This window comes from Apium graveolens, chromosome 7, assembly GCF_009905375.1.
Source record: "Apium graveolens cultivar Ventura chromosome 7, ASM990537v1, whole genome shotgun sequence".
NCBI lineage: Eukaryota > Viridiplantae > Streptophyta > Magnoliopsida > Apiales > Apiaceae > Apium > Apium graveolens.
In genome coordinates, this window is record NC_133653.1 from 258,895,946 (window position 1) to 258,968,034 (window position 72,089).

Sequence of the window (72,089 nt, forward strand, 5' to 3'; positions counted from 1 at the left end):
TGTTGTGGTGTTTGGATGATTGTTGTTGGTTGAACATCAGAAAAAACAGATTTATAAGTATCAGGATCAGCATTTACTAAGATTTATTTTACAGACTGAGGAATCTGTAAAGGTCTAACCACTGATTTCTTAGTGTCCGCATTTATCAGGTCATTAAAGTAACGTTTTGCAACCTTAAAAGGTGGAGTTGAGGAACTGACTAATTGAGGTTCATCAGTACAAAAAGTATATATAAGTTGACATAATCTAGCAAAGTAAACAACATTCCTATCCTCTGTCATCCTATCCCCAATAAAACCAATTATAGCAGTTACAAAATCAAAATGAGTTTGGTTTATAATAGCATACCCGATGTGAGGACTCATAATAGGAATAGCATTAAAATTCGAACACTTGTTCCCAAAAGCTTTAGTGATGCAGTCGAAGAAGAAGCTCCATTCTCTTCTGATATGTGCCCGTTTCAACTGCCCAAGCTTTGCCAAACTCTGTTCATACCCCAAATTGGCCATTAACTCCTGAAGAGCTGATTCCTCTGGAATTGAAAAGGTACATCCTTCTGGGAGATGTAGAGCCTTGCGTATTGTACCAGGAGTGACTGTATATGAAGAATCACCCACTTCGAAAACAATACTGGGAGTGCCATGTGTACCACCATTATCAAAGTGCCCAGTCCGCCAAAATGTCAGAACTTGTTGGCTTGAAAAGACTGAAGGCTGGGTCAATGCATACCCAATCTCACTGTGTGCAAGAAGATCTTGCACAAAATGCAATTCAGATGGAGCTTCAGCATGATCAACAATTGCAGCATAGTTATTTGGAACAAACTTAGCTCCATAATGATTAAATCCTTAGGTGCCATGTGAAAAATTGAGATTTAAGAGTGCCTGTTAGGTGTTTGAGAAAATGTCTGTATGAAAAACCAACGTGAGAAGAAGAAAGAGAATAAAAGCAAGTAGAGAAAAAGTATGAAAGGAAATAAAAGATTAAAAAATCTTCTCTCTGTCTTACTTATACTATTTTTAAAAAAAAATGTAACCGTTGGACACCTGTCAGACACGCAGTAATAACGGATAGTTACTGGGCACGAGAAAACAATAATCATTACTATACCACTTGCCGTTTTTCAAGGAGAAACCGTTCCACTTACCCAGATATTCCATTAATCAAGGTGAAACAGTTTTAATTAAAAATTGAAACTGTTCCCACTAAATTATTTTTCACTGCAACATTAATATTCTGAAAATAAATCAAGTGAAAATGACCAAAATAAATTAGATGAGTAAGTACTGATAAAGTAAAATCAGAACTTAAATTAAAACAGAATTTATATGGTCATCAGAATATGAATATTTATCAGGATTTATCAATGCATTACAAAATATCTTAGAGACAAAATCTTGAAACAAAAACAAATTTCATTAATATATCAAGAGAATACATTCATGAAATTGAAATTACATCAGAATTTATACAAGATTTCCCTAAGCCGCTAAGCTAACATCAACAGCCTTAGTCCTAGCTCAAGAAGTAGGGCAAGGCTGATGATGAAGAAAAACAGGAAGAAGAAAATAAATCATTTCTTCTTCCTACTCTCGATAAACAGAATGGCGAGTCGAATGATTCGCTCTTGCTGGCGGAGAGCTTCCAGCCTTTCCTCCTCCAATCGCTCCAGATGGCGATGGTAATCCATATAGAAGAACAGGAGGTGGGTGAGTACCTCCTGGGTCATAGAGTCCCATATTTCATCAGGAATGGCAATGACGTGCCATTCCTGCTGCCAATCGGCACAGCTTAGCTCCATATTGAAGGTTTCGTAGTTCAAAAACATGTTGTATCTGACCATGGTGTTTTTGATAGAAAAAGTATGAAGGTAAGTTTGTGAGAAAAGATTTGATGGGAAGGCTGTTGTGGAGTGGTTGCTTATATAGGCAAGAGAATGCTAGGAGACACAAAGAAATTTAATGTTGACAGGTAAAATTAACTCTACCTCGTCTCCCCAGACTTGGAAAAAGAAAAACATTCATTGGAAAGAGAAAACATGATTTTAATGCGCACAAGAAGCAAGTAAAAGTTGACTGTTCATGTACGAGAACCACTATCCCTAAATATAGTGACTGTTAATCTTCCACTTCAACATATCAGGTGTAAACTGAGACTGTTTTTAAATTTTATCCACAAATAAGTCAAGTAAAGAACCAGACTTTAATATCAGAACTTAGACTTATATCAGAACTTAACGGTCATCAGAACATAATTTCTTAACTCAAAAAATGAATGTCTATCTTAGTAAGTCCTCACACAAATTTTGATTTATATTCTTCAGAATTTAATCATCAGAACATGCAATCAGAACTTGTCCTCAGAATTTGTGCAATGTGACACAATAACTGTTCATCTAAAACAACATAGATCACCACAGTGATTTTCATCATTCATATGGAGTGTTTAGTGTGTGCATTAAGCTAAATATCAGACAAGGAGTAAAGTCTGATTCACTTCAGTACATCTTAGAAATAAGGCATAACTAAAACTTTGCTAAAGAGCTGTCATTATTCTGAAACCTACTGTTGAATTAGTTCATGCATGAGTCCACCTCAACTATTGTGTGCTAATTTTATGCATCTTTTTGAATTCCATTTTACAGTGGCTTCTCAGTGTAAGTGAGTCACAACTGCTCATCAGAATTTATGCTATTATCAGAATATTTCTCCAGTAATCATAGAGTGTGAAAAGTCTCCAAGAAAATATTTTATTTGCTTTTCTGATGCATATTAATTAATACCAGCAATGCACTTGGGTCTTCCCTTCCATATTTTTACTCTAGATCTCAAAGGAGTACCTGATTTTTAATCCTTGATTCTTCTGCTTTTTCTTTTGATAAGTGAGGTTTATCAGCACTTAGTACATTCAACAGATTTACTAGCATCAGCACTTAACAGATGAGTAGCATTATTCTAGTTTGTGACTTAGTAATAAGATAGATAAAGTAAACTCAACTAAGCTCAATTATCAGAATTTGCTTGTGTCAATAGATTTCCACAGAAATAATTACTTCTTAAATGGGATCCCTTGTTTATTAAAGACTACTAGTTCAACATCTAGCACAATTATCCTCATAGGATTGAATAGTTACTTAAACAGACATATCACTTATCAGAGTTTAGAAACATATTTTAGACAACAGTCAGTACTTAAACACATTTGTCAATTAAGCACAGAATACACAAAGAGATTAAATTCTGTAAATACTGATCATAAAGTCTGATATAACAGAACAAAACTAAGCAGATTTAGAGAAAGAACCTGAAACCATTCCAAGTTCATTTACCAATCTTGTAAAAGTGGCTTCACACAATGGTTTTGTGAAGAAATCTGCTAGTTGTTGATCTGTTGGAACAAAGTGCAATTCCACTGTACCTTCATCCACATGTTCCCTTATGAAGTGGTACCTGATGCTGATGTGCTTTGTCATAGAGTGTTGAACTGGATTACCTGTCATAGCAATAACACTTTGATTATCACAGTAAATAGGGATTTTGAAATATGTTAACCCATAATCCAGTAACTGATTTTTCATCCAAAGAATCTGTGCACAACAGCTTCCTGCAGCAATATATTCTGCTTCTGCAGTTGATGTGGAAATTGACTTTTGTTTCTTGCTAAACCAAGAAACCAATCTGCCTCCAAGAAATTGGCAGCTTCCACTTGTGCTTTTCCTGTCAATTTTGCAACCTGCAAAATCTGCATCTGAGTAACCTATTAGTTTAAAATCTGATTCTCTGGGATACCACAATCCCAGATCAGCTGTTCCCTTAATATACTTGAATATTCTTTTTACAGCTGTTAAGTGAGGTTCTCTTGGATCTGCTTGAAATCTTGCACAAAGACAGGTAGCATACATGATATCAGATCTACTAGCAGTTAGATAGAGTAGAGAGCCAATCATACCTCTGTAATCAGTAATATCTACTGAATTACCAGTATCCTTGTCCAGTTTTGTTGCAGTGGCCATGGGAGTGGATGCACTTGAACAATCTTGCATTCCAAATTTCTTCAGCAAGTTTCTGGTGTACTTAGTTTCACAAATAAAAGTGCCTTCTTCATTCTGCTTAACTTGAAGGCCCAGAAAATAGCTAAGTTCCCCCATCATACTCATCTGATACCTTGACTGCATCAGTTTGGCAAACTTCTTGCAAAGTCTGTCATTTGTAGACCCAAAAATGATATCATCAACATAAATCTGGACCAGAAGTAAGTCCTTTCCATGGTTTAGGTAGAACAGTGTTTTGTCTATAGTCCCTCTGTTGAATCCACTTTCTAGAAGAAACTGAGCTAAAGTCTCATACCATGCTCTGGGAGCTTGCTTAAGTCCATAAAGTGCTTTATCAAGCCTGTAGACGTAATCTGGATGTTTGGAATCTACAAAGCCTGAAGGTTGTTCAACATATACTTCCTCTTCCAATTCTCCATTAAGAAAAGCACTTTTCACATCCATTTGAAAGACAGTAAACTTCTTGTGAGCAGCATAAGCCAAAAATATCCTTATGGCTTCTAATCTAGCAACTGGTGCAAATGTTTCATCATAATCAATTCCCTCATGTTGAGAATATCCTTTTGCAACCAGCCTTGCCTTATTCCTTGTAATTATGCCATCACTGTCAGTTTTGTTTCTAAATACCCACTTTGTACCAACAACACATCTATTCTTTGGTCTTGGCACTAGGGTCCAGACTTTGTTTCTTTCAAATTCATTTAACTCTTCCCGCATTGCTTGCACCCAATCAGCATCTTGAAGAGCTTCTTCCACTTTCTTTGGCTCAGTCTGAGAGAGAAAAGAATTGTAAAGACATTCGTTTGAAGTACCTGTTCTAGTTCTGACACCTGCATCAGGATTTCCAATTATCAAATCAGGTGTATGTGATTTAGTCCACTTCCTTGCAGATGGAAGGTTTTCTCTAGAACTGGATGCTCCCCCATGATCCATGCTGTCTTCATTTTTATTTTCTGATGCTCCCCCTGAAACTATGCTCTCTCAGTTGGATTCTTCAGAATTTAGATTTTCAGCACTATCAGAACTTGGCTTATCAGAACTTGACGAATCAGAACTTGAAGAGCAAGATGTATGTTCTGATGCTTCTTGAGATGTGGTAAGATCTTGAGTATGCTCCCCCTGCATAGGTGCATCTTCCTTTGGCGTAGTCACCACAGTTTCAATAATATCAGAGTTTAATCTATCAGAGTTTACAGTATCAGGACTTAGACTGTCAGGATTTTCAGTATCAGAATTTGAGTCTTCATTTTCAAATCTCAGCTGATCATGGTTAATAAAATCTTCAAGACCAGTAATCTTCTTGTCATCAAAAGAGACATTGATAGATTCCATGACCACTTTTGTTCTCAAATTATAGACTCTGAAGGCTTTTGTTGAAAGTGGATATCCAACAAATATTCCTTCATCAGCTTTTTGATCAAACTTGGATAGCTGTTCAGGATGAGTCTTGAGAACAAAACACTTGCATCCAAATACATGAAAGTACTTCAGATTTGGCTTCTTTTTCTTCACCATCTCATATGGTATTTTTCCTTGCTTGTTAATGAGTGTTGCATTTTGAGTAAAACAAGCAATCTGCACAGCTTCAGCCCAGAAATAGATTGGAAGCTTTGCTTCTCCAAGCATTGTACGTGCAGCTTCAATGAGAGTTCTATTCTTCCTTTCAACAACTCCATTTTGCTGTGGAGTTCCAGGAGCAGAAAATTCCTGCTTAATTCCATGGTTTTTACAGAACTCTTCCATTATCAAATTCTTGAACTCAGTGCCATTATCGCTCCTTATTGTTTTCACAGAATCTTTGACCAATTTATCCAGATGTTTGACATGATCAATCAAGATAGATACAGTTTCACTTTTTGTGTGCAAGAAATACACCCATGTTTATCTAGTGAACTCATCCACTATGACCAATGCATATTTCTTCTTTACAATAGACATGACATTTACTGGACCAAATAGATCAGCATGTAATAGATGATAAGGCTCAAGAATTGATGATTCAGTTTTGCTCTTGAATGAAGATTTTCTTTGTTTGGCCTTCTGACAAGAATCACAAAGGCCATCAGGAGCAAATACTGACTTGCAGTCCTCTCACATGATCTTTCTTGACTAGCTCATTTATATTGTTGAAATTTAAATGAGAGAGTTTCTTGTGCCAATTCCAGCTTTCTTCAATTGATGCTCTACTCATCAGACAGATTGCAGAACCATCAGTACTTGTTGAAAGCTTAGCTTCATAAATGTTACCACGCCTGTATCCTTTCAGAACAACCTTGCCTTTAGATTTACTCACAACTTCACAGTATTCTTCAAAGAAATCAACATGATAACCTCTGTCACAGATTTGACTTATACTCAGCAGATTGTGTTCAAGTCCTGAGACCAGAGCTACTTCTTTAATGATGACATCCCCAAGATTGATATTGCCATATCCCAATGTTTTTCCAATGTTGCCATCTCCATAAGAAACACTTGGGCCAGCTTTCTCCACAAAGTCTGATAGCAGGGCTTTATTTCCAGTCATATGTCCTGAACATCCACTATTCAAAACTAGGATATTTTTCCTGTTGCCCTGCAATCACAAAGACCATTAATTATTAGTTTTAAGGACCCAGACTTGCTTGGATCCTTTGGCGTTATCAAGTTTGTTAACATTTGCAGCGGATTTAGCATTAAAGTTTATGTTAACATTTTTCTTATCAGAACTTACACTATCAGACTTTGAATCAGAATTACACTAGAAGGAACAATGGAAACTTTATTCAAAGAAGGTTTTATTTGATAATAATCATAGTACAAACTATGATATTCCTTACAAGTATAAATGGAATGCCATAAACTACCACAATGAAAACAAGGATTTTGTGGTTTATATCTAACAAACTGACTCTTAACTCCTGATTTTGAAGGTAAGGAGTTTATGTTCTTATTCTTCCTGCAAAAAGAAGCCAGATGGTTAGAACTTCCACAGTTATGATACGTTTTCCTAGGAATATCAGGAACAGGTTTATAATCATTACTTTTATTCACACCTTCCTTTCCATTCCTATTTTTCCTAGGTGATTTAACCTTGTTTGCATTTTTAACATCTTTCATCTTATGCTTAAGCTGCTTCTTAGTCATTAAGCCTACGTTTACTTCAGCTATCTTTTCCTGTTTTAGTTTGTCAGAAGTTAATTCCACTTTAACTTCTGATTTCACATTATCAGACTTTACAGTTACAAACTTAACAGGTTTTAACTTTGGCTTTTGCTTAACAACACGCTTAATTTCTACAGTTCCTTTATCATTCTTATCCTCTCCATAACCGAAGCCCTCTTTCCAATTTTCACTACTTAGCAAATTTTGAGTTGTTCTGCCAGAGTTAGTCCAAGTCCTGATTATCTCTCTTTCCTTTTCTAACTCAGTTTTTAGAGATTCATTCATTTTTAGCACTTCATCCCTAACATAAAGAGCATCATCTCTATCCTTCTGAGTTTGATGGAACACAACTAACTCTTTTTCTAAGAAATCATTTCTTTTCTTAAAAGCAAGATTTTCAGAAGTTAATCTTTCACATGTTAAAGTTTGATCTCTATAACTAACAAACATGGTTTTAAGATATCTTCTCAACTCATTAATATCATCAGTATGAAAAGCATAAGTAGTCTGAGGTACCTTTGTTTCAGCAGCTTCAGAACTGCTCTCAGCACTTTCTTTATCAGCATTTGCCATCAATGCATAGTTCTCCTCACTTTCAGAGTCTGAGGTGTCTGTCCAGCTTTTCTGCTTTGTGACAAGAGCCTTGCCTTTGTCACCCTTTACCTTTTTGCAATCAGGAGATATGTGGCATTTCTCACCACAGTTATAGCATTTGACATTGGTATAATTTTCTCTATCAGACTTTCCTCCTCTGCCCTCAGATCTTCTGAAATTCTTCTTATCAGAACTTGTACCTTTCCTGGAAAACTTCTTTCCCATCCTGAACTTCCTGTATGCAATCTTTGTAATCCCTTTCACCATAAGAGCACACAGCTTCATCATCTCCTCATCAGCATCAGTCTCAGGCAAGCTTTCAGAATCTGAGTCATCATCACTTTCAGAATTTGATGACTCAGTATAAGACTTTGTGAAAAGAGCTTTACCCTTGTCTTTCCTTGAGGTAGCTGCCTTGGGGGATTCTTCTTCAGCCTTAAGAGCAACTGTCCTTGACTTTCCTCCTTTCCTCTTGCTTCTTTATTCCATCTCAAGTTCATGAGTCTTGAGCATTCCATAAATTTCATCAAGAGTTGTTTCATCAAGACTGTAGTTGTCTCTTATTGTTGTTGCCTTCAAATTCCAACATTCAGGAAGAGCTAACAGGAATTTAAGGTTTGAATCTTCAAGATCATACTCCTTATTAACCAGTGACAGATCATTCAAGAGTTTGACAAATCTATCATATAAATCAGTCAATGACTCATTAGCCTTTGAGTCAAAGTGTTCATACTCTTGAGTGAGTATTGTCTTCTTGTTCTTCTTAATTCTATCAGTTCCCTGACACCTTATTTCCAGAGCATCCCATATCGCCTTAGCAGTCTTGCAGTTAATTACCCTGTTTGACATTACATTATCAATGGCACTATGCAGTAAGTATCGTACCTTAGCATCCTTAGCAATTGATGCGATATCTTCAGCAGTATAACACTCTTCTCCTTTGGTACGGTCTTTGCTGCTTCACTTGCAACTGCAACAGCGAGCTTGGTTGGTTTGTGAGGTCCTTCCTTGATTCTATCAAGATATTCTGGATCTGTAGCTTCCAGAAACATGGTCATCCTCACCTTCCATATGGCATATTCAGATGGTCTCAGTATGGGAACTCTGATGGTTTCATACCGACTTTGAATTTGTGTCTTTGGAGGTTCTTCAGTTTTGGTAGGCTTAGTTGGAGTTTACGTGTCAGACATGATTGTGTTTGGATCTTTAACTATATGTGCGTTAACAGATAAGCTCTGATACCACTTGTTAGGTCACTTGTGTAGAGGGGGTGAATACAGTGTAAAATACAATCAAATTGAACTTTTAATATTTCAAGTAACAGAAAACAAACTTTATTGAAACAATAAACTCTGTTAAAGTATGGAACTGTTACCTCTCAGTGATGAACAAATATCACGAGAGCTGCTAAGGTTACAATGAATAATCTTCTCGAATATGATAACACTTATAGTGTAAACCCTATGTCTGTGTTTATATACTACACAGTTACAAGATAATTGCTAATTGATATGGAATATAATTCTGCTTCCTAAAATATATCAATCAGATATCTTTTCTTCCAAGTATTCTATTCTTCATAGAATTTCTTCTTCATGCATATTTCTTCTTATGTTTATCTTGATCTTCTTTCCTTTAATTAGCTACTGTCTTTATCTGAACGTCCTTCAGCACTTAAGTTCTGATATCCATCTTCTGATGATTATCTCCTGATAATATAAGTACTGATATCCTTAAGTCCTGACTTCCAGTATAAGTACTGATTCCCAGTTAAGTACTGATTTGTCCTGTTAAGTAAGATCTAAAAAAACTAAACATAAATCATATTAGCCATGACATTATCAAATATATCTAACACATTATGCACCACTTTTCACAATTTTGTTGAATTAGGCATGGGAAAAATTGGAAATTCATTAATATACTTTATCAAAAATTGATTTTTTCTCTATACCAACTATAAAATATTTAATTTTAATTTTTTACATAATGCTATTAATTTCAGTTTTGATTTTTATTTTTATAATATTAATTTCAAAAATTTACAACTCTACTACAATTAAATTTAAGTATATAATCATACTAGTTATTAAAATTATTTGTAGTAGATTTATAAAATATTGATATTAATACTATAGAATGAAAATCAAAACTTGAATTACTAGTATTATTTAAAAATTTAAAATTTACAATTTTGTATCAATATTTAATTTTTAATATTATTTGAAAGATGCAAAATTAATTTACTTAATTTTTTACATAATTTTCGGTTTTACCCTTTTTAATTCAATGAAATTATGAAAAGGGGTTAATGTTAAAATATAAGTTAAATGGTGCAATCTTTTTTTCAAACTTCTAGCACATATTTTTTTTAATCAAAGTTGAGGGGTGTAAAGTACAATTAACTCTAGTACCGCAGAATCCAATCCCAAATTATTATGCCAAATTTAACTAGCTAAATTCAATCCCAGGGGTCTGAAGAAACAATGTACTTATTATGCCAAGGATTATTAATATTTAACCATCATCCATCATATAAACAAAATAACTAAACAGAAAAACAAACTGAACAATATTGGATTTTCAGAGATTGAACATAGAGTTTTGTTTTTTTTACCAAGTAAAACAGGACCATTAACCAGCTGAACAGCAGAAACAATATATCGCGTAGAGTTACTGCATAAATGGCAATAATGTGTTGTAATGCAAGAACAATGATGAAGTTCCATATGTTATTGACCTTTATAAGTCTTTTCCAAAGCTTAGTCGGAACCACTTCTGCCACCTTTTTGTAGGTTATTTGTTTTGCAGTGTAACTGCATGCTATGGCATATACAACAGCTGATGTGTGGCTGTGAGAGAGAGCTTGGTATAACATGAAATAAGCTATTTTATATAGCCAAAATGAGATCCGTTCTACAATAAGAAAAAATGGTAAATTTTCCTTTTCGGCATACTTAAAATCTTGGACCAACGAGGATCGGGAGATCATTTCAATTTGTACTGATAGAAAGACAAAGAGTAGAAGAATGGCTATTGAAATGAGTAGACAGAAAACTTTTTTACATGAGGTTGTAACACTAAGGGCTTTCATGGATTTCATTTTATGTATGAGAGGGAGGGCCGGAGAGAGATGAGAGGGAGAGGGAGAGAGACAGTATATATATATATATATATATAAAGAAGAAGGGTGAACTTTCTTATATATAAGAATTAGTTAGGTTTTTTATATCAGGGACTTGGAATATGAGATGCTCCATGAGGGAATTAAGAACATGCAAAGTTTAAGAAAGAAGAATTTTTTAAGTACATCTACCTGGTTGACAACTTTTCATAGTTTAATTGTCAAATTACAAGATGCTCCTCATATTAGAGATTTCAGCATTTATATTATTGGTTTAGACATTTTGGAGATTTAATATCATTTTTTAGACTGTTAAATTATTGTTAGAAATATATTAGTGTTCTGTTTGCAGGTTTTTGGATTTTAAGTAATATCTCCCTTCTATTTTAAGAAGGGGGTGTTACAAACAAGATGCTGGCTGGTTAATTTAAAAAGGAAATTTATATGTGAAATGAAGGTTAGTAGGTTGACTTTGATCTATGGTAGAGAAGGGGGAGTTTAATTTCCCTAATTTTTAAGCTTAACTACTAAGTGTATAGTTGAGGGACGAATGTGCAACACAAGCTTGATTAAGATGACTTTTAACGTGCACTCCAAGCTTGACGATTTTATAAACTTGGTTACCGAGGATTCCTTTTGTACAATTATTGCCAATTTGCGAATTGACTAATTAAGCTGGTGATAATTGCATACTCCGGCTTAATTATTTTACAACCTTTGTTAACTTTTGACCAACTTATTTTTTGTTTTGACTTTATATTACCTTTCCATCCTTTATTTAAACATTTATTTAATTAAATTTATAATATTTAATTTATTTAATAAGAAACTATAACCTTTTCTACATATACTGAGGTGTTCCTTTTGTTTTTAATACACTAAAATAAAATTTATAGTGTTTACTAGTAATCAAAATACTGTTTGAATGGAACAGAAATCATCGAAATATAAATTTTGATACTTATATTAACTAATTTCACTATAACCTCGGTTTCGATTCCCCACAACTATATATGTTATTACACAAAATTTATTTAGATAATTAAACTTAGTTGATTTTACCTCTAATTATATTAAATTAAAGTGTAATATAAAACAAATTAGATAGAAAAGGGAAATAACCAAACTACATTTTTTATAGTTAAATAAAAAAAAGTGTATAACTATAAAGGTGTGCAAATATCATCACCCTTTGACTAATTCATTGATAAAATCAAATGTCAAATATCAATTTAAGATTTAAGGTCTGATTCATTTATATAAAATTTTATTTATGAGGTTTCTCACTCAATTTTTTAAGTTCAGAAATAGTAAAATTTTACCCCTCTTTATCCCATGATACTAGTCTTTTTTCAAAATTTTTTGTTTATTAAGAAAACATTAATTTAATTATAAATTCCTATTTATATCCATCATAAATGCGTAAATATTGAGTTTTATTCAAACTTAATTAATTGTTATACAACTTAGAGAAGGGTAATTTTAAAAAAAATATCGATAAATTTAAATTAAAACTTAAAAGTGGAAATATATTATGGGAAAGCTTATTCTTCCAACAAAGAACTACTATTTGTTGGACCGAGATAATATATATACAAACTAACTACTTTAACTATTTTCTTTACTCATTATATACATTAAAAATTGATTAATCTTATCAGTTTACCTTATATTATTTTTTCTCACTAAATTATATTAATTTTGCCTCATCCATTTCTTTACACTTTATTTTTAAATACATATATTTATATACAATTTGATTCGGTTCTTACAATTATACGGTGTTAAAAGCCAATTCGAGAACCCGAGCCGAATTAGTTAATTATCAATTAGAATCAAAGTATCAGTTCGGTTCTCGGTTTTAAACTGAGAAATGCTCACTCCTAGTTACTATTCAAACAAATTTTAGTGACCAAAATGTCAAAAGTATTATAAAAAAAAAGATAAAATAATTAGTATTTTTCATGACTTGGACAATTAAAACAAAATTTATTGGGTCTGTACATTAGAAATACTCTTAGGGGGTGTTTAGAAACCGATGAAAATAATAAGGAAAAGGAGTTTTACTTGTTAGGTTATTAGGAAAGGGAATGAAAAATTAAATGAATATTTTCGTATTTGTTTATGTGATTATTATGCAATCTTAAAATATTCGATTATATTTATAATAATATAATTTATTTACATTTTATTAAATTAGTATAATCAATTATTTTAATAGCATCATTTATTTTTCTAATAAATTGACATACAATCTACAAAACTAATTTATGTATTACTTTATTTTTATTGTATAAGATTTAAACCATACTTGAAAGTGAAAAATAACAAAGAAATTGAAACCAAATACCTATTCGGGTGCTCAATGGGATTAGGGATACTAAAACCTAAACGGAAGCTGAGGGGTATAAAAATACAACGTACTTATTATGCCAAGGATAATAAATATTTGTAGTCGACCATCATCATATAAAAAAAACAACTATACACAAAAAAATAATTTGGACAATCTTGGATTTCAGGGATCGGATGTAATCTTCACGGGACAGCTCATGCAGATGATCCGCCAGCGATGATTTATCGATGTTTTCCTGGTGATAAGATTTGCAGATGAAGTAGATGATTGTCTGAGTGGAAAGTCCAAAGAGTATCAACATAGATACTAACACAAACCAAAGAAATGCATAACATAGGCAACTTAAATACTGCCAAACTAAGTATCCATCTCCCATGCTGGCTTCAAAGCCTAGTTGCATGCCAGGGATACATAAAAAGTTAGTCATAACAAAAATTGCAGCAAAAACTCCAGTTTTGCCCTTAATCAGTTTCTTGCTCTTTAACAATGCTTGAATTCCATGTATGTTTTCTAACACCGAAACAATATTAGCCAGCTGCCACAAAATGTTGAAATACACAAAACCTGACAAATATATTAGTAAAAGAATGATAGTAACCATAACTCCAATGGGACTTCGTCCTAAAGTGAAGGCACATAATGTAACTAAATTAATGGCAATAATGTGTAATGCAAGAACAGTGATGAAGTTCCATAGGTAATTGACCATAAGTCTTTTCCAAAGCTTGGTCGGAACCACATCTGCCACAATTTTGTAGGTTATTTGTTTTGCAGTGTAACTGCATGCTATGGCATATACAACTGCTGATGTGTGGCTGCTAGAGAGAGCTTGGTATAACGTGAAATAAGCTATTTTATATAGCCAAAATATGGTCGGTTCCGCTACAAGAAAAAAGGGTAAATTTTCCTTTGGGGCATACTTATAATATCCAAGCAACGAGGACGGGGAGATGAATCCAATTTGTACTAATATTTGAAATATTACGAGGAGACGAATGGCTATTGACAGTATGAGTAGACAGGAAATTTTTTTGTATGATTTTGCAACACTAAGGGCTTCTTTGAAAATGCCAAAGAAACCAAGAATGTAGATTTCTTCCATGGATGAGAGGGAGAGCTGGCAGGGAGGGAGAAGAAGAGAGGAAGAGAGTGTTTATAGACAAAAGAGAAGGGTGGACTTTCTTATTTAATTTATATGAATTAGTTAGGTTTTTAAATTTTATATTATTGAATTCTATCGAATATAAGATGAGGGAAGAACATGCAAAGTTTAAGTAAGATTAACTTTTTTAAGTACATTAATTAATCATGGTTGACAAGTTGGTGTCATTTTTGAATTAAAAGAGAAAGAGAATTTTAAAAAATCTTTAAATATTAAATTTTTAGTATACAAGTTTTAAGTATAGTAAAGAATTAAGCGTGGTTAAGTCTTGTAAAACCTAAATTTAGAACTATTTTTATATTTTTTGTTAAAAGTTGTATATATAATTTAAAATTAAAATATGCATTCATGTAATTTTAATAACTTAACTCAAATATTTATTTATTTCGTGTATTTTAGTTTTGTATCGTGTATCATAAAACTCAAAAATGACACTAAATTTATCCCTGTAATTAGTGTTAGTATAATTTCATATTCGTGTACCACAAAGGTCAATATCTGAACCCTTTTTGTATCATTTTCGTGACGTATACGAAATTTTCCGTCTTATTGACAACTTTGATGGTTTAATTATCATATTATAAACTAAAAATAATTCCATCTTTTTCCTTCGGCTTATTTAAGTAAATTTGAATTGATATTCGATAACAGAAGTTGGGAAAAAGTGTTAATCTTAATGGCTGAATCTAGCAAAGTTGATCAAATAGTATAAACCTTGCAGAAACTATGTAATAATGAAAAAAATATCATATAAACAAATGTAGGCTTGTTTGAAGATGCCAAAGAAGCCAAGAGATCCAACATCTACTACAAGAAAAACGGTCATTTCCTACGAGCTTTTTGGTAGGAAATGGCCCAAATCTGCTAGGAAAATGGGTCAATTCCTATCAACGAGTTTGGTGGGAATTGTTCAGGTCGGAATTGCTTCTTGATAGAAATTGGTGCTTATATCTCAAATGGCCCCCACATGACAAGTGGCTGCCCACATCACCTGTCACGCCACGCAATTCGACCCAATTGATGAATTGACTTGTGGGACCCATCCACGTGTCCTGCCACGTGACAATTTACACAGTCATGCCCTTTTTCCTACCAGAATTGGTAGGTTTTGATTGAGTATTTCGGACCAGAATCGGTAGGTTTTGATTAAGAAATGGTAGGTTTTGTGCTAGAAGCCATGAAAATGGAAATTTCCTACCAATCATCAATGCGGTAGGAAATAGCTTGAATGTGGTAGAAAATGTTGGACCTTTTTAAAAAAAATATATGGTATTGATATAAATGTAGAACAAATTGTACATAAATAATATCTAAATTATAAGCCTACAACAATAACCAAAATTGAAAAATTTACCATAAAGCACAATCCAGGAACATGTCATTATAATAATATAATAAGTTAAAATTACATTTTCATAACAATTATTCAATAATAAAAATAATAATTGCAGTAATTAATAGATGTTTAAAAGGTTTAGACTAATCATCTTCAAGTTCTCATCATTGTTGAATCATTTGCCTTCATTCTTTGTAATATCTTGATTTTCGTCATTGTTTTTCCATTTTCTTAGCCTCAAATGAATAAAATCTACATAAATAAATAAATAAATGTTAGTAGTCATTAACACACATGAACAATTAATACACGGAGTAAAAAAAATTAAGAAGTAATTACATAAAAACTATAAATCAATCAAGAATATAAAATATTGTATGAAGGTTGAAATTCATACATTTATAAGAGATGGTTAATATGAAAAAGATGAAGATATTTATCAAAAGAGAAGAAGATGGAGAAATTGTGAAATGAAATTTTGGTAGAGTAGATGAAAATGAAAGTGAAAAGAGAAAGATAGTAGTTTATAGGTTCAAGTCCCCTATTTCCTACCAATATTGGTACGTTATGGCTGCGGGCGCAATTTTTAATTTTTTTTTGATTTGATTTTGGCTCCATATTTGAATTTTTCATTTTTGGTTTTGGCTCCATATTTGAAATTCTTGTCAAATTAGGGTTCATTTCCTACCAATATTGGTAGGTTTTGAATTGGGCGAAATTTTTGAATTTTTTATTTTGCCTCCATGTTTGAATTTTTTTTATTTGGCTCCATGTTTGAAACTTTCGTGAAACTAAGGTTTATTTCTTACCAATATTGGTAGGTTTTTAGTTTGGCAATATTTTTAAAATTTTGATTTTGACTCCATGTTTAAAATTTTGGTTTTGGCTCCATGTTTGGAATTTTGTGAAAATAAGGTTTATTTCCTTCCAATATCAATAGGCAGAGATGTTCACGGCCGATCCGAGTTTTGATGGAATCGAGTCAATCTTTAAAAAACTTTTGACTACTAGAGTCGAGCGGAGCTTTTTTATCGAATAAAAAATTGTGTTCCAACTCGAACTCGTTAACTAACAAGCCAAGTTGAGGGGATCTGAATACGAGTTTTCACTATCAATACGAGCCAGGTCGAGCCGAGTCAAGTTGAAGTAAAAAATTATTGTCAAATTACTGGTTGACTGTTAAAATAGCAAACTAAATAGTTTTTTTTCTAAATTTTTTATCATATCAATTATATATATATATTGAGATCCGTACGGTAAGATTATTCATAAATATCTAAAAAAAATAGAAACATCAATATTGAACTAATCGCTAGTAAGAAGAACTGGTCAAACCATTTGTTAATTGTTAAAATAACAAATAAAATTAATTTATTTTTTTCTAAAATTTTGTCATATCACCAAAATATATAAATTTTGATATCCATACGGTTGGATCATTCATAAATATTTTTTAAAAAAAATCAAAACATCAATATGAAATTAAACACTAGTTATAAGTATTATTAAAAAAAAAATGGTTGATTGTTAAAATAACAAACAAAATAAATTTATTTTTTTTCTAAACAAATTTTCATGTCACCAAAACATATAGATGGTGACATCAGTACGGTTGGATCATTTATAAATAGTTTTAGAAAAATTGAAACATCTTTATGGAACTAAACGGTAGTCTGAAGAACTGGTCAAACTACTGGTTGGCTGTTATAATAGCAAACCGGATACATTTATTTTTTGCCAATAATTTTATCACATCATTAAAATATATAGATCTTGACATCCAACAGTTAGATCATTCATAAATAATTTTAAAAAAATCAAAACATGAATATATTATTAAACACTAGTTAGAAGTACTATTCGAACAATTGGTTGATTGTTAATATAACAAAAAAAAATTATTTTTTCCAATTTTTTTCATGTCACTAAAAAATATAGATCTTAACATCCGTACAGTTGTATCATTTTTAAATATTTTTTAAGTCGAAACATCAATATGGTACTAAACGATATTTAGAAGAACTGGTTGACTGTTAAAATAACAAAACGAATACATTTATTTTTTCTTATAAATTTATCATATCACTAAAATATAAAGATCTTGACATCCTTATTGTTGGATCATTCATAAATACTTTTATAAAAATCGAAACATGAATATAGGACTAAACACTAGTTAGAAGTACTATCTCAACCGTTGATTGATTGTTAAAATAACAAGCAAAATAAAATTATTTTTTTCTATTTTTTTCATATCACTAAAATATACGGATCTTGACATCCGTACGGTTGGATCATTTATAAATATTTTTTTTAAAAAAATAAAACATCAATATGGGACTAAACACTAGTAACAAGCGTTGATCAAACTACTGGTTGACTCTTAAAATAGCAAAATAAATATATTTGTTTTTTCTAATATTTTTATTATATACCTAAAATATATAGATCTTGAAATCTGCACTGTTGGATCATCCATAAATATTTTAAAAAAAATCGAAACTTTAATACGGGCCTAAACACTAGTAAGAAGAATCGGTCAAACTACTGGTTGACTACTACATTATCAAACCGAATACATTTATTTTATTCTAAATACTAGTTATAAGTACTATTCAAAATAAAAGTTCCTTTTTTCAAAATTATTATAATTTAATTAAAGATAAGAGAAACACGAGAATGTAAGTATAATCAACTATTTTTTGGATTTCACTATTAAAATGAATACATCTTTATGTCTTTAAAGTTTGTTCAACAAAAATATGACAAATGATCAACAAAAAACACGAAAATGCACATTTTTCTTTGTTTTTGGTCATTGCCTACCAATACTGGCAGGAATTGAATATTTTATTTTATAGATTTATTATAAAAATATATGAGCTTAATTTTAAAAAATTCCAATATTTTACATACATATTGAAAATCAATGTGTAATCATCCGTACGGCTAGATTACTGGAAAAAAAATTAAAATGTATAACACCTAAACAATCCATAAATTTTGAGTATAAAACCTACCTCAAACTTCGAATATTTTCGCTCCTTCATTTTCTAAATGATTTTATTGTTTATAAAAAAAAATTTGAAATTGTTTTCCTAGTTTCCTTTCGCTATAAAATGACTTTCCACTTTTGAAGTTATATTTTATCGAAACGTTTCAATATTTATTAATTTTTTCCAAAATAATTATAATTTATCCAAATACAAGAGAAACACGAGAATATAAGTATAATCAACTAATGTTTTTGAATTTCACTACTAAAATGAATGCATCTTTATGTCTTTACAGTTTGTTCAACAAAACTGTGACAAACGATCAATAAAAAACACGAAATGCATATTTTTCTTTGTTTTAGGTCATTGCCTACCAATAATGGTAGGATTTAAACATTTTAATGTATAGATTTATTATAAAAACATATGAGCTTAATTTTAAAAAATCCAATATTTTACATACATATCGAAAATCAATATGTCTAATCAACTGTACGGTTGGATTACTAATATATATATATATATATATATATATATATAACCCCTAACAATCCATAAATTTTGAGTATAAAACCTAACTCAACCTTCAATCATTTTCGCTCCTTCATTTTCTAAACGATTTTATTGTTTATAAATATTTTCATTTCCAATTTTTTTTTCCTAGTTTCTTTTCTCTATAAAATGATTTTCCACTTTTGAAATTATATTTTATTGAAACGTTTCGATGTTTATTATTTTTTGAGATAATTATAATTTATCTAAATGTAAGAGAAACACGAGAGTGCAAGTATAATCAACTTTTTTCTTGAATTTCAATAGTAAAATTAATACATCTTTAGGTCTTTAGAGTTTGTTCAACAAAAATATGACAACCGATCAACAAAAAATACGAAAATGTAATTTTTTCTTTGTTTTTGTTCATTGCCTACCAATACTGGTAGGAATTGAACTTTTTGTTTTAACAAAGTTCACTTTAACTACAATAAATAACAATGAATAAATTGAATCAAGAACTTACAATGAGATTAATAGCTTTCAAATGATGAGATTGATGAAAAAACCTCCTTTTTTTGTTCTTGCTCTTCCTTGTCTTTATTTTCTTTTTCTTTATTTTCTTTTATCTTATCTTCAATACATTAACACCACACAATACAAAAGAAAAAGGTGGTGGGTCCATTTTTAAATCTGGACATTTTTCTCACCAAATTTGGTAGGAAACACCTTTCAGTTGGCGGACCTCTTTCCCAACCAATATTAGTAGGAAAAAACCCTGAATTATTAAAAAGCTTCCCACGTCAAAAAAATATTATTTTGGATAATACGTGGACTACTGATATGGAAGGTAGGGTCATTCCATATAAATATTTCATCATTTCCTACCAATATCGGTAGATTTTAAGTTCTTACCAAATCTGGTAGGAAATATCTCTAAAATGATTAATTTCAAAATAAAGTTTAATTGATTTAAAAAGGTGAGAGCTGATGACATGGACGGTGGGGTCATTTTGGTATCATTTTTCGATCAAAACCTACGAATATTGGTAGGAACTGGTAGGTTTTGGTGCTTGCGTGTACAAGATCTAGGCCCCACCGGGAGCAATTCCTACCAGATTTTGACCAGGTAGGAAATAATGGAGCAATTCCTACCAGAATTCCATGGTAGGAAAATATTGGTAGGAAACGGCCTTTTTTATTGCAGTGAATGTTTTTTTCTGTCTATATATTTTTTTTTGCAATTTGTGTGTTGTATCAAGGAACAAGATATTATGGTTAATTACTGAGATCGAAAGGGAAATTTATATGTAAAATGAAGGTGTGTAGGTTGAATTTTGATATGTGGAAAAGAAGGGGTCGGGGGATTTTAATTTTCATTATTTTTAAGCTTAACTATCTTTTTTTGAATAAAATTTTTATAGCTTAACTGGTCAATGTAGAGTTTAGGTAAGAATGTGTGTAGCACAAGCTTGATTAAGATGACTTTTAACGTGCAGAACAAGCTTGATGCTTAAGATGATTTTATAAACTAAGTGTATATTAATTAATTATTTATGGTTAACGAGGATTCCTTGTTAAGTTATTGCCAAATTGCATTTAGACAAATCGTTGATGAAGTCGAATAATAGTTAACTAAGGATTATAGTTTGCACTTAATAATAAGAAAAGAAAAGAGAGAGCAAGGAATCATTATCAGGCTATTTATTTTTAAGGAATGAATGGGGTCAAATTTATTAATATTCCATCTTTTTGGTTTGATTCTTTTGTCGAATTATTGATCAGTTTTATAATTAGTTTACAACTAGCACGTATATTGTCTATTCTGGGCATGCTCTATTCTGAAATCGACTATTCTTAATTCCTGCTAGTGAAGAATTCTCTTAAATTACCTTTCTACCCAAAAAATTAAAAATTCCTTACCTATTTATTTTTAAAAACGGCAAATTGGTAATTGAAGCACATAAAATGGGTTAACGAGTTGGGTTTATGGACAATCCACAGGTAAAGCACATATCTACGGGTAAGATTTTAGTCTTAACCTAACAATTTCACAACAATTGTGCCCCGTTAAACATTATTCATTATTTCCTCATCGTCGATGGCTGCTCAACGCCTCCGATCATCTTTTTCTCATCTGATGCTTGACTAATGTTTTGTTAATATCAGGATTATTAAACTCGGAGTCTATAATCTCTTGCGAAGAAATGGCTGATGAGCTAGAGAATCGAACACCATCCACAAATCAAGGTTAACATCATATACAAAATATTGTGTTCATACAACGCATTTGCTTATTTGAAATCATCTTCTTTACCAGTGATCAGTTTTGAAAGCTCTGCAATCTTATCTGACCAATACTCTCTTTGTTTTTCTCATAAACTAATGCTACCAATATTTATTTTTATAATCAGGACTGCATAGCTGATATTTGAGGATACCTGGTGATACGATGGATGATGAACCAGGCAATCGAAGATTCAATAATTCCGCAAATTGTGGCAATATTTTGTCATTCTGTTTCCAAAAATTAAGCACTATTAATGTCTTTTAGTTTGAAATTTGAATATCTGGTAAAATTACATCATTTTAGTTTGATATTTGAATCTCAAAATTTTTAAATCATAATTGTAATTTCTCTTATCATCTCTTCGATATTATTACTTTTTTTTATGCCGTAGATGTTATTATAGTCGATTTGCTTGAGTTAAATTGGTGCATGAGATGTATCAGAACTACGATTTAATTTCAATGTATTTATATTTTTATTTTGATAAAAAAATATCAATTTATCAATAATTGTTTTCTAAATTCTTATTAGTTCCATTTTTTGCAGGTTAAATGTGTTCCATATAGCCTAACATCTCAGAATCCCGATTTTATATAGGTATATATCTATATTATATATCTATATTTTTTTGAGTAATCCATCTGCTCCTCTAATTTCAGATATGTGATTTAGAATAAACTTCACTATGTATTAAAGAATTTTTTTCTGCAATGAAATTTTATGCGGTCTTGCAATATTTTTCAATTTGTCTTTATATTGGGATCTATCTTGGTCATAATATGTTATGTAAGTGTTAGATTACCTGAAATCATATTTTGAGCATACAATCCTTATTTGTTTGGTTAATTTATCTATCATTGTTGGTTATTTTATATGTTTGTTGATTTTTGTGTTTACTTCTCTTTTATATATTAGAGAGACATGTGGATATAATGTGATAGTTTTGTTTTTCTGTATGATGCTAATGTTGGGAATCAAAATTAATATCATGTACGTAAAAAAGAGTGTAAGTTCGCCTATTTCCAAAGGTAAAGTATCAGCGTAGTCCTTTATGCTCATATATTTCATGTTTTGTTCTGATGCTAATATAATTTTAATCTTTTAATTTAGTTGATTTCTTAATCGATATCCGTGAATACCTCATTCGAGAAGCAAATATAAAGTGAAGCATAAAGTGCAAAGACGGATAACCACTACATATCAACAGTCAATCCTAGATCCCCACAACATAGGTAAATTATATTTGTTATCATAGGTCACATAGGTCGTAAGCGGCTTTTTATGGGTCCATTATCCTACTACTTTTATGTGCATATCAATTGTTTGAAAAAATGCTTTAACAAATTTTTAAAAGCATAACGACAATAATTGTGTCAGATCATGACAATATTTGTATTTATTTTATTTGTTTGCATCATATTTGTTTGTTTAGTCGTGTTTTATTACTATACCTATGCGGTACTTCGAATGAGATATTTTATCAGAATATATGACTCTTGATGTCTTTTAGACCATATTTTATTGATATGAAATAATATGATTATTTTTATTTATATTCTCTTATTTAATATGAATGTTTTCTACTTAATCTGTATTGTAAGGAATTAATATGAAAAGCGGAAGAGGCTGCTCGCAGGACAAGGTTAGCTAAGTTTTTACACTGATTCTTATTTTCTCAAATAATATTTTTATGTTAATTCACGATATTTTAATTTATTGAATTGAAATTTTTATACAATTTGGTGGATGGATTTGAGGCAAGTTTTATTTTGCTTTGTCAACTGATTTATGATTAGGTTTAATTATTACTTTTGACATGTTAATTTAGAGAATAAAATATAATTGATTGTGCAGGCTGAAATCTGAAACCGTTTGAGGCAACTTTCATGATTTTTTTATAATAGACCTAACATCCCGACATATTTTTTTCTAGGGAGAGGAAAAATTTGAAGCAACTAAGCAGAGATTATGATGGAATATCAGTGTTTCTAAATTGATTCTCCACAGTCAAAGGGTACTGTTGATGGGTAAAGGAACCCTTGGCTTTGCTGCAGTTCACATTGTTGTTACTACTGTCATAGGTCACCCTTGGCTTTGTTGCAGTTCATATTGTTGTTGCTACTGTCATAGGTCAACTACATGTGGTGATAAAACTGTTGATCGACTAGCTGAGAAGGCTACATGTGATCTTGCTACAACACACAAGTGGTCAGTTATTCTATTAATTGAGTGCCACTCAAACACCAGAGGAAAGGAATGACACTCGACTTCTTTGATTTGGTCATCGAAATTTGAAAGAGATGGAAATATATGTTTTGGTAATTTGTAATTGTTATTTCCATCTGAGAAAGGAAAAAGCTGCAACTTATCACGCGAGACTTGGGTCAGAGAGACTAGACTGTTTGTTTGCATTTCACAGACCAATGGTAATTATGCCAAAGCACATTTCTCAATATATTTTGTTAACATTGTTGCCTCTAGGCCTGGTATGTGAATTGAAAAAGTTGTTACTAGCTAAGACCTGGGTTGTCATGAGTTATCGCTCAATTATATGACTATCTGTGCAATTGAAAACCAACATGTGATTAACTTGCATACATTGTGTTTTGTTGGAGCGACAATTCGTCGCTTACTTGGATATTCTAGCAAGCCTTAATATTATGCCTGCTATGTCTTCTGTTTAATTTCATGTGTTATTATTCTGGTGTTGCTACTGTTCTTGCTTAGGTGGGTTAGCCGCCGAACTATTTCAATATGCTAATGGACATTAAGGAAATGTTATTAGAAATGCAGTTCCTAGGAGTGAAAAATGCTTAGTTGAATATTCTAGCATGCCTTAAGTTTATGGCTGCTATGTCTTCTATTTATATTTATGATTATATTTTTTATCCCATTCGTCTAGGCTGATTATCTAATATGTGAGGTCCTTTTTCTACGCATGCATGAAAATTTTGTTTATCATGTCCTTGCAATGGTTTTGTAACTATTTGATGCTTATAATATATTTGACTTATCGGTAAAAAAAAATAAGTTTAAAAAAGTACTACCTCCATCCCACTCATTTCGTTACATTTTTTTTCACATGTTTGACACGCATTTTAAGGCAACTATAAAGTAGAGTTTCGGAATTCAATTTTAAAATTTTCTTTTTTATAAAAATTTGAATATTATATTTTTATTTAGAAGAAAGAAATTTCAAAAAAAAATATGCAATTACATTTAATAAGAGCATTAAAGTGCGTGCCGAACCCCCGTCCCCCAATGTAAAGAATTGAGGATGACAGAGGGATTACATGCATAGTTAAACGGATGATATCTTTAATTGAGTTTTCAAAACTAAAGGATTATTCTCGAATTACATGATATATTACAATGCAGGAAATTATGTTCTGGATGTTCAGTCAAAATATTCTTAATCCGTCGTAGGCCTTGGTCTGCAGGTACCTGCCAAATATATTTTTAATTTTTTATTTCAAAAATTTATTAATTGGACGTTCTTTGAATAATCCTATATATAGATATCAGTGTATAATTTTTTTCAGATTTTATGAACAATATATTTTCTAATATAGTCGGGCCTCCTATAAATATTAACAATAACCATATTGCTATTACCGAAGCCAGCATTGATACGGTAAGATTATCATCATCGTGGGAGAGCAGTTAGGTAGATTACTAGCATTGGCTTAAAATCATAATTTTTGTTAATAAAACTTTTATAAAGCCCTCAGCCTTATCAATTCTCATAAGTGTTAACCGTAAAACTAGATGTTGCACTAGATGATAGATTTCCATGACCTAACTAACCAGAGGACATGCCCCATTTTAGACCATTTCTTTTCCTCAAACCAAATAAGTTCTTGAACCAGTTTTAGCCTTTATCATTTGTAAAATTCTATATGATAAGTTAACCTTAAACATAACAATCAAAGAACTGCCATTGCTCGCACCAACTACTGAACTAATGGATCGTGATCGTAACTGCCAAATTGATTCACTTCGGTTGTGATATTAGAAAATATATCTCATTTTGCTTATGAACTAGTTGTTTTTTTTTCATTTATCTGGTGAAAATTTAGTGTACATGCAAGTTTTATACAAAGTTTTATGGCATTAAACATTTCAAAGAGTTGTATTCATAATCTAATTTTTAAGTTTAGTCTAAGTTTTTGTTAGTGATCTGGAAGATCTCTTGCAGTTGATTCATCTTAATAAATCATCATCTTCTTTTATTATAATGGATTTTTGTAATGATGGATGGACTGCAATTGAAAATGATGATCAAGTAGTAAGGATTCGTCCTAATTGCAGAAGTTTACTCTAGGCATCAGGTGTTTTGGATAGAAATTGTATTAAGTAGTTCAAAATGTTTTTACATGAGTTTAATATCTAATGACTCTTATGATTGGCTCAAGACATTTTAGTTGGTTATGCTGAACTGAGCCATTAGGAGTGATTTTGATACGCATCAATGTGGCAACACAGATGGGGAAAGATCATATATTAGAAGGATTAGGTTAGTTTCTATCTGATAGTACAAGTTTTCCAGATGTTCATAAGCAAAACACTGAGATGATTGTCTAAACAAAAGCTTCACGTTCTTTCTCCACATATGCCTGCTTTGCTGCCATTTCCGCTTCCCTGACACGAGTTTGAGAATGTCTTAGTGCTTTCAACAACTAAGTCTTGCATGCATCTTTATCGAATGTATGTGTTTCAACTTTACCTAATTAATTGATGGTGCAAAATGTATGATCGAAAAATGGTTGATTCCCTTGTAAAAGGGAATGAATGATCGTGAGCCTAAGTATTAGAGCTTGGTGATGATTACAGACTAGCCTAGTAGTGTCATATTGTTTTTTTTTCTGTTTCAGTAGGCGTGTGTCATCTGTTTAAGGCCCTGGGTTTCTCTAATGTTTATTCCAAGTAGGTAGCTTCAAGATATAAAATTTTAAGCAAAGTGGCATATTAATTGTTTACTAAATTTATTTCTAGGTTGTGCGACGGTTCCTGTGACGCCCTCAATCATGAGGTTAGGAAATGAGGACCCACACACACCTTTAAACTATGAATAAATAAGCATAAACTCCGATTAACTAATAACAGGATCAAACAGGATTAAGTTTGAGACAAGATTACAACTACCAACCAGATAATATATATTACAGCCCAAAATAATACCAAATTTACATAATCGATTCCGACTTGGAACCGACAGATAACCCATCGTATCTTTACAAACTTTCTGACTAAGCGCTTTCTCACACACAACATGTACTACCTGCTCTGGCATCTGGAAGCCTACAACACGGTAGGGGCCACCAGGTACGCTCTTACGAGCAGTGCATCTGGAAGCCTACAATAGGGTAGGGGGCCACCAGGTACGCTCTTACGAGCATTGTGCCTAAGTCTGGCCATCCTCTTGCTTAACTGCCATGGTTAGAACAAAGCATAATAAATGAGTATAAAACTCAGCAAGTAACTAAATGACAGTTCTAGGATGAAATAATCAAAATCTATTCGCAATACTTTTAAGGAATTCTCTTTTAACATTCTAGGTGGCAGATTTCTATCTTTGGGCTAGGGAAGGTTTATGAAGAAATAGTTGGGCTTTCAAGAATCAAGATTCAAGAAAAGGCGAAAGCCGACATTCATTACAAATCATCAACCGGATCTCAAGGATCTTGCAAATGGAAAGCGATAATCTATTCATCTTTGGGAATCAATTATATCATTGACAACAATATCAAAATAAGAATCAGGGTTCTCAAAGTTGTATGCTAATCAATAACACAGTCAACTCATTTTGAATCATTATAAACCATTTCATTTTCAAAGAATCAATTTTCTAAAGCAATGCATTCAATATCCTTTATAAAGTGATAGGGAACCCTTGATTGGACTACTTCAACTTTCAATTAATAATAATAATGATATGGGTGATCATCCTGCACCGACCTCCATCTGGTCGTTAAGGTACCAATGACATAATTTCAGCCTTAAATTGGGAGTTGTTCAACCTAAAAGATAGCGGAAACCTTTCTTCTTTTTATTGTACATGATAGCAGGAGACGGTTGCGAAAATCGGATAAAGTCGGGACCCCCTTTATTATAGTAGGAAACAAATTCGGAACCAGATCCATCTGAGCCAGACGTGGTATTACAATGAGGAGTTGTCATTATGAGGTACACCGCTGATCGGTCGAGTGGTGAGCGATCAACCGCTTTTTTTCATTAATCAAAAACGAATTTGATTAGTATATTTTTGAATCAGAAAAGTTAAACATGCCACGAATATCACTTTTAGAATATAGATTTTGAAATTAGCTTTTCAGCCATATTTTTAAAATAATATTTGAGCGAACGGTTGATTTATTACGGATTTTACAAGATTGCGCTCAAAATAGGATTATAGCTTAATAAAATCATTTTAAAATACGCCGATCATCAAATAAATCCATTTATCATTTTTGTAAAGTCTCTAGGACTATTCTGAAGATAAAAAAATAAAATTCACACCTTGAACATACTCGGATAATTTTATAAAAACATTTACAGGTCCAATAAACCTTATTTTAAATCAAATAAATCCCTTAAAATCATTTAAAAATCAGCAGAGCATATAATCAAGCATATTTCCAAGCAATAGCACATATTGACGTATCATGACTCATACTCGATCACAAATTTCCTTTTTATTAGGGGTGTTCACGGATTGGTTTGGTCCGGATTCTTGTTTTTTTCGAATCGAACCGAACGAATAAGAACAGTTTTTTGAAATTTAAAACCAAACCAGACCAATTAAATGCCGAGACCAAACCAATCCAGACCACAAAATAACGGATTGGTTCAGTTCTGAACCACTGTTTGAGCTTAATCATTTACTTTATTTCGTTTATATTAAACTTACAACCAAACGGTTATTTAAGTCAATATAATATAAAATTTATTATATATTACATATAAGTGTGTGATATATATATTTATAAATATTTAGTTTACGTATGACTTTCATATACTTTAATTTAATTTAAATAATATAAAGTATATGAAGTAGAGTATAACTATGACATATTAACAATTAACAACGTTTTTATTTAAAAAGTAATTTGATGTTTTTAATATAATATACACTCACACACACAAAACCATAATTTATAATCATAACTCATATCTATATATTAGAATTTTAATATATTATTATATAACGGTCCGGTTTGGTTTAAACGGTTTTAATTTATTGGAAACCATAACCAAACCATTTATGTGTGAAGGGTCCGGTTAACCGAACCATTAAAAACGGTTTTAGCAGTTTCGGTTTTTCTTGGTTCGGATTGACATGGTCCGGTCCGGATTCACGGTTTGACGGATTTTTTGAATACCCCTACTTTTTTTTATTATTATTCCCCTTTTCGCGTATCGGGTCGCGTTCTGCTTGACGGCACGACGCTAAGCGTTTCAATTACGCTTCACAATCAATTCTTTATACCAACTAACACGTCACTAGAATATAATACTTACTTAAACATTTCTATTTCACATAACAACACATAGTTCACATTTAAGCACTTTAATCCCTATTTAAGACGGGTTTTGTTTTACCTGACGGCCCGACAACACAGCGTATCCCCTAAGCTGACTTATCAAACTGGAACGCATTATTTTACGTTCCCAGTTACTTATATACAATAAGGACAATTAACCAACAAAATAATTTAATCCCTTTATTAAATCACATAAATTATTATTACACCACAAAATCATACTTTATTTTCTTAATTACGTCGCGAAATTCCCAGTCGTTACAGTTCCTGGTGGCCACGTCGATTTAAGATATCTAATTTAATTATAGGGAGTCAAAATGAGGGGAAAAATTATAAATTCGAAAAAATCATATTTTAATATGACTTTTGACTATCATTTTTATTTTTAATTACATTTTTTATTAAATTTATTTTACTAATAGATCATTTAAATTATCATGTTTTCAAATTTTTTTATATCGCAATACTTATTAAAAAACAATCAATGGAACACTATATCAAATATATAATGCGAAATGACGTCTGAATTTGACGTCGAAAAAGGTTATATGACGTCGAAAAGGTTATATGACAAATCAAGAGAAAAATTAATTACAAAATTGTAAAAATTATCTTTTAATATGAATTTTGAATATAATTTTATTTAACAAAATAAATGTTTACTAAATTTCATGTTGAGGCCTACCAATCCTCTCATCAGAATTATTATCTTATATAAATGTAAATGTGAGACGGCGCCAGAAGGCTACGTCGTCGAGTAAAGTTGTTTGATATAATTATATTGAATCAAATTGTGGAAGAACAAAGTATAAATTCTGAACAACCATCTTTTAGTATAAATTTGACTACAATTTTAATTTAATATTTCATTAAACATGTAAAATATTTATTAAGTAAATATTTTCAATCTTAAAAATTAGATTTTATAATATTTATTTTAATATTTTTTCCTTCATGTAAATACTTGTAAAAATTAACACAAATTTTTAATATATAATATATATATACTAAAATTATTATTATATGAGATATAAGATACCAAATATGTGCTCATATGATAAAATTTTGATGTGGACTATAACTAAATGGTACTAAGATTACCTCACATAAATTATAACATATAGAAATTTACACGTATGTGGACAAGTTAACTAAAATTTTCCTTTTTACGTTAAAATAGTATATTTCAGAGTTGATAGCTCCGAAGAAAAAACAGTGAAAACATTTGAAGACTGTCGGTCTCAAGATGAATCGACCTAAATGTAAGGTCAGAGTCATTTATTTAAATTCTAAACATAATTTTTCTTTGGATGCGAGATATTTTTTTCCAAAAAAACAAACTCCCTCTTAATGATAAACTAAGATTTAAATCGAAAAAAGATGACAATATTTTCTTTATTGTTCGTATCTTATGATTTATGATTTTTAAGCGACGGTACTATTTTTGATCACTTGACAATATTAAGTCATTATAAGGGTTAAGTCCAAATTATTTATATGAATTAAGTGGCTAAAATTCCTTTCCTTTTTTGTAATGTAATTAAAAAAGTTTGTTTCGATGACACCCGATCATCGTTGAAACCATTATTATTTTACGGATTTTTATTATATTTTTTCTTATTCACGTATATAAGATAGTCTATTTTTGTTGACTATATTTAAATAAATTAGATATGCGTATATATTTTTTTGCTATTTGTTTGGTGTTTATTACTAATTTTGACAATGTAATGTAATGAATAATAAATTATCATACCTGCCGATGGTCAGTAGTTTTGTAATAGGCTATAAATTTGACAATATCAAATGTGTAATCGATCTATATAGATTTCTTTTAGACAAAACTATATTAACCATATTTTGTAAATAAGATAAATCGGTCGAATTAGTACTCAGATTTATGCAGCCACTTAGTCACTAAGTACTCGATGTTAAAAATCATTTGAAAATAAGTACGTATAAATTAGTCGATTAATCAAATTTTGTAGAAATAATTAAATAAAATCGATATTCAATTTTTATAACAATGATTTTATTGAATAATTTTTTTCAATATAAATTAAGAAAACTAAATATGAATAACATTGATGTAAGCTTTTGTAGAAATTTCAAATTTTATCGTTATATTTTCTTAAATTAAAAAGATAAAAATATAACATTTGCGTAGCACAAATACATTGTTCGGGACCGGAAAGGAAACAGTGTCTAAAAGTTATTTCGTTCGAATTTGGGGGTAATAGATTTGTGTTCGTGGCGGAAACATCAATTTTTCTCATTGATTTGTTAATCACTATTCAAGTTATTACTATTCAAGTTATTACTATTCTTTCTATTGAATATAATATAAGAAAAAAAATTAATTTCTTACTTTATTCTTTTATAATTACGAAAATATCTAAACCCGTGTGCGTAGCACGGGCATATTCCTAGTATTTTAAAATTTGTATACATGCTTGTTAAATATACTAGCCTAAAACCCGTGCGATGCAAGATTGTTTTAAATAATTGTTAATTTTTAGTTATAATTTTTAAAAGAATAATTATGTCTCAATAAATATAGCCGAATATATTTTTTATAATAATCTGCTAGGTTCGTTGTACCGACCAGTAAATTAATTTTAGCGGTTTTGATATTGACCAAATTTAAGCTTAATTAACTAAAGATGCAAACCTTTTATGTTAAATAGTTCTAGACTTGTTGTTCTAGATAGGGTACCTCGTGATTTTACCTTTTTTACTTTTAGATTTGTGTGATTATTTTAGTAGAATAAGAAATCGAGTTTATATGTTGAGCGGTTAACAATTTTTCGTATTATTATTTGAAGGGTAGTGTAGCTCTCTGTTGAATATCTCTATCACGAGTTTCTGTGTTATTTCGACATGTTGACATGATAGATCATGTCGAAAAAGGAGGTGTTTTAGTTAAAAAGATAAAAAAAATAATATATTTTAGTTGAAAAAGATAATTAATTTATATACTAATTAGGATTTAAATAGTTTTAAATTGAATAGATTCAAAATATAATAATTAGTGGCAATTAAGTAAAAATAACACGAATAATTAAGTAAGGGTAATTAGATAATTTCAGCAAGTACCGACCGACCAACTACAAAACTTTTAATGTCCCGTCTATTATAATATAGTATAGATATATATTAAATATATTGTGATGTGTGAGAAGTTTGTTTATGTGGGTAGTGACCTATATTTTAAGTATTAGGGACCTTTACCCACGCGCAACGCGTGCTAACTAATTTTTTTTTATAAATTTTATATTTTTTACAATAAATAGATAGAAAAATATTTTTTATTTAATATGGAAATTTAAATTTTAATTTTACTATAAAAACTGTAGTGTAAGGTTTACAGAAATAATATAACATAATATAGCCATGAATGTTGCGCTACACTGCCAGCCAAAATTCATGTTACAAATATATTATAGAAACAATTATCAAATTAAATAATATGCAAAAATCATTATTTACAAAAATAATTATAAAAAAATATCAATACATTAAAATTTCGTAAAGCTGTCTAAATTCCAAATTACAATCAAAGTGTGTGCAAGACAAATTGACACATCTTCTTTCACTTCAAAAACGTTTGGGTTTCACTTCTACTACAACTACTACATAATAACTATCACAGAGTAACCATCACTTCAATCATAGGTGGGAAGCTAGTTATTTACATTGTTTATACTACTCCATATATATTGATTTTTTAATATGTATATTTGAGATATAAAATATGTGTATTTAACAGAAGAAGCATGAATAAAAAAATTATGTACTTTTTTTGCTTATATTTCTTTGTTAATAATTTTGGAATTGAAATAATTCAAAATTACATCTTTATTGACGGTTGTTCTGCAACTCAAAAGAGAGAGTAAAGAAAAATTATGAGGCTATTTATTTTTTAAGGAATGAATGGGTCAAATTTATTAATATTCCATCATTTTGGTTTGATTCTTTAGTCGAATTATTGATCAGTTTTACAATTATTTTACAACTAGCACGTGCATTGTCTATTCCGAGCATGCTATATTCTGAAATATTTTAAAATTTATATACATGTTTATTATTATATATATATATATATAATATTGTGACGGGTTACAAGTTTGTTTTGTGTGTGTAGTGACCTATATTATAAGTATGAGCTTTTAATAATTTGTATGTTTCCAATAGCCTGTGCAAGGCTTAAACTTTTTCTAAACTCAGGTGTTCATATTACAAAAATGACATATATGTTATGTTGTGAGATTATCTTTTTTCTAATTCTAGATTGAATAAAAGATATATAATATTCTTAAAATATGTACTTTGAAGTGTTTTGAATTTTAGAATTCTACAATTAGTGCCATCTAGTACGGGCACTCATTTAGTTTAGTTGTCTTAATTTCTTATTTTAGGTTTGCAGTATTCACTGTAGTAATTGACAATTTTCTTCACCACACATGTTGAAAATATGAATGAATTATTTTTTTTTTAAAATAATAACTTATATATTTTATTAAAAGCGAGATAACTGAGTTACATGATTGTTGATCTTGACGGAATTATATGTTGTGAGACCGATGATCTCATGAACGGGAAAGTATGTTGATATGGACAGAAAATACATCCTAAATACATATTAAGTGTCGCATTAATTAAACTTGAAATTCTTGTCCAAAACCCAATACAAACCAAACTGATCTTGATATAAACTAATAAAATGATGATTGTTGCTTAAACTGTTGGTTTCTATTTAGCTAAAAACCTAAAGTAATAATATAATAATAAGAGTGGGATGACTAATTGAATTTTCAGAATAATAACCTTATATATATATATATAATAAATACATATGTCAGACCATAGCACGGACTGAGATAGCTCATCAGCGTATTACCTTGCATAGCAGGTAGACTTTGGACTTGACTCTGAGTGATCCCTCTGAGGAGATTATAATTATAAATAGCGACTCTGAGGATTCATTGATTCAGGCGTTGCTAACTCCTCCACCCGAGACCATTGACTTAGATTCTTCAGTTGAGGTTGCACCTGTAGCAGCCGCCATCCCTGAGGTTCCTATTCCAGCCAAATTCGAGAGTTTGGTTTATGCATCTTTGACTGAGGTGACTCCGGTAGTGTCCCTACCTGAATCTACAACTACTATGACTCTATGAGCTGCTTACTACCAGACTGACCCAGGAGAGGGAAAGGATACTGTTATACCTGAGCTACTCAGACATTTTCACCCAATTTCTGATGACAGTTGACACATTCCATTTTAAGGTCCGAGCCCAGTTAGATTTGAGTTTGTTAATGAGACCTAGCTTTCCCCAATTCGTACTGAGAGATTGATTATAACTACCACTATTGGTACATATGTCTAGTGCTCCAGTTCCACTTAATATACATGCACCGTTTAGCCAACCCTTCCATACTCTCCAGTTATTATCAGTTAGGCTCATGTTTGTGATTTTGCACCACAAGCGCCTTTGGTTCCAGCACCGTTGGTACATGCGTTGGGATTTAATCTAAACTTGTTTTATTTATTTATGCAAATAAATTGTTTTACTTATTTATTTAAGGAAGCAAGACTAGGTCGTGGTTTGTTAAGCTTTGATTTAGGAATAGATATGGGAGTTGAGCTAAAATAGGAGAGTTCCATGTTTTATCTCAATCATGTTTTCTATTTAGTCTTTCTCATACACTCATATTATAGTTGAGTGGTTTCACATTGTAAGCAAGGGTTTATTCAATATACAAAATTGAGCTTTGGCTCATGTGTGTGTGCTGATTCATTCATTTGAAATACATATACTTGAACAAATCTATTTTTGAGTTCTATAATTTGGTATCAGAGCTTGGAAGCCAATACTCGATCTAGGTTTGAAGGCGGCTACAATGGATGGTAATAAACTCAAGGGAGGGTCTGCTGGTTTGAGTTATCCAACATTGTCTAGGGAAAACTATACTGCATGGTCCATGAAAATGAGGGTGTTTATGCAAGCACAAAGGGTGTGGGACGCCGTTAAACCCAGCGATTCAAAAACTGGTTTTGAACCCATCGATTCAAAAACTATGGTTGATGACAAGATTGACAAGGTAGCACTCGCTATGATTTATCAAGTGGTACTTGAGGATGTGTTGTTGACCTTGGATGATAAAAGGACGGCAAAAGGAGCCTGGGATGCAATCAGAGTTCTATGTCAAGGTGCAGATCGAGTAAAGAAAGCCATGATCCAAACTTTAAAGGCAGAGTTTGAAGCCATGACTATGAGGGACAATGATCCACTCGATGATTTTTACATAAAGATGAATTGTCTTGTGTCAAATATCCGTGCTCTCGGAGAAGAGGTGAGTGAATCGTACGTTGTGAAAAAATTAATTCGAGCAGTACTTTCAAAAATTTTACAAATTGCGTCCATAATTGAACAATTTGGAGACCTTGAAGCAATGTCTGTAGAGGAGGCAATTGGATCGTTAAAAGCACACGAGGAATGGCTGAGAGCACAGACTGAGAAAAGGGGTGATCAACTGCTACTGACAAGAGATGAATGGCTGAAGAGAGAGGGAAATGAGGAGAAAATTTTACTTACTAAAGAAGAATGGCAAAAACATTCCAACAGGGGAGGTACAGATGGCTCTTCAAACTCACGAGGTCGATGGGTGCGTGACAAAAGTCGTATAAAGTGCTACAATTGTCAACTGTATGGGCATTACATGGCAGAGTGTCGAAAGCCAAAGCGAGAGAAAGAACAAAGAATGGAAGCCAACTTATCACAGGTTGATTCTGATAGTGAAGAACTTACACTACTTTTATCTAATATGGAGAAGAGGAGAAACATAGCATGATGCTGCTGAACGAAGAAAGTGTTATACCAAACTTGGTGCAGGGCGGAGGTAGAAATGCAAACTCAAATATTTGGTATCTCGATAATGGAGCAAGTAATCACATGACAGGTCAACGATCTAAGTTTAGCAGGTTGGATGAAAAAGTGACTGGAGAAGTAAGATTTGGAGACGGCTCTAAAGTGACAATCAAAGGAAGAGGGATGATGATACCTCTCAACTACAAGAATAGTGAAGTAAGGTATCTACGTGATGTATACTACATTCCATCATTTTGCAATAATATTATCAGTTTGGGACAGCTATCTGAGGAGGGAAATAAGGTTGTGCTGTAGGGAGATTTTTTGTGGATTCATGATAAAATTGGAAAGCTACTAATGAAAGTAAGGCGAACTGCAAATAGATTGTACAAGATTGAGATTAAAGAGGAGAAACAGACTTGTTTGTTATCAAAAACTGAGGAAACTACGTGGTTGTGGCACTCTCGCTTTGGGCATGTGAATTTTCCCGCACTCATACACATGTCCAAGGAAGAGATGGCCTATGGATTTCCAAAACTGAACCAACCAAAAGGAATATGTGAAGGTTGTTTGATGTCCAAGCAAACCAGGAAGCCTTTCCCTTTGCGAGCAAATTTCAATGCCAAGGTTGTTCTTCAACTGATACACGGAGATATTTGTGGTCCGTTTACTCCACCAACACCTGCAGGTAACAAATATTTCTTCTTGTTGGTTGATGATTCTAACCGTTACATGTGGGTTTACTTGTTAAAAACTAAAGATGAAGCATTTGAGGCTTTAAAAAATTAAGAAAGTTAGTTGAAAATGGTCTTGAGTTGAAAATAAAGGTATTTCGAACGACCGAGGAGGAGAATTTTGTTCGAATATTTTTAAAAACTATTGTGACGAAGCTTGCATTCAAAGACATTACACAGCTCCATATTCACCGCAGCAGAATGAAGTCGTGGAACGAAGAAACAGAACAGTCGTGGCCATGACAAGAAGCTTTCTGAAAGGAATGAAAATGCCTTCGAGTTTCTGGGTGGAAGCTGTGAGACACTCCGTTTATATCCTGAATATGTTGCTACACGAGTACTTACAGGAGAAACCCCTTATGAAGCTTGGAAGGGAAAGAAACCAAATCTTCAGCATGTCAAAGTATTTGGGTGTGTTGCTCACATGAAGGTACCAGGAGTACACACAAAAAAGCTGGACGATCGTAGTAAAACTGTGGTGTACTTGGGAAGTGAACCAGGAACAAAGGCTCATCGCTTATATGATCCAAAGGATGGTTCTGTACTTGTAAGTCGAGATGTTGTATTCGAAGAAAGTAGAAGCTAAACTTGGGAAATACAGCCACAAAGCACTGTGAACACAACTAGTACATTCGCAATGGTTAACATGAAATGGGACGATCTTGCAATGACAGAAACGGAAGAAAATTCAGATAATGAGTACTCAGAATCAACAGCTTCGCACCATAGTCATTCGCAGGGTCAGACACATGAATTTGGGACTCTACAAACTAAAAGAAACTCCAGCCCTGGAACTGAAACCTCATCTTTTGAAGGTTCTGGAAATTCGAACTCAGTTAGCTCAAATGGGGAGTCAAATAGTGGACCTATGAGGATGAGACTTTTGAGTGATGTGTACGATGATACCTCCGAAATTGAGTTACCAGATGACGAACTAATGATGCTGGCAGTTGATGAACCTACTTCATAAAAATAAGCTGCAGAGGAGAGTGAGTGGAGAAAGGCAATGAAATCAAAAATTGAGGCTATTGAATAGAACAACACGTGGGAACTAACCGAGTTTCCTCAAAGGTGTAAGGCTATTGGTTTAAAGTGGGTTTACAAATTGAAAAAGGATATAGATGGCAAAGTCATAAAGCATAAGGCACATTTGGTCACAAAAGGTTATGTACAACAAAGAGGCATCGACTACGAGGAAGTGTTTGTTCCTGTTACTCGAATTGAAACTGTGAGACTTTTGCTTGCACTTGCGGCTAAAAATTCCTGGGAAGTGCACCACCAAGACGTTAAATCTGCATTTTTAAATGGAGAATTACAGGAGGAAGTTTACGTAGTACAACCAGAGGGATTTGTGAAAAGGGGGCAGGAGTACAAGGTTTATAAGTTAATAAAAGCTCTGTATGGTTTACGTCAGGCGCCCAGAGCTTGGTATGCTCGCCTTAGTAGCTTAGAGGAGTTGGGTTTTGTCAAGTGTCCTTATGAGCATGCCATGTATACGAGACGAGAAGGGGAAGAAGTATTGGTAGTTGCAATTTATGTAGATGATTTGTTAGTCACTGGGACTAGTATCTCGAACATAGGCAAGTTTAAAGGGGAAATGAGCAATGTGTTTGAGATGAGCGACATGGGAAAATTGTCATATTACTTGGGCATGGAAGTTGATCAGAGAGACGGATATGTTGAAATTAAGCAGACTGCATACGCAAAAAAAGGTAGTAGAAAAGGCCGGAATGAAAGGTAATTCAGTGAGGTATCCAAGGGACCCTATGGTGAAACTTGATAAAGATGAAAGGGGAAAAGCAGTCAATACAACGCAGTTTAAGAGCATGGTTGGGGGGCTCAGGTATCTTCTGTTCACCAGGCCCGACATAGCTTACTGTGTGGGTGTTATAAGTAGATTTATGGAGAGACCCACAATAATGCATTTGGCTGCAGCAAAACGCATTTTGCGTTATATAAATGGAACTCTTGACTACGGGCTGATCTACAAAAAGGGAGAAGGAAATTATTTGTTATCAGGCTACTCAGACAGTGATCTAGTAGAAAATGTGGATGACAGAAAGTCCACAGGAGGTATGGCATTTTATTTAAATGAGAATCTTATTACCTGAGTTTCTCAGAAACAAAAGTGTGTGGCATTATCTTCTTGTGAGTCCGAATTTATGGCAGCAACAGCAACTGCGTGTCAAGGAATATTGATGTACAAGTTGCTAAGGCAAATAACGGATATAAAGGCTGGTCCGGTGGTGCTCTATATCGATAACAAGTCAGCAATAGACTTGGCAAAAAACCCAGTGTTTCACGGGAGGAGTAAACACATAGACATCCGGTATCATTTCATACGTGAGTGCGTAGAACGTGGAGAGATCATTCTCAAACATGTCAATACAAGTGAGCAGCGAGCTGACGTGCTGACCAAAGCATTGTCCAGAGCTAAGTTTGAAGGAATGCGAGAGTTACTAGGAGTGAAGAACTTGCAACCAAGTTCAGATTAAGGGGAGCTTGTTGGGATTTAATCTAAACTTGATTTATTTATTCATGCAAATAAATTGTTGTACTTATTTATTTAAGGAAACAAGACTAGGTCGTGGTTTGTTAAGCTTTGATTAAGAATAGATATGGGAGTTGAGCTAAAATAGGAGAGTTCCCTGTTTTTTCTCAATCATGTTTTGTATTTAGTCTTTCTCATACACTCATATTATAGTTGAGTGGTTTCACATTGTAAGCAAGGGTTTATTCAATATTCAAAATCGAGATTTGGCTCATTTGTGTGCCGATTCATTCATTTGAAATACATATACTTGAACAAATCTATTTCTGAGTTCTACAACCTGCACCTCAGGTATCAGCTCCATCTGCACCTGTGTCCGAGTCTAGTCTAGTTGGCTCTACTTCTGTTATACCACATATACTAGTGTTAACTAGACTATTTAGGCGGGTATGGCACCTTTCCATATTTATCTGACTCTTTTCCAGCAGTATCAATATTTATGGGAGAGATACGAGGAGATTTATGCTACCAGAGAGGATCTGATAAGAATATTAGGTGTTCCAGATCCTATGACTATTCACCGGGAGGTACACTTTTTTCCCGAGATGTTATGATGGAGATTGAACAACAGATTGCCTCTTCTGTTCTTACTGGACTTCAGACTGCTGTTGTAGGTATACCATCTTCTAGTTCTGGCCAGGTTGATAGGGCTTCTATTATAATAAAAGATTCTCTTTTTATGATTTTGACTCGGGCTATTGGGGAGTTCTGTTAGAGAGTTTATGAGGTCTTTCTCCACTAATTGCATGTGATTGTGAGTAGTGTGCAGCTTTTTTCCTTTTTGAGGATATCACTTTTATATCTAGCGTAAATCTCTATCTTTTGATGACCTATATTGCCGACTTAGTACAATTGGAGTTTTTGATAGCTTTGATAATGATGAGATGAACAAACTTTTATTATGCTAAGATGAAAACTTTGATAATGTTTTTTAGTAGGAAATTATGCTTATGTATACATATATTTGGCTCAGCCTGTTGGTGTGATACTTTGGTTATGTATTACTATGTCGGCACACTATCAGCAGCAGAAGATGACTTTTATATATTCTGGATGATTATCGTACCTTACTTTATTATCATTCTACGATTTATAGTTATCCCTGTACCTAACGATATTTCAAGGATTATCCAGAAGCTTGGTAGTGTTGAGGAGAAAAAACCTATACTACTGCACTGACCAGATTATGATGTTGTTCATTATGGTGTTTGGTTGCCATAACTCTACAGTACACAATGGTTTTTGACATTTATGGTTTATGCATTTCGGGTTGGGGTTGAAATAACCAGGTTATATGTATTCAAACATGTATTGGTGCACTAGTTGAGCTCTTGTACCCCTTGCGGAAGGTCAGGAATTCGACTTTTGCGTGCGCACAATTTGCATTGTTTAAACTATAAATACATACCCCTTACAGAAACGTCAAACTATAGGTACACACCTTGCATTTTACTCTTTTTTTTATTTGGTAACCTGCACACAATTCTGATTTCAATTCAAAATTTCAATTTTTGCAAAAACTCTCAGCGACAAAGTATGCTAACAATTTTGTAAAGATAACCGCTTCATCTTCATTTCAAATAGAGTTCTATACAGGCTGCTCATCCGTTAGCTCTACATTCATTTGGTCTTTCCGTATCTAGTGGATTTCCGGGAAAAATCAAAGTGTTCGGAATTGGATTCTGACGATCTTTACATACACTTATATGTCATATAGAGTGCCAATAAAATCTCAGAATATCCATAAAAGAACCCCTACCTAGTGTGGCATGAAAAGTTTTCTCATTCAGCAAAAACACTATTCATAAGGGTTTCAAAAAATTTCCAAAAATTGGGGTTATTACATAAGTCGAGACCCCGGCGCGGTCGCGCTGTGGCTTGGACAGCGGGGGCGCGCTCACCTTCTGAAAAACCGGCGCGGGCGCACTTACCTTCTGGAAAAACAGCGTGGTCGCGCGCTAGATCAGCGCGGGCGCGCTTGGCTACTGAAGTTGGCCGCGAATTTTTTTCTTTTTCTGATTTTTTTGTGTTTTTCTCCTTAATTCTTGCTTCCTCTACCTACTAATGTATAACAAACTTGGGTTGCCTCCCAAGAAGCGCTTCTTTTATGTCGCTAGCTCGGTGTAGAACCTTGAGCTCAAATGGACAATAGAACGACACTAACCACCTCGCGGTTTGCCGTGTCACCCTAGTAATGCTTCAACCTCTGACCATTTACCTTGAATGCTTGGCCCGAATCACTTTCAAAAATTTCTACCGCTCCATGCGAAAACACAATTTTGATTATGAAGGGCCCTGGCCATCTTGACTTCAACTTTCCAGGAAAAAGACAGAGACGAGAGTTGAACAAAAGAACTTGTTGCCCCGACATAAATGATTTGAGCAGTAGACCCTGATCATGCCACCTCTTGACTTTCTCCTTGTACATTTTATTGTTCTCATAAGCTTGAAGTCGAAACTCATCGAATTCATTCAATTAAAGCATTCTCCTCTTTCCAGCCGCATCCAAGTCAAGATTCAATTTCTTCAAAGCCCAATACGCCTTATGCCCGAGCTCCACTGGAAAATGACACCCCTTGCCATAAACCAACTGAAATGGCGACATTCCCAATGGAGTCTTGTATGTTGTTCTATACGCCTAAACAACTTCATCAAGCTTCAAAGACCAATCTTTCCTCGATGGACATACAGCTTTCTCTAAAATATGCTTGATCTCTCTGTTAGACACCTCTGCTTGACCATTTGTCTGAGGATGATAAGCCGTAGTAATGCGATGATTCACATTATACCTTTGCATCATAGCAATGAACTTGCGATTGCAAAAATGCGAAACCTCATCACTGATTATGACTCTTGGAGTTCTAAACCTTGTGAATATCTTCTTGTGAAGAAAATTAAGCACCACTTTCGCATCGTTCGTTGGCAACGCCTTAACCTCAACCCATTTTGACACTTAATCAACCGCCAACAGGATGTACCTATTGTTACGAGATGAGGCAAATGGCCCCATGAAGTTAATTCCCCAAACATCGAAGACCTCAACCTCGAGAAGCACATTAAGTGGCATCTCATCCCTCTTAGACATATTACCCACTCGTTGACATCGATCACATTTCAAAACAAACTGGTGAGCATCTCTAAACAAGGTTGGCCAAAAGAAACCTACTTGAAGAATACGAGCTGCTGTCTTTTCTCCGCCATAATGTCCTCCATAAGCCGTTGAGTGGCAATATCGCAAGATCCCCCCCCCCCCCGTTTCGTTGTAAGGAATACATCTCCTGATGATTTGGTCAGCTCCTTATCGAAAAAGAAACGGTTCATCCCACATATACCACTTCACTTCATGTAGAAACTTCTTCCTTTGAGCATATGATAAGTCAGGAGGCATGATATTACTCACAAGGTAGTTCACAATATTTACAAACCACGGTTCTTCTTCTTGCAGTCCAAACAACTACTCATCGGGAAAAGACTCATTTATCAATGTCTTATCCAATGAAGTAGCATTAGGGTTCTCTAAACACGATAGATGATCAACGATTTAATTTTCAGTCCTTTTTTTGTCCTTGATCTCTAGTTCAAATTCTTGAAGCAAAAGAACTCATCTAATCAATCTAGGCTTCCAGTTCTTCTTTGAGACGAGATAACGAATTGCAGCGTGATCATTGAAAAATGTCACCTTAGTCCCATGTAGATAAGATCGAAATTTCTCAAACCCATAGACAATAGCCAAAAGTTCTTTCTCCGTAGTAGTATAATTCAGTTGAGCACCATTTAGGGTCTTGTTAGCGTAGTAGATTGCATGAAATATGTTGTTCTTACTCTGCTCAAGAACTGCTCCAACTGCATAGTCACTTGCATCGCACATCATCTCAAAAGGTTCATTCCAATCAGGTGCAGTTATAACACGTGCCTTGATTAAACTCTTCTTCAATGTCTCAAAAGCTGCAAGGCACTCGTCATCAAACTTGAAAGGGACATCTTTCTCTAGAAAACTGCACAATGGCTTTGAAATCTTTGAAAAGTCCTTGATGAAACGTCTATGGAAAACCCGCATGCCCAAGAAAACTGTGAATACCCTTAACAGAAATAGGTGGAGGAAGATTCTCAATGACCCCCACCTTGGCTTTGTCCAACTCAAGATCCTTACTAGAAACCTTGTCCCCAAGAATAATGCCATGTCGCACCATAAAGTGACATTTCTCCCAATTGAGAACCAGATTGGTCTAAACACACCACTTGAGAACATGTCCAAGATTTTGCAAGCATTCATCAAAAGAATCGCCAAATACAGAGAAGTCGTCCATGAACACCTCCACATTCTGGCCAATCATATCAGAAAAGATGGCCATCATACATCTCTGAAATGTGACTGGTGCACCACACAGACCAAAAAAAACTCGTCTAAATGCGAAAGTACCAAATGGACAAGTGAAGGTAGTCTTCTCCTGATCTTCTGGAGCGATACAAATCTGATTGTAACCCGAATAGCCATCCAGAAGATAGTAGTACTCATGCCCAGCCAATTTGTCAAGCATCTGGTCAATGAAGGGTAAAGGGAAGTGATACTTCCTAGTGGCCTTATTCAGCTTCCTGTAGTCCATACAAACTCTCCATCATGTGACTGTTCGTGTAGGAATAAGCTCATTCTTCTTATTTGCTACCACATCCACATTTCTTTGGCAAACATTGAACTGGGCTCACCCATGAACTATCAGAAATAGGATAGATGATCCCTGTATCTAGACACTTAAGAATTTCCTTCTTCACTACTTCCTTCATGATTGGATTAAGTCTTCTTTGTTGCTCGACCGTAGGCTTGCTACCTTCCTCTAGCAGAATTTTATGCATGCAATAAAAAGGGCTGATTCCCTTGATACCTGTTATAGTCCACCCAATTGTTGATTTGAACTCTTTTAGAATTCTTAAAAGCTTCTCTTCGTCACTACCTGAAAGGTCAGATGTAATAATCACAGGCAGAGTAGATGCATCACCTAAAAACGCATACCTCGAATGTTCAGGTAAAGGCTTAAGCTCAAGAGTGGGAGCTTCCTCAATAGATGGCTTGAGGCGTTTAGGAGCTTTGTTCAATTCCTCTATTCCAAGAGATTCAAAAGACATATCAATCTTCCTCTTCTAGGGAGAAGCGTTCAAAAATTAAAATTGTTCTTCACCTTCGTCATCTTCACTATCTGAATTCCCCAATAAGGCTTTTTCTAAGGCATCAGACCTCAGGAATTGATCAAGCACTACGTGAAAAACTTAAGTAGACATCACACTTTTTACATCAGTTCATCAGTTACAAAAAAAACTGATGTAAAAATAATTTTTGACATCAGTTGCTCTCAAACCGATGTGAAACAGCATTATTCACATCAGTTTCATGGCCGACCGTTGTATATAACTGCTTTTTAAAAAATTAAAAAAACACGGAACAAATTGTTCCCCCTTTATAACTAAAAAACACGGGGGAAATTTTTACTTAAACAAAATTCATTTCCCCCCTTCTCTCTCACTGCTCTCCCTTCCCGACCTCACTCTCTCGGTACACTCTCCCTCCCCGACTTCTCTCTCTCTCTCTCTCTCTCTCTCCATCTCCGTCTCCGTCTCTCACCTCTCAACTATCACTTTCCCCTCTCTTTCACCTCTACCCGTTACAATCCCTAAAACAAAGTTAAACCCTCTAATTACAGATCGAGCAAGAAGGTTGACATGTAGCCCTGAGAAGTGTTCATACAACCCGAATCAAGCAAATTTTACACAAATCGAGCTCCGTTTCACCGAAATCGAACCCTAATTTGTAAGTGTATTTTCAATTAAATTTGATTTTTTGGGATTTTTGATTGGTGTGTGTGTGTGTGTATCTTATGGTCAGATTATTACTGAATTTGTGTATCTTTGTAAATTGATGTGTATGCATTGTTTTTACTTGTGTGAAATGGGGTTTTGTTGATATATTTGTGCTAATGTTATTTAAAATGATTGTAATCCTCTTCCTTTTTTGATTGTATATTTTAAAATGTGTATGTATTTTAGTAATCATCTTTCTATTTTGATTGTCTGTTTGTGCTGATATGGGGCTTTACAATTTTTTTATTTATATAAATTGTGCAATTTATGGAAGGCAGTTGTGTTGTGTATTCACAAGCTCAATTAGATATTTGTTAAAAAATGTATAAAATTAGTGAAATACAGAAGAGATGTTAATGATTTTGAGGAGAACTAGTCGTAATTGTAATTTAGGTATTCGTTAAAAAAGGTATAAAATTAGTGAAACGCAATGTAATTGTATATGGTATGATAGGTTTATCATAATTTGGTAAATGGGTAACCATGATAATTTAATAACTGCCATTATCCGAATAAAATTATGCGTAGTTATTATATACTCAAGAAAATGATTATGTGTTAGTAAATTATTAATTTTTATTTAATATTTGAAATTATGATCAGGTAGGTTATATGGATAAGTCATGGATATCTGCAGATAGGGATTCATTAGACTATGAAATTGGGGTTGAAAAGTTTTTGATATTTGCTGAAGAAAACTGTAAGGATCCTAAGATGATACCCTATCCATGTGCACGTTGCTGCAATTTTAAGAAATTCTCGGTAAAAATCATTAGGGAGCATATATATGAAAAGGGTTTTAGTTTAGGGTACGTCGATTGGATTTGGAATGGAGCTAAAGCTAGCTGTAGGTTATCGGCTGGTAGCACAATGCCACCTCCGTGTTCGGAAAATATTGAACAGAACGTTGAAGAAAATTTTGCTGCATCACAGGTAGGTGATATCTGTGAAGCAGCATATAATAACCGGGGTAATTTGGGTGATGATTGTGATAAGGATTCAGAGGAGTTTAAGTGGTTTTTGGCCGATGCCGAGCGTTTTAAGGCAGCGATTCTAGTAAATTAGATTCGATGCTCAAGTTACATAACTGGAAAGCAAGATTTGGTATTAGTGATAGTTCGTTTACGGATTTAATTTCTTCCGCTGGCTCCTTACTTCCTAAAGATCACGTCTTGCCAAGTAATGCATACACAACTAAGAAAACTCTATCCGATTTAGGTCTTAAATATATTAAGATCCATGCATGTCCGAACGAATGCATTCTATATATAGGTGTAAATTCTGATTTTGTCGAGTGTCCCAAGTGCCACATATCTCGCTGGAAGTTAGGCAAGGATGGTAAAGTGAGAGTTAACATCCCGGCTAAAGTTATATGGTATTTTCCAATCATTCCAAGATTTAAACGAATGTTTAAGTCAAATTATACCGCTAAGCTTCTGACTTGCCATGCTAACCAAAGAAGACAAGATGGGCAGATGCGTCATCCAGCCGACTCTCTTTCATGGCGGAATGTCGATTATAAATGGCCAGAATTCGGTAATGAGCCGAGAAATCTTCGATTAGCCATGGCGGAAGATGGTATAAACCCTCATAACAATGGCATGAACAATAGGTATAGCTGCTGTCAGTAGTGTTGACAACATATAACCTTCCTCCGTGGTTGTGCATAAAAAGAAAGTTCTTGATGTTAACAATATTAGTGTCTGGTCCGCAAGAGCCAGGTAATAACATTGACGTCTCTTTGCAACCACTTATTGATGATCTCAAAAAGCTCTGGAAAGAAGGTGAACCAGATGTGTACGATGCTCATACTAAATCTTCTTTCACTTTGAGGGCAATATTAATGTGGACAATAAATGATTTTCCCGCTTATGGGAACTTGTATGGTTATGTCAACAAGGGTTATATGTGTTGTCCAATTTGTGGCGACGATACCGTAGCCAAGTATTTACCTCATACCAAGAAAATGTGTTTTCAAGGCCATCGTCGATATTTACCTAGGAATCATCCTTATAGAAGGATAAAGACGGCTTTTAATGGTGAGCAAGAGTTAGGAAATGCTCGTCAAATCCTTTCTGGAGAAGAGGTGTTAAGGCAACAGGAGCGGATTAAATTTGCTTTCGGGAATGCAGTAAAGAAGCCCAAAAATGCCGACTGTCCATGGAAGAAAAAGTCAGTTTTCTTTGAGTTAGAATATTGGAAGTTTCATCATGTTCGTCACTGTCTTGATATTATGCACGTAGAGAAGAATGTGTGCGACAATCTTATTGGGACACTCCTAAATATGAAATTTAAAACTAAAGACAGCGAGGCCTCCCGACTTGATATGGTTGAAATGGGCATTAGGACAGATTTGGCTCCACAAAAAGTAGGAGCACGGAGAACGTACCTGCCCCCTGCTGCTTATACTCTTTCAAAGGAAGAAAAAAGAAAACTGTTAAAGTCATTGTCATCAATGAAACTTCTCTATGGACATTCATCAAACATAAAAAATTATGTCTCGATGCCTGATATGAAGTTATTTGGTCTGAAGTCTCTTGACTGTCACATACTACTTCTACAGCTGCTCCCAGTTGCAATTCGTGGAATTCTCCCAAAAAATGTATGGGTTAGCATCATTAGGCTTTGTTTCTTTTTCAATTCTTTGTGCACTAAAGTTGTCGAGGTATCAAAATTGGATAAATTATAGTCAGATATAATATTAACCTTGTGCGAGCTGGAGAAAATATTCCCTCCCTTTTTTTTCGATGTAATGATACATCTTACGGTTCACTTGGTTAGAGAATTGTGTTTGTGTGGTCCGGTTTTTTACAGATGGATGTATCCATTTGAACGGTTCAATAAGGTGCTGAAAAGTTATGTACGAAACCGTTTATATCCGAAAGGTTGTATAGATAAAAGCTATCTCGGAGAAGAATCTGTAGAATTTTGCAGCGAGTTTGTTCGGCAGAGTTGCACAAATACAGGTCTTCCGAAGGAAAAAGCCAAACTTGATGATCCGTTATCTCCTGCAATATTAAAGTCAGTCAAAGAAAAAGAGCGAGATGAGGCACACCTACATGTTCTTCAAGACAACTCGGAAGTGTATCCATACATCACGTAAGTTAAATTAATTAACCCTTTTCTCAATCTTCTTTTAGTGAGTATTTATGGTATTTCCTTATCAATACTTTTATTTCTAGGATGCACAAGGAATTATTAGAAGAAACCTATCGAGGGAAAAAAAGACCGTGCAATGGCTAATCAGATAGCACAATCGGTTATTTTCTAGTTGGTTTGAAAAAAAGGTCAGTGAAATGATAAGGAATGGAGAAGATGTTCCTGAAACGATAAGATGGCTTGCAGGCAAACCGTCTTTTTCCGTATTGACTTATGAAGGCTTTCTCGTTGATGGGGTTCGATATTTCACAAAAGATCGAGATAATGCGCGGGTGGTCCAAAACAGCGGCGTGTCTTTAGTTGCTAAGACTGTCCAAGTGAGTAGTGCCAAGGATTTAAATCCCGTGGAGAGCGATATCACATTTTATGGCATTATTGAAGAAATTTGGGAGTTGGATTACCGTGCATTTAAGGCTCTGCTGTTCTTGTGCAGATAGCGATAGAGGTGTCAAGGTCGATGATCTCGGCTTCACACTTGTGGAATTTAGTCGACAAGGTCACAAAAATGATAAGTACGTATCGGTTGACTAGGTCAAGCAAGTTTTCTATGTCGACGATCCAGTCGATATTACCTGGTCAGTTGTATTAACTTCCACGAATCGAGATTACCATGAGGTGTATAATGACGACGATTTAGGGGACACAACACTCGAAAATCCTCCATTCTGCTCTCAAATCCCTAAAGTAGATGTCCCAGTAGATGTAGATGATGATGCAGATGAGCCTAGTCTTGGAAATCAATGAGAGGATGTCGAGAGAATTTGGATTAGAAAATGATTACATTTTGAATTTGGATGTCGATGTATTTTTAATTAATTTCGATATTTGTATTATTGTGAGAGACAGAAGTATGCTTTTAGGACATGTTTAAAATTGTACTTTTGCTAAACCCTGGATAATTTGTCTTTGATTTTCAGTTGTTTCATAGTTACAATGCATTTTATATTTGTTACATTCGCGTTATTTCTATATAATTGTCTGCTCTTTAATTTATTTATTTTTTTATGTTTTACTATAATGCATTTAAAACGCTTATTCCCACTGTTGATTATTATATATAGCTAATTATGTACACCATGTATTTCAGGAATTGCAAGCACAGGAATGGGGAAGAAGCAACCCATAACACTGATATCTAAAAAAGCAGTGACAGAGGAGGGCGGTGAGAAAAATGAAGAAAAACAACTAGAAGTGAAGCAATTGACACCTGAAAAGCAAACTGATGTGAAGCAATTGACACCAGAAAAACATTTGAAAAAAATTTAGTTGCACCGTTTCAGACGGAGTTATTGATGAAGAGTTGGCTAAGACATTTGAAAAAATTATAAGTTCCAGAATTAATTGTACTTCTTTTAATTTTAGTTGCACCGTTTTTCAATTTAATTGCATTTTTAAATTCATATGCAGTTTTAAATTTAATTGTACTACCTTTCAATTTAATTGCATTTTTAATTGCATCTTTTTTCAATTTAATTGTATTTAAAAATTTAGTTACAGTTTTTAATTTTAATTGCAATTCTTTTTAATTTTATGTGCACTTCTTTTTAATTTTAATTGCACTTCTTTTTAATTTACTTGCACTGCTTTTTAATTTACTTGATTTAATTTTAATTGTACATGTTTCCAATTTAATTGCATTTTTAAATTTAGTTTTAATTGCACTCCTGTTTAATTTGTTTAATTTTAACAGGATGAACTACTTGAAAAGAAACGCAAGGGTGAGCTTGTACCGTCTGGAAGCGAGGATGTGCTTTCTGTTGCACTGGAAACTCCTGAACATTCTGGTAGAGTTCGAGGAGTTGGAAGCTTTGTAAATCCATCGACGTACTTTAATTTTCTGAAAGGGAAAGACAAGAAGAGCAGAGTGAGCAAAGCAGAGTTTGAACAAACAAAGAATGACTTTGAGAAAAGAAATGAGGATCTTATGTTGCAGATTGCTGAGCTGAAGAATGCGATGAAGGAAATGGCTAGTGCATCCAAACTCCACTCGCCGATGTTGTCTGATAAGGCAAGTTATCGAGTAGAAGAAAAAGAAGGAGTTGCTGAAATGAAGCAAAAGTGTGGTCTTACTGTTGTACGTGAATTGATGGTTGAAAACAATAATGGTAATGGTGATGAATGTGTGGACATTAATCATTTTGACCCTCCTCCTGGGAAGGTAAAAACGTATTGTACGTATATCTCTCAATATTTTTGCAATTGTTGCCAGACTTATTATTTGACAATGCTTATAAATGTAATTTAGGATCCGCAAAAGTGCGAGCAGTCAGTGGATGTAATTGAAAATGAGGTAGCTTTTGGTATGGTATTCTTCGAGGATGGAATGTCTACGTCAGTACATTGAGTGCCTCTTGAGCCCGGATATGCTCGTGTCCAGGTAGACGGAACCATCAAGGAAGACGCCTTAGTTCCGGTACCAATAGCTGGTAAAATAGAGACAGTCCGTGAAGCGGTTGGCTCCCTTATAGCATGGCCTAAAAATTTGATCATCTTCATTCCCCCCACTGCTGAGGTATTTTCTGAAAAATCAGAGAATTATAAATGCATTTTCTAAAAACTGTTAAGGTTTATGGAATACTTGTTTATTTGTTTATTTGTTTGTAGAATTAGAAGGAAGTGAAACCAAGGAAAACAAAGATTGTCAATGCGTATCAGAAACTGTCGGCTGAGATGAAGAGTGTGAAACTTACTGACAATGTTCCTCGAAGGTTTATGTTGTTTTACAAACATGCCATGGTCATATTGAAAGAAAGTGGAGACTCGATACAAATACCGTGTGGTGCTGAGGTGTTTGGAGTCGAAAAAGTCATTTTTTTATTGCACGAGAATGTTATGGCCTTGTTGGAGTTTAAAATGATTGGTCAGGGCATAATATCCACATATATGGCGTATGTATTTTTTCCTTTTTATTTTTCCTTTTCAATTCATTAATATTATTTTATTTTATTTTTTCGTGAGAACAAATTATGGAGAGTATTTTATTTTCATTTGTAGGTATTTGTATACCGAGGTTCGTAAGAGAAAACTATCCGACATGTATGCATTTATTGATCCTGCTGCCACTTTTAAGCTCAATGACGATTTTGAAACTTATATTGTCGAACGGATGAATACAGGAGATTCTCGCATATTCCTCATGCCTCATAATGAGAAGTAAGTTTTAGCGTTCGCAAAATTATAAAAAATTATAAACTATATCTATATTTTATAATTTCTTGTTGATTTATTTAGAATTAAACAGTTATCACTAGATTTTGATTATGATTTGGGAATCGGAAATCTTCATTCTCAACCCCTTGGCCCATCCGACAAATTTTCCAAAATTGGAAGCAGCATTAACGCGGTAGTGTTTATTGAAATTTTTTTTATATATGTTTGTTGTCTATTTTTTTTAGAATTTTTATTTATGTATACTGCATGTTTACTCTGTACAGAGCGGTGAGATCTTATAATGCTCGGAAAGGATTGGTAAACAAAAACCTCAAGATTAAGAACCTTAGCGTAAGTATTCATTTGTGCACATTTGACAGTAGTAGGGTTTTTTTGTAAGTTTTTTCTTTTTTGGAATTGATTGATTATTAATTTTTTGTTGGATTAGGGATCCCCGAAACAACCGGGTGGATAAGAGTGTGGGTACATTATCATGCGTTACATGAAAGACATATTCGAAGATAAAGAAATGAAATTCATTACCAAGGTAATAAATGTACATTTAGCGCAATCTGCAAACACCTAGAATAAATGTACATTTATCAGGGTATATTTATATTTATAGTATAGTATGCTAATTCGCTGTTTTTGCACTCTGTAAATTTCACAGTGGGCAGCTAAGACTCGAAAGTGCTATACAAGGGAGGAACTTGATGAAGTGCGATTCGAGACTCTTCAATATGTTCAAGAGTTTGTTTAGTTTTCATGTTACCAGGGAACAATATTTAGTTTGATCAGTACACTGTTAGCTAGTTGGTCGTTCGTTCGTTTGGTTGGTCTTGTAATCTGCATAAATAGTCTGCTACTACGCTAGTACCACGCTTTGCTGGAAATGAGTTGCGTAATTAGACTAGTTATGGCAGATCATGAATTGTGGATATTCGGTCTGACTTGTGTAAATGATTGTTATAACTTATGTTGGATGATTTGTAAGTTATTATATAACTTTTGTTGCATTTACGTGCTTGTTTGGTGCTTGATATATAGCTAAAAAGCTTTTAGTATTTCAGTTTTGGTTTGCGATTAGTCAATTTGAGTTTTGATAGTTTTGGTTTGCGATTGGTTTGGTTTGTGATTGGTTTGCGATTGGTAATTTTTGGCTAGTTGAATATGTGAATAATACACATCACTGAAAATGTAAAAACCGATGTCTATGCTAATTAAAAACAACAGGCATATTGTGTTCTTTTGTACCCAAAACTGATGTATTTACAACTCAATAACATCAAGAAAAGCAATTCTAAACTGATGTTAAATCAAATAAACAAAGGTTTTGAACCGATGTCTTTAATTTTAACATAAATTATATACTTTAGACAACGGTTCAAAACCGATGTCTTTGACCTTAAGAAAAATTATATACTTTTTACATCAGTTACTAATTGATGTGTAAAATGTGTTTTAACATCGGTTGAATGAATAACCGTTGTAAAGTATAGACATCGGCTAAAAACCGATGTCTATGTTAATCTTTAACATCAGTTTTTAAATGGGTGTGATGTTAATAGTCTTAATAAACATCATTTTTTAGAAAAAAACTGATGTAACAGGTTATAATCACACTGTGTATGATATCTTTAAATTGATTATAATCTCTTAGTTTGCAAAATTAAAATGTTGTTAGGTACTTATATAAGATAAAGGACATCAGTTTATTGTCAAAAAATGATGTAGAAAGCTATGTTTTACATCGGCTAAAAACCGATGTCAAAGGGGGGGACCTTTCTGTACACCGACGAAGACATCTGATGAGGATCAAGGAATGAATATGTTAATTTGGATTTGGTTTTTGTCTTTCTTCTATTCGGATTTGGTTTTTAAATTTGTTTCCTGGAAGGATTCAAATATTGGCTAATTGAAGCTGATATTGAATTTCTCTTAGAATCCTATTGGGTTTGGGTTATTGTCTAAGCCTATAAATACCCTTCTCATGTAATCTTTTAAGGGAGACAATGGATGATATAAAACTTGTGTTTTGAGATTAACTATGAGTAGTTTTTCTCAAAATACAAGTTTTATATCATCCATTGTCTCCCTTAAAAGATTACATGAGAAGGGTATTTATAGGCTTAGACAATAACCCAAACCCAATAGGATTCCAAGAGAAATTCAATATCAGCTTGAATTAGCCAATATCTGAATCCTTCCAGGAAACAAATTTAAAAACCAAATCCGAATAGAAGAAAGACAAAAACCAAATCCAAATTAACATATTCATTCCTTGATCCTCATCAACATCGGTCAAGATTTTTTTTTACATCGGCTAATAACCGATGTCTATTCCAGTTTTTCACGTAGTGAAGTTCCGAAGTCACCGCAAAATCGACTAATTCTACCTTTAAGCACTCCTCATTTTCTGTAAGAAATTTCATAGCATTGAACACATTAAAAGTTACACCCTGATCCAGCACTCGCAATGTAAGCTCACCCTTCTGCACATTTATCAAGGTTCGGCTAGTCGCCAAGAAAGGTCTTCCCAAGATTATGGGAATCTTCTTATCCTCCTCGAAATCAAGAATTACGAAATCAGCAGGAAAGATGAGTTAATTAACCTTGACTAAGACATCCTCTACAGTACCTCGTGGATATGTAATAGAACGGTCGGCCAACTATAAAGTCAAATAAGTCAGTTTTGGATCAGGTAAGTCCAACTGCTTGAAGATTGAAAAAGACATTAGATTGATGCTAGCTCCCAAGTCACATAAGCATCTGTCAAAAGACACTTTTCCAATAGTACACAGAATAGTGAAGCTTCCCGGATGTTTTAGCTTCAGAGGCAACTTCTATTGTAGCACAACACGGCATTCCTCCGTGAGAGCGACAGTCTATAAATCATCTAGCTTCACTTTTCAAGAGAGAATACCTTTCATACACTTTGCGTAACTAGGCATCTACTCAAGAGCCTCAGCGAAAGGTATGTTGATATGAAGTTTCTTGAACACCTCCAGAAACTTCTCAAATTGCTTGTCCCGCTTTATCTTCTACAGCCGCTTAGGAAAAGGCGGTGGGGGATAAATCTGTTTCTCCCCTGTATTACCCTCAGGAGGAGTGTGCTCAACAGTAGTCTTCCTTAGTTCCACTTCTACTTCCTACTGCTCTACTTCTTTCTCAGCCCCAGCTTCTTCAGTCAACACTTTAGTTTGTTCGGAATTTGCAACCTTTCCAGACCTCAAAGTGATTGCCTTTACATGCTCCTTAGCTTCCCTGTTTCCTGGCACTTCAGTGTCACTAGGTAGTGTACCAGGCTGACGATTTAGCAAGGCATTGGCAATTTGCCTAATTTGATTTTACAAGGTCTTGATAGAAACAGATTGGCTCTTGTACATAAGCTTCAACTCCTTTAATTCATATTTTTCATTGGCTTGTTGCAGTTGAAGTTGTTGTCTTGGTGCATATTACGGTTGCTGAAAACCAGGGGGGTTATACTAATTAGCTGGATACTGCTGATAAAGCTGTTGAACCGCATTCTGAGCGTTGTTCCAACTGAAATTAGGATGATTGCGGTTGTTGGGATGATAAGTGGCTGGCACATGTTGCTGCGAACGCTGAAAGTTGCTCACGAACTGAGCTAATTCACTAGATATTGTGCACTGATAAGTCTCATGGGCACCAGCACAAAGCTCACAGACACTAGCGATTTGATTAACTCCATAATTAGATAGAGTGTCCCCCTTCATCGTTAAAGCCTTAAGTTGGGCAGCTATAACAGTTGTTGCATCCAACTCCAGAATTTCGGCTACTTTTCCTTGAGTCAGTCTCTGAGAAGGATTCTGGTATTCATTAGCAGCCATCAGTTCGATCAATTCATAAGTTTCATCGTAGCTCTTAGCCCGCAAGGCTCCTCTTGATGCTGCATCGAGCATGGGTCTAAAAGACGAGAAGGGGAAGAAGTATTGGTAGTTGCAATTTATGTAGATGATTTGTTAGTCACTGGGACTAGTATCTCGAACATAGGCAAGTTTAAAGGGGAAATGAGCAATGTGTTTGAGATGAGCGACATGGGAAAATTGTCATATTACTTGGGCATGGAAGTTGATCAGAGAGACGGATATGTTGAAATTAAGCAGACTGCATACGCAAAAAAAGGTAGTAGAAAAGGCCGGAATGAAAGGTAATTCAGTGAGGTATCCAAGGGACCCTATGGTGAAACTTGATAAAGATGAAAGGGGAAAAGCAGTCAATACAACGCAGTTTAAGAGCATGGTTGGGGGGCTCAGGTATCTTCTGTTCACCAGGCCCGACATAGCTTACTGTGTGGGTGTTATAAGTAGATTTATGGAGAGACCCACAATAATGCATTTGGCTGCAGCAAAACGCATTTTGCGTTATATAAATGGAACTCTTGACTACGGGCTGATCTACAAAAAGGGAGAAGGAAATTATTTGTTATCAGGCTACTCAGACAGTGATCTAGTAGAAAATGTGGATGACAGAAAGTCCACAGGAGGTATGGCATTTTATTTAAATGAGAATCTTATTACCTGAGTTTCTCAGAAACAAAAGTGTGTGGCATTATCTTCTTGTGAGTCCGAATTTATGGCAGCAACAGCAACTGCGTGTCAAGGAATATTGATGTACAAGTTGCTAAGGCAAATAACGGATATAAAGGCTGGTCCGGTGGTGCTCTATATCGATAACAAGTCAGCAATAGACTTGGCAAAAAACCCAGTGTTTCACGGGAGGAGTAAACACATAGACATCCGGTATCATTTCATACGTGAGTGCGTAGAACGTGGAGAGATCATTCTCAAACATGTCAATACAAGTGAGCAGCGAGCTGACGTGCTGACCAAAGCATTGTCCAGAGCTAAGTTTGAAGGAATGCGAGAGTTACTAGGAGTGAAGAACTTGCAACCAAGTTCAGATTAAGGGGAGCTTGTTGGGATTTAATCTAAACTTGATTTATTTATTCATGCAAATAAATTGTTGTACTTATTTATTTAAGGAAACAAGACTAGGTCGTGGTTTGTTAAGCTTTGATTAAGAATAGATATGGGAGTTGAGCTAAAATAGGAGAGTTCCCTGTTTTTTCTCAATCATGTTTTGTATTTAGTCTTTCTCATACACTCATATTATAGTTGAGTGGTTTCACATTGTAAGCAAGGGTTTATTCAATATTCAAAATCGAGATTTGGCTCATTTGTGTGCCGATTCATTCATTTGAAATACATATACTTGAACAAATCTATTTCTGAGTTCTACAACCTGCACCTCAGGTATCAGCTCCATCTGCACCTGTGTCCGAGTCTAGTCTAGTTGGCTCTACTTCTGTTATACCACATATACTAGTGTTAACTAGACTATTTAGGCGGGTATGGTACCTTTCCATATTTATCTGACTCTTTTCCAGCAGTATCAATATTTATGGGAGAGATACGAGGAGATTTATGCTACCAGAGAGGATCTGATAAGAATATTAGGTGTTCCAGATCCTATGACTATTCACCGGGAGGTACACTTTTTTCCCGAGATGTTATGATGGAGATTGAACAACAGATTGCCTCTTCTGTTCTTACTGGACTTCAGACTGCTGTTGTAGGTATACCATCTTCTAGTTCTGGCCAGGTTGATAGGGCTTCTATTATAATAAAAGATTCTCTTTTTATGATTTTGACTCGGGCTATTGGGGAGTTCTGTTAGAGAGTTTATGAGGTCTTTCTCCACTAATTGCATGTGATTGTGAGTAGTGTGCAGCTTTTTTCCTTTTTGAGGATATCACTTTTATATCTAGCGTAAATCTCTATCTTTTGATGACCTATATTGCCGACTTAGTACAATTGGAGTTTTTGATAGCTTTGATAATGATGAGATGAACAAACTTTTATTATGCTAAGATGAAAACTTTGATAATGTTTTTTAGTAGGAAATTATGCTTATGTATACATATATTTGGCTCAGCCTGTTGGTGTGATACTTTGGTTATGTATTACTATGTCGGCACACTATCAGCAGCAGAAGATGACTTTTATATATTCTGGATGATTATCGTACCTTACTTTATTATCATTCTACGATTTATAGTTATCCCTGTACCTAACGATATTTCAAGGATTATCCAGAAGCTTGGTAGTGTTGAGGAGAAAAAACCTATACTACTGCACTGACCAGATTATGATGTTGTTCATTATGGTGTTTGGTTGCCATAACTCTACAGTACACAATGGTTTTTGACATTTATGGTTTATGCATTTCGGGTTGGGGTTGAAATAACCAGGTTATATGTATTCAAACATGTATTGGTGCACTAGTTGAGCTCTTGTACCCCTTGCGGAAGGTCAGGAATTCGACTTTTGCGTGCGCACAATTTGCATTGTTTAAACTATAAATACATACCCCTTACAGAAACGTCAAACTATAGGTACACACCTTGCATTTTACTCTTTTTTTTATTTGGTAACCTGCACACAATTCTGATTTCAATTCAAAATTTCAATTTTTGCAAAAACTCTCAGCGACAAAGTATGCTAACAATTTTGTAAAGATAACCGCTTCATCTTCATTTCAAATAGAGTTCTATACAGGCTGCTCATCCGTTAGCTCTACATTCATTTGGTCTTTCCGTATCTAGTGGATTTCCGGGAAAAATCAAAGTGTTCGGAATTGGATTCTGACGATCTTTACATACACTTATATGTCATATAGAGTGCCAATAAAATCTCAGAATATCCATAAAAGAACCCCTACCTAGTGTGGCATGAAAAGTTTTCTCATTCAGCAAAAACACTATTCATAAGGGTTTCAAAAAATTTCCAAAAATTGGGGTTATTACATAAGTCGAGACCCCGGCGCGGTCGCGCTGTGGCTTGGACAGCGGGGGCGCGCTCACCTTCTGAAAAACCGGCGCGGGCGCACTTACCTTCTGGAAAAACAGCGTGGTCGCGCGCTAGATCAGCGCGGGCGCGCTTGGCTACTGAAGTTGGCCGCGAATTTTTTCTTTTTCTGATTTTTTTGTGTTTTTCTCCTTAATTCTTGCTTCCTCTACCTACTAATGTATAACAAACTTGGGTTGCCTCCCAAGAAGCGCTTCTTTTATGTCGCTAGCTCGGTGTAGAACCTTGAGCTCAAATGGACAATAGAACGACACTAACCACCTCGCGGTTTGCCGTGTCACCCTAGTAATGCTTCAACCTCTGACCATTTACCTTGAATGCTTGGCCCGAATCACTTTCAAAAATTTCTACCGCTCCATGCGAAAACACAATTTTGATTATGAAGGGCCCTGGCCATCTTGACTTCAACTTTCCAGGAAAAAGACAGAGACGAGAGTTGAACAAAAGAACTTGTTGCCCCGACATAAATGATTTGAGCAGTAGACCCTGATCATGCCACCTCTTGACTTTCTCCTTGTACATTTTATTGTTCTCATAAGCTTGAAGTCGAAACTCATCGAATTCATTCAATTAAAGCATTCTCCTCTTTCCAGCCGCATCCAAGTCAAGATTCAATTTCTTCAAAGCCCAATATGCCTTATGCCCGAGCTCCACTGGAAAATGACACCCCTTGCCATAAACCAACTGAAATGGCGACATTCCCAATGGAGTCTTGTATGTTGTTCTATACGCCTAAACAACTTCATCAAGCTTCAAAGACCAATCTTTCCTCGATGGACATACAGCTTTCTCTAAAATATGCTTGATCTCTCTGTTAGACACCTCTGCTTGACCATTTGTCTGAGGATGATAAGCCGTAGTAATGCGATGATTCACATTATACCTTTGCATCATAGCAATGAACTTGCGATTGCAAAAATGCGAAACCTCATCACTGATTATGACTCTTGGAGTTCTAAACCTTGTGAATATCTTCTTGTGAAGAAAATTAAGCACCACTTTCGCATCGTTCGTTGGCAACGCCTTAACCTCAACCCATTTTGACACTTAATCAACCGCCAACAGGATGTACCTATTGTTACGAGATGAGGCAAATGGCCCCATGAAGTTAATTCCCCAAACATCGAAGACCTCAACCTCGAGAAGCACATTAAGTGGCATCTCATCCCTCTTAGACATATTACCCACTCGTTGACATCGATCACATTTCAAAACAAACTGGTGAGCATCTCTAAACAAGGTTGGCCAAAAGAAACCTACTTGAAGAATACGAGCTGCTGTCTTTTCTCCGCCATAATGTCCTCCATAAGCCGTTGAGTGGCAATATCGTAAGATCCCCCCCCCCCCCCGTTTCGTTGTAAGGAATACATCTCCTGATGATTTGGTCAGCTCCTTATCGAAAAAGAAACGGTTCATCCCACATATACCACTTCACTTCATGTAGAAACTTCTTCCTTTGAGCATATGATAAGTCAGGAGGCATGATATTACTCACAAGGTAGTTCATAATATTTACAAACCACGGTTCTTCTTCTTGCAGTCCAAACAACTACTCATCGGGAAAAGACTCATTTATCAATGTCTTATCCAATGAAGTAGCATTAGGGTTCTCTAAACACGATAGATGATCAACGATTTAATTTTCAGTCCTTTTTTTGTCCTTGATCTCTAGTTCAAATTCTTGAAGCAAAAGAACTCATCTAATCAATCTAGGCTTCGAGTTCTTCTTTGAGACGAGATAACGAATTGCAGCGTGATCATTGAAAAATGTCACCTTAGTCCCATGTAGATAAGATCGAAATTTCTCAAACCCATAGACAATAGCCAAAAGTTCTTTCTCCGTAGTAGTATAATTCAGTTGAGCACCATTTAGGGTCTTGTTAGCGTAGTAGATTGCATGAAATATGTTGTTCTTACTCTGCTCAAGAACTGCTCCAACTGCATAGTCACTTGCATCGCACATCATCTCAAAAGGTTCATTCCAATCAGGTGCAGTTATAACACGTGCCTTGATTAAACTCTTCTTCAATGTCTCAAAAGCTGCAAGGCACTCGTCATCAAACTTGAAAGGGACATCTTTCTCTAGAAAACTGCACAATGGCTTTGAAATCTTTGAAAAGTCCTTGATGAAACGTCTATGGAAAACCCGCATGCCCAAGAAAACTGTGAATACCCTTAACAGAAATAGGTGGAGGAAGATTCTCAATGACCCCCACCTTGGCTTTGTCCAACTCAAGATCCTTACTAGAAACCTTGTCCCCAAGAATAATGCCATGTCGCACCATAAAGTGACATTTCTCCCAATTGAGAACCAGATTGGTCTAAACACACCACTTGAGAACATGTCCAAGATTTTGCAAGCATTCATCAAAAGAATCGCCAAATACAGAGAAGTCGTCCATGAACACCTCCACATTCTGGCCAATCATATCAGAAAAGATGGCCATCATACATCTCTGAAATGTGACTGGTGCACCACACAGACCAAAAAAAACTCGTCTAAATGCGAAAGTACCAAATGGACAAGTGAAGGTAGTCTTCTCCTGATCTTCTGGAGCGATACAAATCTGATTGTAACCCGAATAGCCATCCAGAAGATAGTAGTACTCATGCCCAGCCAATTTGTCAAGCATCTGGTCAATGAAGGGTAAAGGGAAGTGATACTTCCTAGTGGCCTTATTCAGCTTCCTGTAGTCCATACAAACTCTCCATCATGTGACTGTTCGTGTAGGAATAAGCTCATTCTTCTTATTTGCTACCACATCCACATTTCTTTGGCAAACATTGAACTGGGCTCACCCATGAACTATCAGAAATAGGATAGATGATCCCTGTATCTAGACACTTAAGAATTTCCTTCTTCACTACTTCCTTCATGATTGGATTAAGTCTTCTTTGTTGCTCGACCGTAGGCTTGCTACCTTCCTCTAGCAGAATTTTATGCATGCAATAAAAAGGGCTGATTCCCTTGATACCTGTTATAGTCCACCCAATTGTTGATTTGAACTCTTTTAGAATTCTTAAAAGCTTCTCTTCGTCACTACCTGAAAGGTCAGATGTAATAATCACAGGCAGAGTAGATGCATCACCTAAAAACGCATACCTCGAATGTTCAGGTAAAGGCTTAAGCTCAAGAGTGGGAGCTTCCTCAATAGATGGCTTGAGGCGTTTAGGAGCTTTGTTCAATTCCTCTATTCCAAGAGATTCAAAAGACATATCAATCTTCCTCTTCTAGGGAGAAGCGTTCAAAAATTAAAATTGTTCTTCACCTTCGTCATCTTCACTATCTGAATTCCCCAATAAGGCTTTTTCTAAGGCATCAGACCTCAGGAATTGATCAAGCACTACGTGAAAAACTTAAGTAGACATCACACTTTTTACATCAGTTCATCAGTTACAAAAAAAACTGATGTAAAATAATTTTTGACATCAGTTGCTCTCAAACCGATGTGAAACAGCATTATTCACATCAGTTTCATGGCCGACCGTTGTATATAACTGCTTTTTAAAAAATTAAAAAAACACGGAACAAATTGTTCCCCCTTTATAACTAAAAAACACGGGGGAAATTTTTACTTAAACAAAATTCATTTCCCCCCTTCTCTCTCACTGCTCTCCCTTCCCGACCTCACTCTCTCGGTACACTCTCCCTCCCCGACTTCTCTCTCTCTCTCTCTCTCTCCATCTCCGTCTCCGTCTCTCACCTCTCAACTATCACTTTCCCCTCTCTTTCACCTCTACCCGTTACAATCCCTAAAACAAAGTTAAACCCTCTAATTACAGATCGAGCAAGAAGGTTGACATGTAGCCCTGAGAAGTGTTCATACAACCCGAATCAAGCAAATTTTACACAAATCGAGCTCCGTTTCACCGAAATCGAACCCTAATTTGTAAGTGTATTTTCAATTAAATTTGATTTTTTGGGATTTTTGATTGGTGTGTGTGTGTGTGTATCTTATGGTCAGATTATTACTGAATTTGTGTATCTTTGTAAATTGATGTGTATGCATTGTTTTTACTTGTGTGAAATGGGGTTTTGTTGATATATTTGTGCTAATGTTATTTAAAATGATTGTAATCCTCTTCCTTTTTTGATTGTATATTTTAAAATGTGTATGTATTTTAGTAATCATCTTTCTATTTTGATTGTCTGTTTGTGCTGATATGGGGCTTTACAATTTTTTTATTTATATAAATTGTGCAATTTATGGAAGGCAGTTGTGTTGTGTATTCACAAGCTCAATTAGATATTTGTTAAAAAATGTATAAAATTAGTGAAATACAGAAGAGATGTTAATGATTTTGAGGAGAACTAGTCGTAATTGTAATTTAGGTATTCGTTAAAAAAGGTATAAAATTAGTGAAACGCAATGTAATTGTATATGGTATGATAGGTTTATCATAATTTGGTAAATGGGTAACCATGATAATTTAATAACTGCCATTATCCGAATAAAATTATGCGTAGTTATTATATACTCAAGAAAATGATTATGTGTTAGTAAATTATTAATTTTTATTTAATATTTGAAATTATGATCAGGTAGGTTATATGGATAAGTCATGGATATCTGCAGATAGGGATTCATTAGACTATGAAATTGGGGTTGAAAAGTTTTTGATATTTGCTGAAGAAAACTGTAAGGATCCTAAGATGATACCCTATCCATGTGCACGTTGCTGCAATTTTAAGAAATTCTCGGTAAAAATCATTAGGGAGCATATATATGAAAAGGGTTTTAGTTTAGGGTACGTCGATTGGATTTGGAATGGAGCTAAAGCTAGCTGTAGGTTATCGGCTGGTAGCACAATGCCACCTCCGTGTTCGGAAAATATTGAACAGAACGTTGAAGAAAATTTTGCTGCATCACAGGTAGGTGATATCTGTGAAGCAGCATATAATAACCGGGGTAATTTGGGTGATGATTGTGATAAGGATTCAGAGGAGTTTAAGTGGTTTTTGGCCGATGCCGAGCGTTTTAAGGCAGCGATTCTAGTAAATTAGATTCGATGCTCAAGTTACATAACTGGAAAGCAAGATTTGGTATTAGTGATAGTTCGTTTACGGATTTAATTTCTTCCGCTGGCTCCTTACTTCCTAAAGATCACGTCTTGCCAAGTAATGCATACATAACTAAGAAAACTCTATCCGATTTAGGTCTTAAATATATTAAGATCCATGCATGTCCGAACGAATGCATTCTATATATAGGTGTAAATTCTGATTTTGTCGAGTGTCCCAAGTGCCACATATCTCGCTGGAAGTTAGGCAAGGATGGTAAAGTGAGAGTTAACATCCCGGCTAAAGTTATGTGGTATTTTCCAATCATTCCAAGATTTAAACGAATGTTTAAGTCAAATTATACCGCTAAGCTTCTGACTTGCCATGCTAACCAAAGAAGACAAGATGGGCAGATGCGTCATCCAGCCGACTCTCTTTCATGGCGGAATGTCGATTATAAATGGCCAGAATTCGGTAATGAGCCGAGAAATCTTCGATTAGCCATGGCGGAAGATGGTATAAACCCTCATAACAATGGCATGAACAATAGGTATAGCTGCTGTCAGTAGTGTTGACAACATATAACCTTCCTCCGTGGTTGTGCATAAAAAGAAAGTTCTTGATGTTAACAATATTAGTGTCTGGTCCGCAAGAGCCAGGTAATAACATTGACGTCTCTTTGCAACCACTTATTGATGATCTCAAAAAGCTCTGGAAAGAAGGTGAACCAGATGTGTACGATGCTCATACTAAATCTTCTTTCACTTTGAGGGCAATATTAATGTGGACAATAAATGATTTTCCCGCTTATGGGAACTTGTATGGTTATGTCAACAAGGGTTATATGTGTTGTCCAATTTGTGGCGACGATACCGTAGCCAAGTATTTACCTCATACCAAGAAAATGTGTTTTCAAGGCCATCGTCGATATTTACCTAGGAATCATCCTTATAGAAGGATAAAGACGGCTTTTAATGGTGAGCAAGAGTTAGGAAATGCTCGTCAAATCCTTTCTGGAGAAGAGGTGTTAAGGCAACAGGAGCGGATTAAATTTGCTTTCGGGAATGCAGTAAAGAAGCCCAAAAAGGCCGACTGTCCATGGAAGAAAAAGTCAGTTTTCTTTGAGTTAGAATATTGGAAGTTTCATCATGTTCGTCACTGTCTTGATATTATGCACGTAGAGAAGAATGTGTGCGACAATCTTATTGGGACACTCCTAAATATGAAATTTAAAACTAAAGACAGCGAGGCCTCCCGACTTGATATGGTTGAAATGGGCATTAGGACAGATTTGGCTCCACAAAAAGTAGGAGCACGGAGAACGTACCTGCCCCCTGCTGCTTATACTCTTTCAAAGGAAGAAAAAAGAAAACTGTTAAAGTCATTGTCATCAATGAAACTTCTCTATGGACATTCATCAAACATAAAAAATTATGTCTCGATGCCTGATATGAAGTTATTTGGTCTGAAGTCTCTTGACTGTCACATACTACTTCTACAGCTGCTCCCAGTTGCAATTCGTGGAATTCTCCCAAAAAATGTATGGGTTAGCATCATTAGGCTTTGTTTCTTTTTCAATTCTTTGTGCACTAAAGTTGTCGAGGTATCAAAATTGGATAAATTATAGTCAGATATAATATTAACCTTGTGCGAGCTGGAGAAAATATTCCCTCCCTTTTTTTTCGATGTAATGATACATCTTACGGTTCACTTGGTTAGAGAATTGTGTTTGTGTGGTCCGGTTTTTTACAGATGGATGTATCCATTTGAACGGTTCAATAAGGTGCTGAAAAGTTATGTACGAAACCGTTTATATCCGAAAGGTTGTATAGATAAAAGCTATCTCGGAGAAGAATCTGTAGAATTTTGCAGCGAGTTTGTTCGGCAGAGTTGCACAAATACAGGTCTTCCGAAGGAAAAAGCCAAACTTGATGATCCGTTATCTCCTGCAATATTAAAGTCAGTCAAAGAAAAAGAGCGAGATGAGGCACACCTACATGTTCTTCAAGACAACTCGGAAGTGTATCCATACATCACGTAAGTTAAATTAATTAACCCTTTTCTCAATCTTCTTTTAGTGAGTATTTATGGTATTTCCTTATCAATACTTTTATTTCTAGGATGCACAAGGAATTATTAGAAGAAACCTATCGAGGGAAAAAAAGACCGTGCAATGGCTAATCAGATAGCACAATCGGTTATTTTCTAGTTGGTTTGAAAAAAAGGTCAGTGAAATGATAAGGAATGGAGAAGATGTTCCTGAAACGATAAGATGGCTTGCAGGCAAACCGTCTTTTTCCGTATTGACTTATGAAGGCTTTCTCGTTGATGGGGTTCGATATTTCACAAAAGATCGAGATAATGCGCGGGTGGTCCAAAACAGCGGCGTGTCTTTAGTTGCTAAGACTGTCCAAGTGAGTAGTGCCAAGGATTTAAATCCCGTGGAGAGCGATATCACATTTTATGGCATTATTGAAGAAATTTGGGAGTTGGATTACCGTGCATTTAAGGCTCTGCTGTTCTTGTGCAGATAGCGATAGAGGTGTCAAGGTCGATGATCTCGGCTTCACACTTGTGGAATTTAGTCGACAAGGTCACAAAAATGATAAGTACGTATCGGTTGACTAGGTCAAGCAAGTTTTCTATGTCGACGATCCAGTCGATATTACCTGGTCAGTTGTATTAACTTCCACGAATCGAGATTACCATGAGGTGTATAATGACGACGATTTAGGGGACACAACACTCGAAAATCCTCCATTCTGCTCTCAAATCCCTAAAGTAGATGTCCCAGTAGATGTAGATGATGATGCAGATGAGCCTAGTCTTGGAAATCAATGAGAGGATGTCGAGAGAATTTGGATTAGAAAATGATTACATTTTGAATTTGGATGTCGATGTATTTTTAATTAATTTCGATATTTGTATTATTGTGAGAGACAGAAGTATGCTTTTAGGACATGTTTAAAATTGTACTTTTGCTAAACCCTGGATAATTTGTCTTTGATTTTCAGTTGTTTCATAGTTACAATGCATTTTATATTTGTTACATTCGCGTTATTTCTATATAATTGTCTGCTCTTTAATTTATTTATTTTTTTATGTTTTACTATAATGCATTTAAAACGCTTATTCCCACTGTTGATTATTATATATAGCTAATTATGTACACCATGTATTTCAGGAATTGCAAGCACAGGAATGGGGAAGAAGCAACCCATAACACTGATATCTAAAAAAGCAGTGACAGAGGAGGGCGGTGAGAAAAATGAAGAAAAACAACTAGAAGTGAAGCAATTGACACCTGAAAAGCAAACTGATGTGAAGCAATTGACACCAGAAAAACATTTGAAAAAAATTTAGTTGCACCGTTTCAGACGGAGTTATTGATGAAGAGTTGGCTAAGACATTTGAAAAAATTATAAGTTCCAGAATTAATTGTACTTCTTTTAATTTTAGTTGCACCGTTTTTCAATTTAATTGCATTTTTAAATTCATATGCAGTTTTTAAATTTAATTGTACTACCTTTCAATTTAATTGCATTTTTAATTGCATCTTTTTTCAATTTAATTGTATTTAAAAATTTAGTTACAGTTTTTAATTTTAATTGCACTTCTTTTTAATTTTATGTGCACTTCTTTTTAATTTTAATTGCACTTCTTTTTAATTTACTTGCACTGCTTTTTAATTTACTTGATTTAATTTTAATTGTACATGTTTCCAATTTAATTGCATTTTTAAATTTAGTTTTAATTGCACTCCTGTTTAATTTGTTTAATTTTAACAGGATGAACTACTTGAAAAGAAATGCAAGGGTGAGCTTGTACCGTCTGGAAGCGAGGATGTGCTTTCTGTTGCACTGGAAACTCCTGAACATTCTGGTAGAGTTCGAGGAGTTGGAAGCTTTGTAAATCCATCGACGTACTTTAATTTTCTGAAAGGGAAAGACAAGAAGAGCAGAGTGAGCAAAGCAGAGTTTGAACAAACAAAGAATGACTTTGAGAAAAGAAATGAGGATCTTATGTTGCAGATTGCTGAGCTGAAGAATGCGATGAAGGAAATGGCTAGTGCATCCAAACTCCACTCGCCGATGTTGTCTGATAAGGCAAGTTATCGAGTAGAAGAAAAAGAAGGAGTTGCTGAAATGAAGCAAAAGTGTGGTCTTACTGTTGTACGTGAATTGATGGTTGAAAACAATAATGGTAATGGTGATGAATGTGTGGACATTAATCATTTTGACCCTCCTCCTGGGAAGGTAAAAACGTATTGTACGTATATCTCTCAATATTTTTGCAATTGTTGCCAGACTTATTATTTGACAATGCTTATAAATGTAATTTAGGATCCGCAAAAGTGCGAGCAGTCAGTGGATGTAATTGAAAATGAGGTAGCTTTTGGTATGGTATTCTTCGAGGATGGAATGTCTACGTCAGTACATTGAGTGCCTCTTGAGCCCGGATATGCTCGTGTCCAGGTAGACGGAACCATCAAGGAAGACGCCTTAGTTCCGGTACCAATAGCTGGTAAAATAGAGACAGTCCATGAAGCGGTTGGCTCCCTTATAGCATGGCCTAAAAATTTGATCATCTTCATTCCCCCCACTGCTGAGGTATTTTCTGAAAAATCAGAGAATTATAAATGCATTTTCTAAAAAACTGTTAAGGTTTATGGAATACTTGTTTATTTGTTTATTTGTTTGTAGAATTAGAAGGAAGTGAAACCAAGGAAAACAAAGATTGTCAATGCGTATCAGAAACTGTCGGCTGAGATGAAGAGTGTGAAACTTACTGACAATGTTCCTCGAAGGTTTATGTTGTTTTACAAACATGCCATGGTCATATTGAAAGAAAGTGGAGACTCGATACAAATACCGTGTGGTGCTGAGGTGTTTGGAGTCGAAAAAGTCATTTTTTTATTGCACGAGAATGTTATGGCCTTGTTGGAGTTTAAAATGATTGGTCAGGGCATAATATCCACATATATGGCGTATATATTTTTTCCTTTTTATTTTTCCTTTTCAATTCATTAATATTATTTTATTTTATTTTTTCGTGAGAACAAATTATGGAGAGTATTTTATTTTCATTTGTAGGTATTTGTATACCGAGGTTCGTAAGAGAAAACTATCCGACATGTATGCATTTATTGATCCTGCTGCCACTTTTAAGCTCAATGACGATTTTGAAACTTATATTGTCGAACGGATGAATACAGGAGATTCTCGCATATTCCTCATGCCTCATAATGAGAAGTAAGTTTTAGCGTTCGCAAAATTATAAAAAATTATAAACTATATCTATATTTTATAATTTCTTGTTGATTTATTTAGAATTAAACAGTTATCACTAGATTTTGATTATGATTTGGGAATCGGAAATCTTCATTCTCAACCCCTTGGCCCATCCGACAAATTTTCCAAATTGGAAGCAGCATTAACGCGGTAGTGTTTATTGAAATTTTTTTTATATATGTTTGTTGTCTATTTTTTTTAGAATTTTTATTTATGTATACTGCATGTTTACTCTGTACAGAGCGGTGAGATCTTATAATGCTCGGAAAGGATTGGTAAACAAAAACCTCAAGATTAAGAACCTTAGCGTAAGTATTCATTTGTGCACATTTGACAGTAGTAGGGTTTTTTTGTAAGTTTTTTCTTTTTTGGAATTGATTGATTATTAATTTTTTGTTGGATTAGGGATCCCCGAAACAACCGGGTGGATAAGAGTGTGGGTACATTATCATGCGTTACATGAAAGACATATTCGAAGATAAAGAAATGAAATTCATTACCAAGGTAATAAATGTACATTTAGCGCAATCTGCAAACACCTAGAATAAATGTACATTTATCAGGGTATATTTATATTTATAGTATAGTATGCTAATTCGCTGTTTTTGCACTCTGTAAATTTCACAGTGGGCAGCTAAGACTCGAAAGTGCTATACAAGGGAGGAACTTGATGAAGTGCGATTCGAGACTCTTCAATATGTTCAAGAGTTTGTTTAGTTTTCATGTTACCAGGGAACAATATTTAGTTTGATCAGTACACTGTTAGCTAGTTGGTCGTTCGTTCGTTTGGTTGGTCTTGTAATCTGCATAAATAGTCTGCTACTACGCTAGTACCCACGCTTTGCTGGAAATGAGTTGCGTAATTAGACTAGTTATGGCAGATCATGAATTGTGGATATTCGGTCTGACTTGTGTAAATGATTGTTATAACTTATGTTGGATGATTTGTAAGTTATTATATAACTTTTGTTGCATTTACGTGCTTGTTTGGTGCTTGATATATAGCTAAAAAGCTTTTAGTATTTCAGTTTTGGTTTGCGATTAGTCAATTTGAGTTTTGATAGTTTTGGTTTGCGATTGGTTTGGTTTGTGATTGGTTTGCGATTGGTAATTTTTGGCTAGTTGAATATGTGAATAATACACATCACTGAAAATGTAAAAACCGATGTCTATGCTAATTAAAAACAACAGGCATATTGTGTTCTTTTGTACCCAAAACTGATGTATTTACAACTCAATAACATCAAGAAAAGCAATTCTAAACTGATGTTAAATCAAATAAACAAAGGTTTTGAACCGATGTCTTTAATTTTAACATAAATTATATACTTTAGACAACGGTTCAAAACCGATGTCTTTGACCTTAAGAAAAATTATATACTTTTTACATCAGTTACTAATTGATGTGTAAAATGTGTTTTAACATCGGTTGAATGAATAACCGTTGTAAAGTATAGACATCGGCTAAAAACCGATGTCTATGTTAATCTTTAACATCAGTTTTTAAATGGGTGTGATGTTAATAGTCTTAATAAACATCATTTTTTAGAAAAAAACTGATGTAACAGGTTATAATCACACTGTGTATGATATCTTTAAATTGATTATAATCTCTTAGTTTGCAAAATTAAAATGTTGTTAGGTACTTATATAAGATAAAGGACATCAGTTTATTGTCAAAAAATGATGTAGAAAGCTATGTTTTACATCGGCTAAAAACCGATGTCAAAGGGGGGGACCTTTCTGTACACCGACGAAGACATCTGATGAGGATCAAGGAATGAATATGTTAATTTGGATTTGGTTTTTGTCTTTCTTCTATTCGGATTTGGTTTTTAAATTTGTTTCCTGGAAGGATTCAAATATTGGCTAATTGAAGCTGATATTGAATTCTCTTAGAATCCTATTGGGTTTGGGTTATTGTCTAAGCCTATAAATACCCTTCTCATGTAATCTTTTAAGGGAGACAATGGATGATATAAACTTGTGTTTTGAGATTAACTATGAGTAGTTTTTCTCAAAATACAAGTTTATATCATCCATTGTCTCCCTTAAAAGATTACATGAGAAGGGTATTTATAGGCTTAGACAATAACCCAAACCAATAGGATTCCAAGAGAAATTCAATATCAGCTTGAATTAGCCAATATCTGAATCCTTCCAGGAAACAAATTTAAAAACCAAATCCGAATAGAAGAAAGACAAAAACCAAATCCAAATTAACATATTCATTCCTTGATCCTCATCAACATCGGTCAAGATTTTTTTTACATCGGCTAATAACCGATGTCTATTCCAGTTTTTCACGTAGTGAAGTTCCGAAGTCACCGCAAAATCGACTAATTCTACCTTTAAGCACTCCTCATTTTCTGTAAGAATTTCATAGCATTGAACACATTAAAAGTTACACCCTGATCCAGCACTCGCAATGTAAGCTCACCCTTCTGCACATTTATCAAGGTTCGGCTAGTCGCCAAGAAGGTCTTCCCAAGATTATGGGAATCTTCTTATCCTCCTCGAAATCAAGAATTACGAAATCAGCAGGAAAGATGAGTTAATTACCTTGACTAAGACATCCTCTACAGTACCTCGTGGATATGTAATAGAACGGTCGGCCAACTATAAAGTCAAATAAGTCAGTTTTGGATCAGGTAAGTCCAACTGCTTGAAGATTGAAAAAGACATTAGATTGATGCTAGCTCCCAAGTCACATAAGCATCTGTCAAAAGACACTTTTCCAATAGTACACAGAATAGTGAAGCTTCCCGGATGTTTTAGCTTCAGAGGCAACTTCTATTGTAGCACAACACGGCATTCCTCCGTGAGAGCGACAGTCTATAAATCATCTAGCTTCACTTTTCAAGAGAGAATACCTTTCATACACTTTGCGTAACTAGGCATCTACTCAAGAGCCTCAGCGAAAGGTATGTTGATATGAAGTTTCTTGAACACCTCCAGAAACTTCTCAAATTGCTTGTCCCGCTTTATCTTCTACAGCCGCTTAGGAAAAGGCGGTGGGGGATAAATCTGTTTCTCCCCTGTATTACCCTCAGGAGGAGTGTGCTCAACAGTAGTCTTCCTTAGTTCCACTTCTACTTCCTACTGCTCTACTTCTTTCTCAGCCCCAGCTTCTTCAGTCAACACTTTAGTTTGTTCGGAATTTGCAACCTTTCCAGACCTCAAAGTGATTGCCTTTACATGCTCCTTAGCTTCCCTGTTTCCTGGCACTTCAGTGTCACTAGGTAGTGTACCAGGCTGACGATTTAGCAAGGCATTGGCAATTTGCCTAATTTGATTTTACAAGGTCTTGATAGAAACAGATTGGCTCTTGTACATAAGCTTCAACTCCTTTAATTCATATTTTTCATTGGCTGTTGCAGTTGAAGTTGTTGTCTTGGTGCATATTACGGTTGCTGAAAACCAGGGGGGTTATACTAATTAGCTGGATACTGCTGATAAAGCTGTTGAACCGCATTCTGAGCGTTGTTCCAACTGAAATTAGGATGA

General features: G+C 34.4%; 1 protein-coding gene across 1 annotated transcript; it reads left to right on the forward strand.

The window, feature by feature from the left end:
- Window positions 1-34,987: 34,987 nt before the first annotated feature.
- Window positions 34,988-35,938, forward strand: LOC141674746 (uncharacterized). Its single transcript, XM_074481447.1, has one exon. It carries the CDS (start codon window positions 34,988-34,990, stop codon window positions 35,936-35,938), a length of 951 nt encoding a protein of 316 aa, XP_074337548.1.
- Window positions 35,939-72,089: the final 36,151 nt, after the last annotated feature.

Excerpts from the sequence above, each read along its gene's own strand:
- LOC141674746 (XM_074481447.1), top strand. The coding sequence starts at position 34,988 with ATGGATGGTAATAAACTCAAGGGAGGGTCTGCTGGTTTGAGTTATCCA.